This window comes from Pholcus phalangioides, unplaced genomic scaffold (assembly GCF_987345545.1).
Source record: "Pholcus phalangioides strain wild (caught in Gottingen) unplaced genomic scaffold, Ppha-v1.0 ptg000022l_1, whole genome shotgun sequence".
Taxonomy (NCBI): domain Eukaryota; kingdom Metazoa; phylum Arthropoda; class Arachnida; order Araneae; family Pholcidae; genus Pholcus; species Pholcus phalangioides.
Window position 1 is genome coordinate 30,814,835 of NW_028301615.1, and position 72,089 is coordinate 30,886,923.

At 35.4% G+C, this 72,089-nt stretch overlaps 1 protein-coding gene across 1 annotated transcript; it reads right to left on the reverse strand.

The window, feature by feature from the left end:
• Positions 1-7,412: 7,412 nt before the first annotated feature.
• Positions 7,413-60,107, reverse strand: LOC149070177 (uncharacterized). The gene is made up of 5 exons (XM_089249425.1): positions 59,615-60,107; positions 41,667-41,822; positions 15,430-15,521; positions 13,699-13,928; positions 7,413-9,217 (listed from the first exon to the last, which is right to left on the reverse strand). Exons 1-5 carry the CDS (start codon positions 59,813-59,815, stop codon positions 9,078-9,080), a joined length of 819 nt encoding a protein of 272 aa, XP_089105551.1. The 5' UTR covers positions 59,816-60,107; the 3' UTR covers positions 7,413-9,077.
• Between the last annotated feature and the right edge of the window lie 11,982 nt (positions 60,108-72,089).

Genomic DNA, 72,089 nt, shown 5'->3' on the forward strand with positions numbered 1-72,089 from the left:
TGGGGGGGAGAGGGTTTATTCCTTTGTTTTAAGACATCCTCATCAAAAAAAATAATTTATTACCACCGTAAGAAAAATGACCACCACATCGTACCTAAAACCATCTTAGCGCGCCTTTTGTAGTCTTTATCGATTTCTTGGTGTTTCTTCTGCGATGTAATGGAAGGAAAACCTATTTTCGGACGGCCATGTTCACGCAAAGACAAATATGTATGTGCACGTACGTATACATATATATATAAGCTAATATGCAATATTTATCTTCCTCTGTCATTGGTTTTTGGTCCCGTCGGAACAATCCCATTTATTCCCTAGGTAGGTAACTTTCCCGATTCTGGGTACCGCAGAATTTTCTTGTTTTACCTCGGTGTAGCTTCTAGTTTTAAATATGCTCCCTCTTTTGCTCCATTTTGTACAAAAAGTTACACACCATTCGAGGCATTCCTGGTTTCTAAAGCAATAAGACTACTGCAACAAGAACTTTACGTGATCCGACAGATTAGATATAGCAATGTGCCTACACTTGCGTAATTCAATCTCTCTTAAATGTAAAAGATCGTGGCGTCTACAATAAATGAAAACTTTGCAGCAGAGGGGGGGTCTTCAACGCAAAACCAGCGGGCTGCACATGCGGCCCTTAAACGATTTTGGAGCAGCCCGCAGACGAAATGCTCTCTCCACAGAGAACAACAGGCCCACAACGGTGAAATCGTCAATCATTACACTTCACTCGTAGTTAGAAAAATTGATGGCAGATGGTAGCTACACATAAAAAAGCATTACGCAGAAACGAACTTCACGTTAGGTTCACAACACGCACATTCCGGTACGTACCAATTCGTTCTCAATTCCGTAGAGGGAATGGGTACATATTCGGTTAAGTAGTGGTAGTAGCCCGTAGACGAAAAGGCTTATATAGTTACAGAATTTGCAGAAGAGCTGAAAAAAACCTCAATGAAATACATTCCAGAATTAGGGAAAGTAGTAATATCAAAATTATTTGAAGGAAACGGGTAGCATGTATTAATACTTTAGATATTTAATTTCGCATTGTGAGTTATATTTTTGAATCTCGGATGAATGTATATTGTCACAACCATTGCGTGTACAACAAATTATACGATGTGTGTAACGATTAAAACGAATAATAACACTACGAAAGGGGCCACCAATCTCTTTCCTTGCCTTTCAGACTTTTCTCCGGGACTAAACTCCTACACCACACATGCACGCCCCCCCCCCCGCGGAACCCCAACGAATCGGTACATGCGGGAATGTGCGTGTAGTGAAACCTGACGTTTCTCTGTAATGCTTGTTATGTGTAGTGCTGCCATCTGCCACCAGTTTTTCTAACTATGAGTGAAGTGTTATGATTGAATGATTTATCGTTGTAGGACTGTTGCTCTCTGTGGCGAGACTTTTTAACGGGGAGATCGGCTCGCATTTGCGCCTTGAAGTTGGGAATGACAGAAAACCAACTTCAGCCGACCACCACTGTGGGGTTCGAACCCGGATCCTCGCATCGCGAGTCCGTCACTATAACCACTCGACCACCACAGCGGCGTTATCTCGTGGTATTATCTAGCTCAGACATCACGATGGTTGCGGGAGAACAGGGAGGGGGGCGAAACACACACCCACAACTTTTTTTCATAGGGTTACAATACACCTTTGCGATGAGGAAAAATGTGTCTGAAGAAATAAATAGTCCGCTAGACTAAATTTACTCCATTGGCATTTGGATGCAATATTACGTCCCTGATCGTAAAGGGGCTGAACTTCATTTTCATCTCGAAGTTTCTTCGAGAGCAAGCCTTTTCGTCTTTTCAAAGTCCAATAAATATGTTGTGTTTTTGATCTTCACACTTTCAGAAGAAAAAAAAAATGTTACACTGTGCATTTGAAATGAAACAGTCTCAGTTGTTATGCCAATATGAGAAAAATGCAAATTTCTTTCTCCGACGTCGAAAATTACGCGTGCGTGTCGTTATACTTTTTTCCAGATTTTGACCTTTACTATAATTTCAACAATTTCTTTTCTGAAAAAAGTGCAGCGCTTATCAAAATTATTTTCCGAGAAAAATGTTTAGTTCTACTTGCGGTTGTCACTCTAAAGATTTCCTGCATCTACAAGCAGAAGATATAGCGATTTTTCGATTGTCCTTAAACTGTTTTCCAGCACCGTAGACGGAAAGCGATTCGATAGCGAGATGTATCCTCTTCTTTCCATGAGACTTTCCATATGGAACATATTTTTTCATGTTAATACTATATTATAGTTTCAAGATCATATACTCGAGGATGAATTCGAGCCGGATTTCAGTCCGGAAGAGAATGGCTTCTTTTCGAAAAAAACTACTCTTTCCGTTATTAAAGACAAGAGGAATGTAGAGATCTTGAATAATGTAGAAAGAATAGCGATGGTAGAAATGTAGATAAGAGAGGCTCTTGAATAAGTGATTGGCTTCTTCCGCCCAGCTGCTGCTTCAAGTTTTTTCAAATTTGAAAGCAGAATAAATGGCGAGTTCTTATTGTTCTTTTGATACAAAACATTTCCTTTTTCAAATCCTTCAAAATCGAATCGATTCAAATTGTTTATCGATTCGAAACTTCATTTTATCGGGAAAATGGAGGTTTACTTTCATCATATACATGCAAGAATTTACATTATCTAATTTGTGATGAAAAATACAGACAGTAGAGTCTCGCTTATGCGATATAAACCGCGCCGGCAGAACGTCAGATGACCGAAAATGTCGGATAATAGGGAGGTGTTAAGAAAAAGCCCATTAAAAGTCAGTCAAACTATGTCATAATTTTGCACATTACCAAACCTAATGATCATGTTTTACACTAAAACAATAGAAAAAAAAATGGAAAAAAACTGAAAAATGAACTTGGAGAGTCGCAGAATACTCTGAAGTTAAATACAGTGCTTAAATGTTCAGTCCTGTGATGATTTAAAGGAATTTTTTTTATCATAGTCTGCTTTTTCACCACAACCATTCTGTTTGAACATATAGCAAAACTGATAAGTTCAAACAGAATGTTCCAAAAACCGGCCGCGGGTAGAAAGAATATAAGAAATTCGGAATGGGTTTTCGTTGGAATCGAACCCACACAGCCTTCATCGTTCCAATTCCGCTGCTCTAACCATTGCACCGACTGCACATGCGGATTGTACGTAAAATTAGGTATATCTATCATTAAACGTTGCCAGGAAATATATTGGCGTCAACCAACTGGCACCGGAAAAATGCGCCAATCATGTCGTGGCCCGAAGTTCCGAAGTCACGATCGGGTGTGACGATTTAGTGACGTACCCCGGGGGGGGGGGCATGTGTGACGATCCAAAATTCATTTCTTTAATGGAAAAAAATATTTTTTTTTAACTGAAATTTCGGAAGAAAATACCTTTATATGTTTTTATAATGAATTTCTGTTAATTTCAATGTTATTTGAAGGGGCTATGAACTCAAAATTTATCTTCAATAAATTCATTGCGACCCACACCCTGTAAGCCATAAAATGATGAATCACATAAAGACCCTTGGCCCACGGACCAAATATGGCCCTGGGGGTTATCTGATGCGGCCTGCCCTCCTCAAACTTAATTTTGTAAGAAAATGAACTAAGCGGCACATTTACAGATCACTTCAGTGTCCCGTGGTACAATTCCAGAGCATTCAAGCAACCCATGGCACATTTTTAGATCACTTAAATGACCCGGCACACAGTTCCAGAACACTTAAGGTATCTGACTATGTAGAAAACGTCATTTTGGAAGAAAATATAGATTTCATTTTTTTATTATTATTATTATTATTAAAAGCCCTATTTGTGTGATTCCAAAACAGGCCTTGTTTTGTTTATATGATGCTTACAATCAAAGTTACGTTCACTTTGGTGTTGCGTTTTTATATACAAGTAATACGCGAATAAAGACTTTAAACGTGTTTTACGATGAATAATATTTTTGACATTTTACTTGACTTTGTGACATGATTTGTAAAAATCTATTCATTGCATCATTACGAAATTTTAATGTGATATTTTGCTATACATTGTTGAGGTTATGAACCAAAATCTAAGGTCTATCACATATATTTTTTGAATTGCAGTGTTTTATAGACGAAATGTACGATGAAATTTCAAAAAATTCACACGTACATAAATGTATTTGGATGTAACTTATGCGCATATCATGCAATCCTTTGAATTTTAGTTCATAACCTGCAACATTAACAGCTAAATGTACTGTGAAAATCACAAAGCATTTCATTAAAAAAAATTTTTGCTATCGCGTTTCGAATATCACGTGAATTTTGCCTAAAATTTGACATAAAAACTACTTTCTCATAGAAAATGTCATAGGTAGACCAAAATTTGTCACTGTTTTCATCATTTCGAGACACTTTCTATTAAAAAATGTAATTAAAGTTCCCTCCCGTACCATTTTAAAGAAAAGTGACAAGAAAGGTAGTCGGATACCTTAAGCGATTCGTGACACATTTAGAGATCCATCGAGTGACATGGGACGTAGTTTTAAAGCACCTAAGTGGCCACCTTGTGCGGTTCTACATCACTCAAGTTACCAGCGGCATATTCTCAGATTATTTAAGTGTGTGTGATCCGAGGCACATAATTACGGATCACTTGAGTGATGCGTAGCACAGTGTCAGAGTGCGTAAGCGGCACGCACACATTTCCAGATCACTAAAGTGGCTCTGGGGGGGGGGGCCCACAAGGGGTGGGCTGACAAGGCTCCAGCCCAGGGGCCCGGGACAATTTTCACAATTTTTTTGCTTTTCACGCTATAAATTCACTATAAAGGGGCCCCCGTGAAAGTCTTGTCGGGGGGGCCCGCAAAAGATCCCAGCCCAGGGGCCCTGCTCCAGGATGTGGGGGCCATGGGGGGAATATTACTTCAAGTGCCCACAAACTATTGAAAGGTTTTTCTCGTTTTTGGACCACCGAGTAAGATGCCATTAAAAATATTTCATATTTTCATAAAAGGTGGTTGATGACGTAAGCGCATTAACCAAACCCCCCTCCCCCTTGTCATCTAAAGTCAGCAAATCGGAAACCCCACTGTTGATGCTGACATAATACTTGAATGACCCTTTTTCAGAGATGTTTGTTTTTGTGTAGTGTCCTCTATCGGCAAAAATTTTGACTACTTTCTGATTTGGCACCAAAAAAAATCCGTTTTCATGAGAATAACTTCTTCACAAAACAGCGTTCAAATATACCGAATCCTTAAAATTTTTAAGAATTTAAAAACAATTCACTAATTTACGGGACACCCTACATATGAAAAACGTTAAAAAATTTGTTTTTTAAGGAATGAGGTATTATATTAAAATATTTAGGTTGTATTCTGGACGGGCCAATGACTTTTGGTCCGCAGATTGACTATGTCAGGAAGGAACCCGCTTTCCAAATGACATTTCCTCAAGCTCGTCTCTCCTTAAAGAATAAAGTCATACTATATAAATCTATACTTCGACCAATTATGACATATGCAGCCCCGGTCTGGGCCTACACAAGTCATAGCAACATGCAAAACAAGATCCTAAGGTCTCTTGTGAGGGCACCTAAATTTATACGGGGAGGTGACATCAGGAAAGACATGGGTATACCCCTTATACTGGACTTCATCAAGGAACTGTGTCTACAACCCATGACAAACTACAGAACTCTGAATATGGCCATCTCAATGAGATAGTGGATTACGACCCATTACAGAGAACAATATACCATAAGCCAAAAAGGGTATTGCACTCTGACTGGACACTCTACTGATGAAGAAAATTATGTATTCTATTATTTTTTAAATGTTTTCGGGAAAAAAAATTTGAATTAGAAAGAAGGGGAATAAATAGATATTTATACGGTGCATTTTTCTATTTTTATTGTTCTGTATAAGTCATCCTATTATATCCCACTTTATCTACTTTGCACTGGTACGTTGTACTCATTCTTGTATCCATATGTATTATCTGTATGTCTTATATGGTTTTTGTCTACTAATGATTTTTTTTAAAATATTGAATATTTCAATTTTCCCCCCTTATTGTGATCTTTTAGAGCGCATACTACATTTGTACTTTGGACATGACGTTGGACTGGACTTTTGTTTACTCTTACACAAACACACTCATGCTTTACACATACATGTAAAAACTTGTCTTTCTCCATCACAACGCCTCGTTGGGCTGGGAAATGACGAAATAAAATTCTGTTCTTTTTGAGATACCATGCAAGGGTTGATCGAGAAAAATGGGCAGAAACGTGAAATGCATCAGAAGCATTAATGCTTACTGTCGCAGAAGGGATTGCTCGCGTGCGCCTGAAGAGTATATATATAATCATAGTATCTATGTGCCTATATTTGATTTTGTGCTCGCGAACTCAAAATCAACATCTCATTCAATCACCTTGTAAAAATTACATTCAAGGATAAAAATAATTTCATGCACTCGCATGTCGTGTTGGGTACAGGTAGTCCTCCTCGCGACTAGGAAAAGTTTGAAGACCTCTGTTCAGGGTTTTCAAAAAGTTGGTTGGCGGATCATCAGGATGTATTCAGAACAAAAAAAAATAGAAGTGAGCAACAATGACAGAGCAGGGAATGCCGGGTAGTGTAGTGGTAAGATGCTCATCTTCCACACTATGACAGTTACAGTTGAAACCACAGGTTCGAATACGGGAAATGAATGACTTCAGTGTCTCATCAAAGCTTCACGCAACGGCTTTCTGCTGATGTTGGTCTGGGATGGCCACCGATAGAGATGGTGCCTTCATTTTCCACCCAGCTCCACTGGTTGGAAATTGCCGTATGGCGATATATGACCGGAGTTGGTGAACTAGTGACAAAAAGCAGGGTATTTCCCCCCCCCCCCCACAATATTTGACCAAGTAATTGCTAATTTAGAGCAGAGATTTCCAAATTTTTTCTAGTCACAAGCTCTGTTTGTACCCATCATCAAAAGAGCATCCTTACGGTAAGTTTGGCATATGTGAATGCATGAAATGAAAATTATTTTAATCCTTGAATACAATTTGCACAAGATGTTTAATTGTAATGTTTGCACGTGCTCCCGAGCACTAAATCGGACACAAGCATAGAGCAGCCAGTGTGCTTCAAGGACTGTCGTTCTCTGGAGCAACAGGCTGAAGATGCCTGGTCTAGAGGCTTCTATAGCACGAGTACTGTCTTGTATCAAGCCACAAAAAGTTTATACAGAATATAAACATCTAAGTTTTGTTATATGTACTTGATTTTTTTTTTTATTGTCTTTGCTCAGAGATGACAGCACCAACATCAAGTTGTTCCCTACCCACATAGTTAATAAACAAGGTCTTCAAATGATATATATTAATAATATATTATAGTCAGAAAAAACACGTTCCATGTACAAAACATTTATTTAAATTTTTTCACATTCGTTTACATTACTTTGTGGACGTAATGTCATCAAAATATATCATGCACACACACTCTCGACAAGTAATTGAACTTCATTGAAATGCCCTAAAAGGTTGTATACCAAGTACAAAATCCCACACACAACAGTGATCTCAATACATTCCTCAAAAATGCACTTTAAGAAAGAAAGAAAATGTCAGTATATCAACTATTTACTAACATTACAAGTATATCAACATGAAACAATTTCCCCACCCCTTTAAATACAAAATTTCAGTCTTTTTTCAAGAGCAAAAAAAGCACCAGAAATACACACAATTGAATTCTAACCTAATTTGGTACTTCACGATTCATACAATCCTTTGTTAAGTGTAAATTATTGATACAATTTAAGTAAAAGTTTGAAATTTCAAATCTAAAACACTCCAAATCATGCTCAGATTAGCAAGGAACCATTCTACTAAAGATATGCATACTTCTAAAACGTTTTAAGTCTCAGAAATTTATGGGGAAATATTTAACCGCGAAGCAAAGCTTACAAGTAAAAAATACCATTATTGAAAAAATATTATAAATTCCCCTCGAAACTTTGTAAACTACAATATTATATCTAATATTTCATGTTAAACATTTCTAAAGGGACCGTCACATAAAATACACAAGTTACAAGCGTCAATTCTGGCAATATTCTCGAAGACAGTCCCAAAATCTTATTTTTAATAAATTACAAAAAAAAAAGTATGACCTTACTTTTTATTTTTCATTATCCCGACACTCTCACACAGCTTTACACAATGCTTTTTTCAATCGCATTTTATATAATAATTCATGCTTAAAACAACTATTTCTCCAAGAATCCCTCTAGTTCAGTGATATATAAGCACCAATTAACATATCATTGTTATTAATTTGATATAGACAAAAAAATATGTCTTATAACAGTACAGAACTGAAATAGCTTGTATTTCACCTCATTTCGTGAATTATTTCCTAATGAAGACAAAAAGCATGATTTGGCACCACCATGTATTTATTACGCATCACAAACATAAATCTTCCCAATATATTTAAATTTAGAGAATGGTCAAAATGTTCCATAAGTATAAAATAAAGATATAATCGTATCGCCTAACCCTGGTTTCTATACATCAACAATTGCCAAGTTTAGTACCACATACCAACACACAGGTCATACAAAAAATTTTCAATGTATCCACAGGGTGGAACAGTCAAAAATACCTAAGCTAACAACTAGTACGATAGAGAAAACTTTAATGTTCAACACCTAGCAAAAAATACATCTGAGAAAAGTCGCATCTCGTTTTCAATAAAACTCTCTTACACAAACTATTATACACTTCCCGAAATTTTCTATATACACAAAAGACCTCTCTTATTGCTTCTCACAGCAGGGAAAAAAAACCGACCAAAATAATATGGAACTAAGCAAAAAAAAATTACAATGGCAAGTTGGTTAGTACATTTTTTTTTCACACACAAAACTGTGCGGCACCTATATATATATAAATGAAAAACTCTATGCATGTTTCGCACAAATGCACAACTTAAAAAGGTAGCATTTCTGATTTCACGGAAATCAAAACAAAAGGGAAAAATTGAGAATAAATTACAACCCAATTATGTTTCAACATCCGTGAAACTCTGCGATTATAGAATCAAGAACATAATTTGTATACAATTGTTCCATACTGCACATAGTGTGATGCTCGACGAGACTTGATGTCACTGGTGGGAATTCATTCACGATCTTGTCAGAGTCAGCATCTACAATAGCATAGGACAAAATAAAGAGCTCAGAAACATCAGATGCAAGTCAAACATAAATGTTCATAAATTTTAAATCCATCATTGGACAGCATGAAGCATGAGCACAAATGAATTTTTTTACACACAAAAATGTTTGTATAGAGCAATGTTTTCTAAGTCTGCGATGTAATGGTCTTGGGGGAAGAGCAATAGCAGCGATGAATTTAGCATAGGATCCTATGGGTGAATTTGATTTGGTGGGGAGTGTGTGTGAGAAAAAGTTTTTTTTTGGGGGGGGGGGGGAAAGAAATTTTATATATGTGTGTATGAAACAAATTTTGGGAAACTGGCATAAAGCAGTGGTTCTCAACCTTTTTCTGACTTGTGGAGCCCTTCCCAGTGTACAATTTCTATGGCGAAGCCCCATTATATTCGAGAAGTTTTTTTTAATATATAATTTATGTGGTGAATAAATAAAAAAAAGAGGCCTAATTTATTTTATTTTCCTCCAATGGGCGTTAAGTCCCAGAGAAGTGTACATGGAGGACCACTGGTACTGAGTATCTTAGCACTAGAATGATGAAAATTTCAAACTACCTAGAATGCCTGATAGCGGCCATTTTGACTGCAATGTGAAAAAAATTACTGCAATGTGAAAACTCTTGTTCACATACCAATTTTTGGAATATTCATCATGAGGCCTTGTTATGACAAAGACTAATCCAATGTTTTGTTACTTAAAAAAAAAATAAAACTTTTTCTAAACTCTTGTAATTTGTAGCTTCATTTTCACTTGGCAGTCTACTAAGAAGATTTGAAGTATAATCACAAAAATGAGAAATTTTGCCTGGTTTTAATTTTCACAAAAATTGCCACGTTTTTAAGACAAATAAATTCAATTGGTCGAATGGTCGACACGTTTTTGCTCTTCAATGGAGAGCTGTCATCAGGACCTCGTGGTCCTGATTCGTTCATTCAGTGAATTCATTCATTCGTGTGAATTCTGACCACGAGGTCCTGATGACGGCTCTCCATTGAAGAGCCGAAACACGTCGACCATTCGACCAATTGAATTTATTTGTCTTAAAAACGTAGCAATTTTTGTATAAATTTGAAGTATAATAAGCTTAAGAAATTTGCAAATTTGCATGATCAGAATGAAAAACCATGAATAGCCACCAAATCCTGAGCAATGTGCAATACATTTGTAAGACAACTTTTCAATGCCAATCCACTGAATGAATTCATTTTGTCAAGTACATCAATGATGCTCATTAGTAGAGCAATAAAATTTCATAATTTCTGGTAGAAACATTTCCTTTGTCCATGATTTCAATTTTGTGTGTGCATGCTACTCATGACCTAGATTTCTTGTGCCTACCAACTGTGCAATTATTTTTTTTGCTCAGTTGAAATCATGATTTTTGGTAAAATAATGGCTCCCCATCCAGTAGGGGTGAGGATATTTGTAGGACTAAACTAAGAGAGAGAGAAACCTAGAACTTTATATTTTAGGAATGTAGAAGCCTTTACGAGATGAGAGAAGTCATTGAATTCCTCAACAACCTGAGATAAGTCATTTGGGTGTCAAATCAGCATGGTGAAGTAGCTTTGTTGTCGAAATTACTGCTTTCCGTCGTTCAAGTGTTAATATAAAAGACTGATTAAAAATTCTTTAAAAAGAAATAACTTTTGAGTTGTGTGTGAATAGGTTTTTATTTAATTAAAGCAGGATAATCTTACTTCCAGAATTGCAAATGCAAAGCTATCTAATTATTAGGTCATATGAATCGTAGCCCTACTAATCATACTTGGAGGTGACTGACCACGTCCAAGCCGAGACCATAGGGAATGAATCCTTTCTGAAGTGTGCAAAAATGGCTCACATATTTGAATCAATCTCAGAAAATTGGCTTAAATTGTCCTCCTGGCAATCCATGCTAAATATATTTGCCATAGAACTTTTTTCTGTCCCTTCCTGTTTCTAATATGTCATAACTCTATAAATTTTTTTTTTTTTCGAATTCAAATTTTTCAAATTTTACAATAACTTTTACAATACTCTATCTTAAAAAATATATATATTCTTATTTTCAATATGCATTTTTGTGATCATGTACAATGATACCTCGGCTAACGAACGTGAAAAACTTCATTTTTCTCAAGAGCATCGATTTCTTCCACTCCTGCGAGCCTCAGCTTATGAACTTTTCGACTAATAAAGTTATTTGTGATTTTTCTGATTCGGCTAACAAACATTTGTTGATATAAATGCAGGCGCTAACATGAAATAGCTGCATTTTTGTGCCAATCATCATCAGAATTACTGTTATTGAGCTTGATTAACTCATTTCCCCCTCAGATTCTTTTTACCGATATACAAACACACACTTCTCTTTCTGAAATCCTTTGAAACATTTCATGTAAAATGAAAGATTCAGCTAATGGAAAATGCATTGAAAAAATAAATGGAGCGCATGATTTCAGAGCACATGTTTTTTTCAGTGAAAGCTGAACCGTCTGGACATTCTAGATCTTTTTCCATCTAAATGCATCTGACACAGAATAAGCTAGTTAAATCACGAATGGATGGGGGGCGCCTATGAACTCGATTGGATTGTGTCAACACGAGCTTTAACAGAATAAAGCTGGTGTTGGCGTGTACATACTGAAAAATAAAACAAGCTTCAGCATCTCTCATCTTCCTGTAGATTCCCATTTATCCAATTTTGAAGCTGTTCATTCAGTTTTTGTCTTTTTTTATAGCAGGTCTATGTTTTAGAAAGCTTATCTTTAAAGCGTAAGCCGAAACGATTTTACATAGAAATCTATGGGAAATCACGTTTCAGTTAATGAAGATTTTGGCTAATGAACATGATTCCAGAACAAATCTTCATTAGCTGAGGTATCTCTGCACTTTCTATGAACATACAACTTATACCACTGTAACATGTCTAGAAATGAAATCTGGAAGTGCTAAACTGTTGAAAGAAAAAATTAACCAAATCACAACTTTAATAGTTTGTCATTTTTAATATTGAACTCTATTATAACAATTCTCTCTAGTTTAACCTTCTTAAACCTCTCTAAAATGAGGATTATTGACTCACATAGAGGCATAACTAGGCAGGTGCACCTGCACAGGGCCCACTTGGAAGGGGGCCATTCTGGGCCCAAGAATGGACCAGATGGAACCTGAATGCAAATTCTTGCACAGGGTACAGGAATGGCTAATTATGGCACTGGACTTACACCACTGCAACTTTAATCCATCCATATCTTTGTCATTTTAGAGATATATTTTTTATCAATAGTTTATGGCCAAATGAAACATTTTCCCAGATTCCCTCCCCCCCCCCCCATTCCTGAAATTTGGTAAACATTGGTTAAGTCCCCTACCAAATTGTGCATTGAAAAAGACAGGAATGTAGTCATCACTTGAAACCTTTCTTTTAAATCAATTAGAAATTACTTCACAAATTAGATTTATTCATTGAAAAAGAAAAAGGCGAGTGTTTTTATTAAATGTCCTTCTTCTGGCTATTTCTTTTGTGGAAAATATATAATTGAGAATTATTTTTCCTTTACCACATGTTTCAGTTCAGAGACCTCACTTATTTCTGAAAAGCTCATGTTTTCAACATGCTTAGTTAAGGCCAGTGCTGAAAGTCTTTTTCTTGGCATTTGGTAGCCAGAAGGAAGATTTGATCATAAGTTAGGTGAAATTAAAAACAAATCCAGATTTCTTGGTTGCAACATCAAGCTGCAAAAGTGTTTTGACATCTAAAGACTTTACTTTGAGAGTGCATCTCATGCTCTAGCAAAGCGAAGACAAATTAGAAATCTGCTGTTCCCCCATAAAATTAATGAAAATGGAGTGAGGAAACACAAATAAAAAATAAAAATGTAATTGACAAAAACAATTGTTCAGAATATCAGCACTTGTCCAAAAATGAAAATGGGCAACCAAAATAGATGGAACATGGTGCAAGTGTCAAGCGTAAATATCATATTATTGCTCAAATAGACAAATCCGACGTGGCATTTTAGATCTTTCAACATTGTTAAACTTAGATCAAATATTTTTCAACATGTATTTTAAAAAGACTTTGCTGCAGACAATATTTTATTCGTGAGCAGTCCCTAAAAATTGTTTTGGATTTTTTATTTGTTGTTAATTTTTCATGAGAATGACCAATATAGACTAACATGGTTAGGTACTGTTCTATCACTGATTTCCCACAAAAACATTAGTTTTATCGATCCGACCCCCCCCCCCTAGAAAGAAATCTGTGAACTCCAAAAAAGTAATCTAAAAGGATTGATTGCTTCTACCAATACAGCCGAGTCAAAACGAAAAAGTTAATTTAAATTAAACATTTTTGTCACTGGGCAACCACTGTTTACTTGTTTCTTTCTATTTTCTTTAACAAGGTTTGAATGTAATGAATATCCGAAGATTCCCTTTTATTTGACCATCTAAAATAGTAGGAACGTACCTCCAAAACACATCCTCTTAGTTATGATATCATTATTGCAATGATCAAATCCTCTTTTCCTCTTCATGTGTAGGAAAGCGGCTCCCTTTGGATGGAAACCATTACGCATGGGCTGGCCATTGCCACCAAGTTCTCGAGCGAGCTCTGCTTGATGAATATAAGCAGCTATGGAGAGGTGTCCATTCTTTTCTGCTACAACACTTGCCAACTCGCCAACATTGTTTATTATCCTAAAAATGAGATAAAAATGCATTTTTTGTTTGAAAAATCCAGATAGTTAAGAAATTATATCCTAATCTATGACAATCTAAATTTTAAACTAATTACACTGATGATTTTTCTAAGTAAACAATTTTATCAAACTTTTCCTCTTTCAGAATCATTCATAGATATTACGTCAAAAAAAAAAGATTCTGGAAAAATTATACAAAAGCCATATTCTGTTGTAGCAAAATGTTTGATTGTGTAAATCTGGAGTAATCTTTTCAAATGGTACAGGTCACACTGAAAATTGTAGTCTGCATGCCACTAACAACGAAAGGGTCCCAAGGTGACGTCTTCGAAAAGTTTTGAAAAATTTACCACTGATTCTACTTATTTGAATATGCACAAAAATATTTTTAAAAAAACTGGCGGAATTATAATGGGTCACTCATGAAAAAATTGTAATTAATATTTGAATGACAATAGAGGCCAAGATCATATTTAAAAGTCTCGCAACCCCCTACAGTCTTAGAGTGATGTCATTCAAAGAACTTATGGTGAATAGGTACAGCACAAAGAAAGCTTTTTTCCTCGCTTAGTATTCAACAGAAAAGAAAAACAGCTAGTATTCGTGTTAAAGTGTGAAAAGAAATTTTTCATAGATATTGCCAGGAAGCGTGAGAGGCGGTGAATACCCAACTGTTGTCATTTTTAATGATTTTTTTGTGGTTTTAATAATTGCTTTCCACTGCTAATTTTTTTGTTTTCATGTATTTGTGGGAGAGGGAAAGTACTTGAATTTTTTCACAATTTTTTGAGCTCAGGACCAGGGTATGCAGATTTAAATCATGTGATTTTTTTTTTAATTATTGATTTAAACCACAACGTTTAAATTTTGTTTTTTCTTTACATAACTTCAATGATATTGAAGTAAGAGCAACCTGGTATGTGCTATGATAAGCATGTTATTGATATGTCATAAAGTTCTTAATTAAAAGAAGTATCAAAGATCTTTGGGGGTAAATAACAGACTTGAACCTAATCCCTAGATACAGCACACCACACAAAGCAAACTACTATATTGCTAGATTTTGTGCATGGAAAAAATTTCAGAAAAATATAGGGAGTTGAACTTGGCAACTATCTAAACTGCACTAAGTATTTTCAATGTATTACAATGTGGCAATACCAGAGTAATAATTTTTTTACATAAAGCCTTGAATTCTTTTGCCTAACTGCTGATTCAAAGTAATAATAGATATTGTACCAACATAAATATCATTAGGCATTAGACTTTGAACCATACAAATTAATGCGAACAAAAATGACAAAGATGGTCTAAAGCTGTCGTGTCATGTCTAACTGGTGTGCATCCAGCCTTATGTTTCATAACGCAAACATGGACTGTAAATATTTTTTCATTATTTAAAAGAAAAAATAATCTCAATCTTCATAATTTTACAATTAGGAGAATATTATTGCCTCGTAACTCTTTAGTACATGACAATGCAAACATGATATACTTACCTAACATCAGCAAAAGATGCGATCAGCAACGTTACACACTCTGCACTTCCAGTTCTGGCACATTTATGCAAAGGCGTCTCCCCCATCATATCCTGCAAAAAATCATTGAAATGACTACCAAGAATTTTTTCAGAAGTTAGCATTGATTCATCAAGTAGTATAACGTTCCCATAAAATTATCAAAACAAATTCTCACATTACACAAGCAAAGTATGCCAAAAATGAACTCATTTTTCTATCAAAGCATTTGTTTTTTATTTACTTTTTAATTAAAAAAAACACGCTTGAATTCATGAAGCCAAAGACCAAATAGAAAACCAATTGAAATGTCAACAAAAAATCAATTCTACGATTGCAGATGAAATTGAGTACCATGGAACACGTCGAAAAAGGGGGGGGGATGAAGGATCACAGCATAAGGTACTAAATTACATCTACAAAATATTTTAAATGAAATATGTACATAATCCATGAATTAATAACATACAATAATTATAAATAATGAGAGAGAAGTACAAAAAATCTTTTGAAATTTAAATTATAGATACTAGTAATATATTTCTTATGAAATTATCAGAAAAACTAAGATGCATGGCACGCAATCGTACATTACAATACTAGTATAGTAACCATTTCTTTTGCGAAGATGTCTTCATGAAAATTCTTAATACTAATTAAGGATTAACTGGTCTAAAATTTTGGAAAAATTAAGCAGAAAATAAAACTAAAATGTTTATAATTTAACCCTAGAATACTAACTCTACGTGAGATAGAGGTACAGGCAGCTAACATGCAGTTTTCATCAACTTTTTTTTAGTTAGTATTCTAGGGTTAATCAGTTATTAAATTTCAGAACTTATGTCAATACATTTTTCCCTCTTTTCAGGAAATTGTTATTTTTTGAGAAAATAAGAAAAATCTGGGGAAATCACATTCACAATGAAATTTCTTTTTTTTTAATTTTTTCTTTATATATTATATATATATATATATTAAGAAAAAATTAATATAGTGGGACATACTCACGCACAGTAAAATCTTGAATATGTAACATAATTGGGACCAGAATTTTTCAGTAAATTGAACTGCCTTAGACGACTGACTTTTCAGTAAGTAATTACTGCCTTAAAAAGTTGGGTTGGAAATAAAGGCGCCATCTACCGCTGGTAGACTGAAGCTCATTAGGGGAAAATATATTATTCCTGGGTTTGAACCTGGGACCATGACAGCAACTTTCACGATGGTAGAGAAACATCTTACCACCATGCTACTCTGGCTAATTTGAAGGTTGAGTATCCTTCATGAAATCAAATAAAGGTAATTTGAATCAGACGAATATTTTACTACAGACATCCATTGGAGCACAACTTCCGTCCCAGCCCTGAGGACATGCAGTGGTTTCAACCGCATAGACAATTTGTTAAACCTTTTTTGGGAACCCGGTCAAAGCTGACCAGAGTTACGGTTGTCAACAAGGTGGAATTCGTTTTCGGACATACTTATGAATGGTTGCGATAGTTGTCAGAAAATATTTTTCTAGTATTTTAGTTTACCATATTATGTTTTGATAAATTACACATATTTTATACAAAATGTCACTCCCTCCTTTGTCAATCACATAATTGGTGACCCAGAATGTGATATTAGCACACACCTTTCTGATCTGAAAAACAAATATTTTTCATCCTATAGATCTCACAAAAACTTTTCATCTAATTCATATGCAACAAGAGGATATCGCTAAAACAGCCGTAACAATGCCATTTTGGCCATTCCAATTTTTCTTCATGCCCTTTGGGTTGTTAATACAGTAGCAAGATTCCCAAGATTTATACATATGGTGTTGCAGGGTTTCACCTTTTGTGCACCATATTTTGATGATATTCTCAGGGCATCTACAAATGCTAATGAGCCCAAGGAACATTTGCATCAAGTGTTATAATGCTTCTCAGAATTTGGAGTTTGGCGCAATGCTGCAAAATTTGTGCTGGGACAACCATCTGTTTAATTTTTGGGTCAAACGATTTCTGCATCAGGGGTTGCACCTCTTTCAGAGAAGTTTCTGTAATCAAAGACAGAGTTAAATCTGCGGTGATGACCTGACCTTCACTGCCCACAAGCCATCCAACGATCAACAGACTTCCAATGACAAGGACCAACCTTTCATGACCACCTGCGCTGGTATGGATCAGGTTCAGTTTGCCCTGCATGTAGTTCTCTCGTTGTGGAAACTTTGTCAAAGCCAACCACGGTCATGATGGCCAACAAGGTGGAGTTAGTTTTCGAACACGCTTGTGAATGGTTGTGATTGTTGTTGTCTGAATATTTTTATAATTGTTTATTTTACCGTATTATGTTTTGATAAATCAAATATATTTTGTACAAGATATTGTCACTCCTTCCTTTGTCATCCCATACTTTTCTTCGCAGAGAAAGGTTTTAGAGAAACATTATTTCTGGTGCAGCTCTAACAAAGGAATTCAGCGACATTTTTGTTGCTAATTTGCACTAGCAAAAAGTTTTTCTTCCTTAGTCAGCACCTTCTTTAATATAAGATAACTTTAAACTTCAGTGATAATTTCCTCAGCACGAAGGAGAAAAACTACCACTAAGCGAACCGATGACGTATAACAGGATTTATAGAAAATGTTAATATATATATGTATATATGAAAATGTTAGATATATCTATGATTTTCAAAAATATTTATTGGTGTTGTTTATGAAATAAGCCAAAATGACTCAATTATTTTAAATTATAGTCAATCTTCTTGTGGGAAGTGTATTAAATATAAGAGGTTGATGAGTATAACATTAAAGGAATGATGAATTTTAACATTTTACAAGGAGATTGCATGGCATAAATGCCAAAAGGCATATCAACATTTGCTGTTGCAAAAGAATTTCTTTCAAAAGGCAGCTGTAATTAAATGAAGAATGAGGTCTATCAAAATGAATAAGACTAAATTGTCTTTCTAATGTCTTTCTAATTGAGAACACTTTATAATTTATAAAATAGACCTCTGAAAGGACCACAAGTCTAAGAATAATATCAGTCATTTGCTTAGCAGCAACTCTAAACTATTTCACACTGATATCCAGCTTAAAATCGTTTTGTGCATTTAAAAATGTGAAACCTAATCCTCTCTCCCCTCACATTTGAGATTTCATTACAACTACTTCAAATAAGTTGTTTAACTCAATTTAGTTGAACAACTAATTTGAACTGTTAGTCAATTATTTTATAACCATGTTATTTTGCTACACAACTTCATTACAGGAGGGAAAAAAATTGATAGATAATGCCAAATTACCTAACCTATATATTTCAAGATCTATTGAATTGATTAAGTATGTACAATCTTTAGTCTTTTGATCTAAAACTATGGTAATTTATAAGTGCAGTAAAACCTCCTTTTAGAGATCACCCCCTTAGATGTGGTCGCCCCTCTTTTATGGTCAAATAATAATTTCCCCTTGTATAATAAAAATATGCATTTTGAACTTCTGTTTTATGAACAAATTTTTTTGTCCCCACTGCAAAAAAGAGGTTCTACTATATATTTTATATGACTAGACAACTATATTTTTCTCATTATTAATCATCATAATCACAAATCATTTGATCTAGTGTTTAAACCATTTAATTAGCAATGTTTACCAATTTATCAAAAATAGGTTTTAAGTATAAAAACATTCATGATTAATAATTACAAGCAGACATGTGCAGCTCTCACTGATAATCAAAATAAAAGTAAAAAAAAACCAATCCAATTATCTAATTAATAATGTTTAGTTATTTGCTAGGAATATTTTCAGTTAGATATTCATGATTAACAATTTGCAGGCCAGAGTTTTTTTGGCACCTTGTTGGTACAGTTTGTACTTTTTAGTGCCCCCTCACAAGAAATATGGAAGGTTCCCTGTATGTGCTTGTTCTCACATTTTTTTAATAGGTTACAAGTTCTGCTAAGAAGTTGAACGATTACTGGGGCCGTTGTAACAGTACAATATTGTTTGTTTTTGTATGTCAAGTCCATCTTCACATAGGACCACAAAACATTGATAGTTGCAAGGGAATGTGTGTGCAGCTCACTTTGACTAAAGCATACACATGCACCTTGTAGACAAACATTCCTCAGGTGCAGGGCTTAATAAGTACCATGTCGCCATGGTAACTAGAAAATCAGCGCATTACACCTAAAATTTCCCGTAAATGATTGTTAAAATATGGTAGACACACACGCATTTGTGCCTTGAAGTTAGAAAACTAGCTTTAGCCAACCATCACTGAGCTGCTTGCAAGAATAGATCCTGTGGCTCTCACAGCTAACTAAAAGTACAGATATGGTGTTAGTAATAAAAGCAAATAAAAAATTGAATGAGTTCAGTTGGAATAATAGGAATTACTTTATATCATCCTAATTCATTTTATGTTTTTATGCATAAATCTTGGAACTGCCATTTTGAATGAGTCAAAGTTTTGATTTTATTTCTTGCTTTTCTAACTCGCACGAGACAATAAATGGATATGCCAATAAATGCCAAATTGGTGTGACAGGTCTCACTAACAATTAAACGCCATGGCAGTAAATGATAATTCAAGTATACAGCTCTTTCTTCAAATCTGAGATTGTGATAGTCAATGAAACTTTTGAAATACCCATACTAGTCTCATTAAACTATCAAATTTTCTTGTAAGCACATTAAGAATCCTGGTGACACGCAATAAACAGGTTTAAATAAAAATGCTTCTTTCAAACCGTGTAAAATTAGGACATGCGCAACCGCTCCATCATGAATTTTTTTCACACATCAAATTTTTTTTTTTCTCTTATCCAGTGCCTCCACAAGAGCAAAAATTTTAAAATCAAACTTCAAAGATTCCACATTAGAACACTTTGTATAAGAGAAAGCTATGATAAATTCTGCCAAAATAATGTGTTAAAATTTGCAGAATGGATCAAACAGACAAATTATGAACTAGTGTGATGAAAATTTTTATGCTCATGTTGAAATTCATGCTTTACAGCAATGCTTCCCAAAGTGGGCAACATCACCCCTTGGGGGGGAATGGGGTGGTCCAGGGGGGTAAAAGCTCTGAGTATAAAATAGGATTCTATGGATTGACTCAAGTTTGGGGATAACAAAAAAAATTTTTGAAGGGAGCAGTAAACCCAAAAGTTTAGGAACCTTTGTTTCAGAAAAATGAAACACTTCTCTAACTCTTGGCAAAGTAATAATATTGTTGAACTTATAATTTTATATTTTGGGGGCAGAAAGTAAATATTTCAAACATAAAATCTGTTTGTCTGAAAGCCACACAGTTTTACAATGCTCATAGTTACTAACACATGATGTTTATTACATTATGTATATTTCAAATACCAAAAAATGAATAAATGTCTAAAATAATATACAGTAATACAATATAATGTTCAAATCAAAGAAGAATCTACAAAAAACCATGAATGAAACAAGACATGCAAGTGAAAAATAGGTAACTTCTATACTCAAATTATCTACATTACAGAGAATGAAAGAGAAGCGAAGCTAATCAAAATTGATTCGATAACTTGCAAGAAGTCAAATTGATAATAACAAAGATTAACAAAAAACATCAAAAAAGTTAAAAAGAGTAAAATATTAAAAAAGTTCCTTTTAACTTTGTGTGTGTGTGGAAAATAAATGTTAAAAGAAACAAATGTTTAAGAATTATATTAGTCTAAGTGCGACCTGCAACATATCGAATCAATTTTTTTGCTTTACTTTCAATTTCTTTTTTTTTTTTCCCCTCAAATGTTGGAATGAATGAATCAGGACATTGTAAAAAGAAAGGTAAATGAACTTCATTTTACAGCATTTGCATTCCCTAAAATCGCATTCTTTTCACATTATGTTTTGATACATTTTTGTTAATGCTACGCAACAGCATAAGAATGAAGCTCATTTATGCACCCGAATGAAATAAGAACTGGAATAACATCAATGAATATGGATAAAAAAGATATTCGAAAAGTTTTTTAGAAAGGTTTGAAGAATGACTTGCTATAATTTGATAATTTTAAATGTAAATGTAATTAAATAATTTTGAGGAATATATCTTTTTTTGGTATGCAATTTTTTCTCTATCATTGCAAAAATAAAATGATCAAATTTATTAAATTAATCTAAGATAATTTATCACTTTGACTTTGTATTTTAATTTATCAATGATTGATTTTGAGAAAGGTCCATGTTGCAAATGACCCATAAAAAAAATTGAGCTACAGTTATGAAACTCAGTTTGTAAATGCTTTTTGAAATGTTTATACAAATTATCAAAATTCCTAGAGATACAATGAATGAAAAAAATCTACAAATTTGGAGAGTACTAGCATGCTTTCTCACACAATTTTCAGTGGAATTCTCTGCTTTAAGACTTCAAACTCTGTGCATAAAGATAGCTTTTCCCTAGACACAATTTTTCAAGCAATTGTCTGATTGTGAGAGACAATCATCAAAATAAGAGAAGCCAGATAAAACCCAGCAGTCATGACAACCACCGTGCCAGAGTAATCTGGTATTTACTGGGTGTTTTCAGCAGTGAATAAATTATAGACTGCTGCAGAGATGAAAGAAATGTTCAGGATTTCCTAGACCAGTCATTTTCGACAGGGATGTGAGAAAACAATCTTGTGGGTGCAAACCAGAGAATAAGATATGACACAAATTATTAACTCCACAGTGTGACTATTAACAAAGGATGAGAGAATATACACAGATACAGGAAGGAAGGGACATGCCCATGCTTCCAAAAAATAAGCAAGGAGGGTAACACAATGAACTATTACCACTCTTCCCCCTCCCCCATTCACTGTATGCATTATTTCGCTCTACTGCAGACTGCTCATAAGCTTGGTAGTCTGGATAACAAATACCAAAACACTGCATCAAGCAAAATGCACAGTGATGCCAATTAGTGAAGCTTGATTGCCTTGAGTGTCTGACTAATAAGGGAAATCTTGATATCCGAGATCATTCCAGATTTTTCTCAGGGCAGATCAACACAATACATATGCTTGAAGGTGTTGCCAGTGTTTTCATCCCACATTAGTTATCAAGCAGTACACAGCTATCACAATCAATGAGAAGATCTAAATAGTTATTTCTCTCTCTTATGTGAATGTCATCCTACACTTGATTGTGTTGCTTATTCAGTCAATCCATTTTTACTCAACAATACACTGACAAGGTTTGTGTAACACAATGATTTCATTAATTGAATAACCTTTATTTTTATCCTTAGATCTTCATCCTTACTGCCAATAGAGCATGTTTGAGACATGAAAGGAAATTCAATTCTTATAATGCCAAACCATTAACTGACCAGCTGTGAAATTTATGTCAGAATCTTTGGGAGGGACATACAAACTTAAATGTTCTGCCTTGACTGGATATAAGCCTTTGTAGCTGGCAGATGTGAAGTTTGAAAAAGTCTCTTTGCAGTGAGCAAGCAAACCTTCAACACCATACATGTTTGACAATAAAATTCAGGAATTCATCACTTTCACTTCAAAATACGGATGATCGCACCAGTAATAGTAGTTAGCAGGGCTGGACAAATCAAAAACAAATTTATGTGCCAGACAAATTTCTTAGGAGCCAAGCAGTTTTTCTCCAAAGAAAACAATCTTAAATATTGTATTTCCTGCTTTTCCAAGACTTAATGACCCCTTTTTCATATTAGAGGACACACTGATTATGAAATCAGTGAATTTTGTCATTCTCAGACTGATTTGACAATCACATACAGGAAATTTTAGGCGACAACACAGATTTTTTAGTCACCATGGAGACCTGGGATTTGTCCAGCCTTAGTAGTCAGAAATATAATGTCATAACATAATAAAAAGCTATCTTCATGAAACTTTCCAAAATTTTGATTATTTCCAAGAATTTTAAGAATCACTTGTAGGCTGTATATCATTCAATGGCTGTAGCTCAACTTTTCATAATCACATTTACTTCTTTACAACAAAACTTACTAACAGGAAATTAATGTATTCTGAATACTGTACAAATATAATGTGTATTGTGAAAAACCCAAGTCCATTACTACCTCCAAAGCAGCAAGACGAGTCAGAATAATTTTAACATTTAGTTGCAGCCAACAGATATAATATCCATTCATTAAAACTGGCAACGACAAATTTAAATATAGAGACAAATGTGTTTTTTGGAGTATTTTAAATCTCCGTCACTGTGCTACATTACAGTGGATCCCACTTATAACATCCAAATTTAAGACATTTTCCCTCTTAGTACGACTGAATTTTCTGGTTCCAATTCTTACGAATACCCATCAAGATTTCCCATTCAAAGCATTTTCCTGCTTAGAATGTTTATACGTGGCTTTTTGAAAAACGTTATAACCGGGATCCACTATAATTAGTGATCTCCTTGTCTCTGACAGGAACATTTAACATGTGCCACCAGTCAATTTTCTGTTCGCAATATTTCCCATACTAATATTTTGTTACATTTATAAGAACTGTAAATACATTTGAAAACCACTCCCAAGTCAAAATTTAGTCGACAGCAAATGTGTGTGTGTGTGCGCTCAACTGATAATTGAGTTTATCTTCCCAAAACTGATTTTTTATTCCTTTCAAAATTACATTATACTTGATAAATTTGCAATATTAATTGATATTTCACTTAAAAATTATATTTCAAAATTATTAGAAATTTATAAAAAAAAATTAATTATTGCAAAAGTCTTTAAAGCTGTAGAAAATATAAATTCTCAAAATGAAATTTTTTTCATACATATTTATGAAGGCAATGTCTCCAATTTGTCATATAAATCAAACACATTTGAAAGAAACAAGAAACAGAATTTTTTTTTCAAGAACAGAACATTTGGAGTAATAAAGAGCTAATAATCATCGAAACAGAAGTTGAGTCAAAGCTATTTTTAAAGAATCAAAGAAAAGTAAGCTCAGTATAAAACGTGAAGCAAAAATCATAGAAATCATTGTAATAAATCCGCCTTTTCTCAGTCAAATAATATAATCATTACAATGAAAAAGCAAAATTAAAAGCTACATATTACAGCATTCACTTTTGGCATACAATACACACGGCAAAGTCAAAGACAGATGGGAAACAAGGGGCACCTCAACATTTTCTGATGTTCTTTGGTTTAGGATTCAAACCTCAAAAACAGATTTTTGTCCTAAATCAGTTTTCTGTAACTCTTTACAACTGCATATATGTAAGCTTTCGGATGAGGAAGTCACTGTGTTATGTGTGTGTGTTTGTGAAGAAGGGGGGAAAAGAAATTCAAAAGCTCAAACAAAAGTATCCCTCAACAAAAAGCTTATGGACAAAGCAAATAATTGGAATATTATAAAATCTCAGGAAAAAATCTTCAGAATATCTCTTGAACCTTACTTGAAATAACAATCGATACTTGGTTTAACTTGAAATGCTTCATTAGATTTATGTGTGCAGTGATGAAAAATGATACTCAGTACAAGAACTCAATTGACTGGGATAATAAATTGAATTTCAAGGATATTTAGCTTGATGCTAAAGGCAGTAGCATTCAAGAAATGGTTAGGTATTCTGGCATTACCTGAATCACCCCGGGGGGGGGGGTAAAAACAATGAAATTATCAATTAGAACTGACACTAAATAACATAATAATGTCAACTTCACGTGTTTGACAAACTTTTATTGATTGTTCCAAGTTAACCATTTACTATGAAACAGAATAGAAATGCTTCTAACAGAAAGAGCAAAAGAATTGCTACAATTCACTTGGATTAGAAATTCATATGAACAGGATCACCACTTGGTCAACATATGATATGTACATAACATCTGGGCAACTACAAATATGCCAATTAATTGCTGATTATGCAAAAACTTACATTAAATAGAAAGAAAAAATTAGAGTTTTCTGCCATATCAAGACATGAATGCCAATTGTTCTTGAAAAACATAGTGGAAAAAGGACCTATTCAAAAACATTGAAAGTGTTTGTATAAATTCAAAATCCTGTTTCGATGGATGTGAATCAAGATAAACTAAGGAATTGAAATTATTTTCATTCACTGACAAGACTAATGATCCGAATAATCTAACATGAAAACTTGGGATATTTTGCAAAGCTGCAACATGTTTCACTGTCAGATAACAAAAACACGAAGGCCTCACAGAGAGTAATATATTTAATCATAAGCACATATTGGAACCTACATAATTGAAACTGATTTTTCTCTCAAATAATTGCCCATAAAATTCACAATTCAAATTTATTTGAACATAGTCCATTTATCCTTCAAGATACATATCATATAAAAAAGAGATCAAGACCTCAATGCAGTTGGATACAAATACTAAAATTCTTTATTCAAAAGACTATTTCGAAATTCCAGCAAGGGTGTCATCTCGCACACTATGGTAAATTAAGAACACTAATTACACGCAACCACTTCTGACACTATTTGTTTTCTTGATAATTCAAGAAATATATTCTAAACAAAAAAACCAGGAAAGTATCAAAGGAAGTATCAAGTATGAGTTTTCAGGAGAAACTTAAAAATACCAAAAGGAAAAGTTCATCATTACTATGAACCGAGTAAAAATATCTTTGTTGCGAATCAAAAAGAAAATTTGTTAAGAGTATTTTCCACACTGACAAATGAGAATTAAGATTTTTCAGAAGGAAAAATGAAAAGTGAAAAAATGGTTTTGAAATGGTGTTTGTGTTTTATTTTATCTCGTCATTGTGTATTTTCCCTATCTCGATTTCTTTTTTCTTAGCATAAAATAATTCATAATTTCTTTTTTTAAGGGTCAAATCACAACAATTTGAAAACGGGAGAAATATATTTGAGAATACGGGTTTCTTCTCCATGGTCCCTTACCGGGAAGCCCCAGATAGATGATTCAAGAGAACGACAATGGTCAGCCACTAATGAGATGAAATATTCTTTTAGTACAAATAGTTTTTGAAGTCTTCCACTGCAGAAAATTTTCGAGGCTCCACACGTCTCAGCTTTATCGCTGCCAAAAACTTATTGGCTGAAAAATTTTTAGAGGAAATTAGCCATGCCAGTTAAAACAGATTAAATAATTTTCTGATTCTACTACTCAAGAGAAAATAACTATAACCCGGAAAAACAAAAATCAACTTTAAATTTGCAGGCGAGGAAACCAAAACAAAACTTTTGTTTCTTCTGCGAACTCATGCGCTGTATTGGTCGTTGTCTTTTTCAGGAAAGTATGAATTTCATAAAACTTACAAGTCAGTAAATGATTCATAAAGATGTCAAGGGACGATGAGTCTATTTTTGTAGCATCCAGTTATAAAAATGATTTCTCTGATGTTGCTCTGAATTTGGTCTTCAGTGTAACTATAATAAAGTATATTTTCCATAATTATCTTCTCATCATAACAAATTGAACAAATTCAGCCTTTTGGAAATCTCAAATGTTTTCTGAATTGAGAATAAATGAGTGAAACACCATTACCGATGGAAAATTATGCAATTCAGATTATCCTTTTCAGTGCAACATATCATTTTCAAACTAAATATATGATCAATTGCTTTTCTTCAGATATTTCTACATATAATGGCGGCCCAATAGAATATTCAAGTTGATGACATCAAGTCAAACAATAAATTTTCTAGCTGCGATGTATAAAATTTTTGATCAGGATTTTTATATTCATTCATCATATCAGCCAATGAGTGACTCTGACAGTAAGAGAATGAAATTCTTAGCTGTATGGAACAGCAAAACAGCAAAGGTGAGAGTCAGCTCATCATTGCACACAAAAGTTGAATCATGAACCAATGATTTTTGCTTTTTTCTATGGCATAAATATATGCAAGCACATTACAAGACTAAGAAAATACTTGAATTTGCCAAAGATGTAACTGAATAAAGGTTTCTCACACATTTTTGTCCCAGAATACATCCAAATTCTGAAGCTCTTTCATTTTCATGTTATTCAGAAGATAAAAGAACAATTTGTGAGAATCTTGTGCTTTCACTATAATAACGTAACTTCAACTTAGATGTTAGAATTCACAAATGTTTTAATAGTTCATATCAAAATCATCAATAATTCTTTGGCCAATAATTTGCAAGCAAACCAGGTATGGTTTAAAAACAACTGATGAATGTCACACTGTTGCACAATTATTAATTATTCTTTGCTGGAAATGCAAAGATTTCTCCTACCTAAGCATTTCAAACATCCTCACCATCTATTTCAATCAAACAATTGCAAACGTGTGTGAATTGTACATGCTGTAATACTATCATTCCTCGAACATAAAGTCTTCTTTTTTTGTCAACCTTGATAGCAATAATTTCTTCTTCCCATCACTTGATTTTCAAATCATTTTCAATGCTCCGGGTACTTCATTAGCTTTGAAATTGTTTTACTAGGTATCATGATAAGCAATTCTGTTCGATTTCAATTTTTTAGGTTTCAAATGAATATTTTATTAATGCCAACCATGTCCATCAATTATGATAAATACCGAGGATGGTTTAATATTTAGTTTTTATTGATTTAACTAGGCTATATGATACCATTCTATTCACCTTCCTGTGTTATTTGAAATGAAGTTGGAAAAGCATTTGAGTTGAATTTAAATGGACAGAAGTTTAACCTAGGGATTCAGTTATATTTTAAGGACCAAAAGTTGCCCCTCCTGCCTATCTTCAGCATAGTGATTCATCAGAACACACTTACCAAAGTGAAATTCGTACGAAATTTTAAATGCACACATTCAAAGAAAAGATGAATTGTCAATCAAGTTCCCCTTTTTCTTCATTGTCTGACAATTTAGTGATAATACTTTTTAATAAAGATTAGGTATATTTTGAAAATAAATCACATTAGTATTCGATAAAATGAGTTTCAGCCAAGTTTAGAATTTTAAATGAGTTAAGACGGGGGCCTGATTACAAGACAGTTTTACAATGAATATGGCCATGTGAAAATAAACATTTCTGCATCAACTGTATAAAATTATCAGTTTGTTTAACACTTCAGAAAAAAGAAGGATGAAAGAATAAAATACCAACAAAAGGAAAAATTTTGATGGGACTTTTGAGTGTGAATGATAAACCGCCAACATAGATATGCATTACGATTCTTCTAATGAAGTTTAAATAGGTTACCTACATTAAACAAGAACTTCCTAACAATGGTTTTGAGAGATAGTCATATATATATCTTTAGTAAGTTTGGATAAATGCTTGCACATTAAACTTGCCCTTACCAATGAGAGAAATTTATCGAAGCTCTCAATGTTTTCATTACCTCTTTTCTCATCATCACAAAGCTTTATTCTAACCTTATAACAAGTCCTCTCCCAGTTCACCTCAGAATTTTTTCTCTTTTATCATCTTTTTTGTGGAGCTATGTGGATATTTATTCTTCCCACATGAAAGATTTTTCCCTTGAAAATTATAAAAGACAAATCTACTGCACTCGTTTTTCTCTTTCTAACAAGTGAACAAAAAAGCAAGTTTGAGATTATTTGCTGATACTTCAAGTACAAATCGTCCAAATTTGTTCCCAACAGCTTGTGCGTGAAAGGGTTAAGAAAAGAACACAATATAGCTACCAGCTATAACCGTATTTAATAATTAAGTTTGATTCCACAAGAAAGAAGGGACAAGGCGCTAGTCCACAATTCAAATGGCTTGCTACACCTTATGTACAAAGAATGTAACAATCTTGTAATTAAAAACCACTCTTTGGTATTTACATGGCTTTGTCAGAGCCATGCCTTAATGAAGTAAATAGGTCACATTTTACTTTTGTTGCACAAAAGTAATTTTTTTATGTGAATTGTAGCAAAATCTACAATTCACACCTTATTCTGAATGGCTCTCACATGAATCACTCTTCTCGTACGACTCTTACTAAGATATGTTCCAAGTCTGTTTCCTTTCCTCAACACACACCTTCTGGTACATAAGACGTGTTATCAAACTGGGCTACCAAGCCCCACTAAATAGTGTTGGTTGGTAATTGGTTTTTTTCAACACTATTCACACACACACAACTGGATTACTACCTTTTTTCTCATTAATTCATTTCAGCAATAAAATACAGCCTAGCCTAATAGGCCATTCATCTGTATTTGATACATAAGTGCAACCATGTTTATTAAAATTCAGTCTTTGTTTTATCATAACCTTCCTTTAATGAAAAGTAAAAAGCGACGAACGTCTGCTTCAAGGGGTGCTCTCAACTCACACCTCAGTATTTCAATATACACAACAGATTCCTGCTATTTTCTGTTCAAAGTTTCAACAAAAAAGAAGAGTTCAATCTTTGTTAATGACAAAATACTGACAATTTAACGGACAAAAACTGACAAAACTGAAATTCACACGACTGCTAGGTTTCTAACAAATGCTGGGTCACTAGATAGCATAATAATAACGTAATAACGTAAATAAGAATGTTATGTTGTGCTTTTTGAAAAAATGATGCAATGTAGACAGACAATAACTGAAACAACATACGTGCAAAATAATGTCACTGACATTTATAGACATCATCTGAAGTGTAAGTCACTCACAATCTTGAAACATCTAGTCTTACAGTAGTATATTTATATGTGGCCATGCCCCTCCTCAAATATTTATCATTTCCACGATATGTATAAAAATACTGGGTTTGAGCCCTTCCTCCCCAAAAAATGTCCTTCAGAAAATCCTGCATAGGCTACTGCCTAATCTTATTGAGAAATATATTGGCGCTTTCCCCCAACCTTGTTATTTCATGAACATAATCATACATTCATAAGCAGGAAAAAAATTGATTTCACTTACATCCTAAAGATGTGTTAATCTTTATTTTAGATGTGTTAAAATCAACAGGCTTAAGAGGTGTTAAACAAACTGAAGATGCAATTGATACTTATCATGGTTCCAATGATCCCTCTATTTATATTTAATCATTTTTTTTCTCCCAGGATATACCCATTGTTACTCTCCACAGCATTATACAGTGAAAATCCTATGTATAATGATACCCTCTATAACAATAATATTGCCTATTTCCCTGGTCCTGATGCACTTTTCATAATATACATATATCCCATTTTATTAACTCTTTTATATATGTTTTTATAATCCCTTGAGTATCATTACATAGGTGTTTCACTGTATAATGAACTTGCACTGTATATATGCTTGGTTGAAATGATCCACAGTACACACAGAATCACTATATACACAGCTGAAGATATATTGATTCTCTGTGCTTGGCAGCATTTTTGGGAGTATGAAGAGAGCTTAGAGGGATCATTGGTCACGATGTATACAGTAAAGAACTGTTACTAATTATTCATGTTTTGGAGACATTTCAGTAAGTGTGTTCCAAAATCTTTATGGACAAGGAAGATGAAACTCTGATGCCCCTTGAATGAATGCAATCACCTCTCCATTCTCATATGATAAATAACCTGAGGGTGATTTTCACATCACATGAAGACCAAAAAAAAAAGTCATTAAACATACATATATTGACATTAAAAATAACTTTCAAAAACAGCAATTCAGCATTTTGGAAGAATATGTGATTTTACAGGCCAGCACATAATTTTTGCTGGTGAAATATATCTGACTTTTAGAACCATTGTTGGTGAAGGAATTTCAGGATGTTCGGTTGTGTGATTGGATAAAATATATTTAACATTTTACCTCCACAAGTGGCATCTTTAGGAGTCAGTGTGATCAACTTTTAAAGATGATTGTTGAAACCCCTCGATGGAGAATTTCCTGGAGAATTGGCTCTTAGTATATGACGCTTGTCAATAAGTATGAACTCAAACAGCCAAAAATCCTTTCACCATAACAATGACTATTTTTTCCACCCTTTTAAACCAATATCTTGGTACATTGGCTATTGTTAAATTTCTTTGCTTTATTTTTAGCAATGTATATATGAATGTACATTAATTGGACACATTAGTTCTGATTACAATCGAGGATTTTCTTTTTTTCATTTCTGGAAAATATCAGCAAAAAGAACAATTAACCTTTAAATTTTCCGATTGGCATACCCGAATTTTATCATTCTTTCTGATTATTCTGTTTTGTTACTATTAAATTGGCATTAAAAAAAGAAAACAAATGATTAGAAACACAGTTGTTCAGTTTGTCACAAGGAAGTGTGACAGTGTACATAAGTCTGAAAGTGTTATATAGTGTTGTGTCTAGGGTTACCAGATTAGAAAACTGAGAAAGGAAGAGGACACCTGTGCGCTAGCAACTTTTTTTAATATCATTTTTCCCAATTTTCGCAACAGATGCTGCCACTAGGATTCAACATCCGGTGTTTGCATCCTAATTTTTTTGTTTTTGAATGGGAGAAGTAACACCACCCTTCCTCCCTTCAGGATATGGCATTAGATATTGGTGAGAAAACAATAGTATTATTAAAATGGATGTTGCGGTTTTCCTTTTCCAGAATGGTTTTAAGGACTGTCGTATTATCATGAAGCAGGGCCACAACTAAGAGGGAGAGCAGATGAGTCTGGTGCCCTAGGCGCTGAACCAGAGGGGGCACAAATTTCACCCTTCAACATTACATGGGGGGGGGGGGGGAGGAAATAAAATGCATGCTTGCCCTGGCTGCTGGCTGACCAAGTATTTAGCTGTGGCCGTCTTGGAGCAAGCAGGGTCATGGTTGGATCAGTATCCACTGCCCCCGCTTGCAACTTTTTATAGGTTCTTGTATTCTGAAAATTTAGACAGAAATTGGTCAAAGGGTGTAAACATGTATGGAAAAAAAAGCACTCACACGAACACTCATATCAATGAAGAGAAATTGTGGAGTGAAAAAAAAAAATTTCCCCTAGAAAAAAAATTATCAGAAACCTGAAAAGGAGGAGAAAAGAGTGAATTTTTTAAAACATAAAAGGATGCTTGAGATGGCATCAAAAAGGAAGACATGCCACCCAAAGGAGGATTCCTGGTAACCCTAGTTGTTTTTTCAGTGCTGCCATCTATATTTCAGAAGTAGAGTTAAATGTAATGATTGAATATTTGTGCACCATTGTAGACATGTTGCTTTCTATGGCGAGACTTTTCAACAGAGTAGATTGGCTCAAAAACGTTAAACTCTAAGAGGTTTGGGGGATGTCTGAAAGAATGTGTCTACAATAATTCTCCAAATGGCAGTTCAAGTTGCAACAGCTTAGTCAAATCTACTCACCTGATACTACCTCAAACGTTTTGATACAAAATATTGATGAGAACATTTTGGTCCAGCACTCTATGATTGATTTTGAAAAAATTTCTCACCACTACTGTTTAGAAATAGGTAACTGAGCTAAGCAATATTATTCAAAATTACCGATGGGAATAAGCAGGAAACAATTTTTTTGCCTGCTTGTTTGATTCCTTTAATCAATTTGCATTGATTCTTTTTAATAGGGCTGTGGAATCAAATGGTAAAAAGCAAACTAGCCTAGACTTATGGTTTAAAGCCAATTACAAACAGATGCAGGTCTCCATGCTTCAACCGAGATTCAAGTGATATTTAACAAACTGAAGTAGAGTTTGCTATGCTTACCCCAAGCAGCATTGTCAATTTACAAAAGACAGGGAGCCAATAAAGCATCTATATAAATTTCTCCCATATTCCATTATTCCCACAACATAGGGCATTAATGTTTAACACTTTTGCCAGCTTATTTAACAAATTCCTTTCGATTTTATTATGTACGGCTGTGGTTGTCGGATTCTGCTACAAAGCAGAGCTAGAAAAGATCTCTAACAGGATAGTTCCGGAAGCAGAGTGTTGCCATTGATGTCATGTAAGGCTACTGTCAAACAGAAATCACTCAAATGTAATGAACATATTAAATCTGATTACATAGTGCCACCTCTGGGATTCATTCATCTGGGAAAAAAAAATCAGTTCTCAATCAAAACTCTCATAGGAATTGGTTTTTCACCACTTTCTTCTACTTTCAGAGGCATTCAACTTTAAAATCCTTTATTCAGTGGAATGTCATTGGCAAAGAAAACACAGCAGATAGGCATATTCAGAGCTTGCCTTCCTACCCGTAATAAAACGTGATTCGAGCACAGGTCTTCTAGAACAGTGATTCCAAACACTTTTAGCTGTGGAACCCTTCATCCCACAAGGAAATCTTGGTACCTGACAAGGACTGGACCCCTGACAAGTACCTGGACCCCTCACCCCCAACTTTTAGTCATGGACCCCCATTTATAGCAGTAGAAACTACAGCCATCTAGTAGTGAGAATTTTCTCGAACAATGGAGGACATTCTATCCAGTAACTAGTAAATGTGATGCAATAGTAATGCCACCTACTGGACTGCAAAAGAACTAAAACAGTGTTTCACACTCCTATCAAGAGATGTCACTACGAGTGCAATTTTTGTCAAATCATAATATTACTAGTGCCATCTACCAATGTTGCAAAGGTGCTTTTGCACAATAATTAGAACTTTTTTTTTAAAGTAATTTAATGTAATATTTATTTTCAGCTTAGCATTGACCTTTTTCTTTTATAATTCTACAATAGTGCTATGGAACTCGGTGAAAAATCCGTGGTTCCCTGGGGGTCCAGGCACCCCCAATTGGGAACCGATAGAGTCATTGTGTGATTTTGACGCCTGAACCAAAATTAAAATGATTTGCATTTCAAAAATTTGTTTGGAAACCGCGTGAATTATACAGTGAAGAGTAGTTTGTGCTTTCTTATTGAATATAAGAGGATAATATAATGTGAATGTAAAATTATTTTTGCAAGGAAGTCATTTCCGAATTCCAACCCAATTAACAACACCCTTCCCAGTACATTTAAAACTTCTTTTTTTAGATTTTACTAAAATTTTGAAGTTTTATTAAATTCCTCATTTTTTTTACTTTTGCTGTAAAAACATGGTTTTGCATCACATGTACTTCCAAACGCAGATATGTAACATGATAACTACAAAATGAATATGTTACTGTCAATGTCTGAAGCCTGGTCGATTCACAAAGTTGCCAGAAATTGACCACATAAAATGGCCGCACTTTGCTGAATGTCCAGACTTCAGATTCGGACTGGAACATATACATATAAATCATACATGTACAGGAAAAAACTTCAAATAAGCTGCAAAATAAAATTGTGTTAGTATGTATATCAAAACAAACTTTGATAGCAATCGGTGACCTTGATTCAGCTTCAATACCTTACTCATGCTTCAAAACTGTCAAATCTTCTCAAGATGTTGTTCGAACTGGTGACGTAAAATTTATGAAACAGCTATGAATGGTACTTGTCAAATGAACAAATCTGCACTATTTGATGTTCATCATATTAACTGACTTGCAAGATAGCAAGAGCATGAATATATTGCTTCAGATTTTTGAATAATTACTGCATTCATAAACCGAACATTCAGGAAATATGCCTATGTGCAGCCAGTGCCTATATTCCCATATACTTCCATATATAGATTCCAATTCTCTACTACTTCCATAGACTTGTGTGCATATATCTTCTTTTTCTTCAATGCTTCTCTTCAAAACCACAAATTCTATAAAAAGAACTGGAACTTGCTCAGTTATCAAACAGCCTTTTAGATGCATTCTTTTAATTTCAATTAGAGATCAAATAGTCATTGTTGCAGGTTCCAGTGACCAGAGGTCAAAATGTCTGATGGAATATAGGATAAATATTCTAAAGTGGAACTTTTGACATTGCTCTTGCACTTTAAATCAATCATCATATTACAGCGGTTTCGTATGAACAGTTGAAATGGAATATGAACAAAACGGGTCACGCACGTCTTCAGCTATGTTCACCTTTATAGAATGTTCTTGTTTAGATTGAGATCAATCTTCATCTTTTGACAAAATAATCATTAACTTTGTAAGAAGCTTAGATTTCCAATTGCTATGAACCTTAAGAAAAATAGTCAAATTCGAGAAAGTCTATTGGCTTGAAAAACTTTTCGTACTTCATTGTTTCTTATGTGTTTTTCTTACTTCTGAAATTGTCCCTAAATGAAATTTTTGATGTGATCTTTGTTGCTCAACAGCACTTGTACGGCTCTAATAATGCTTATAGATATTTTTATCCATTGCAGATAATGAATGTATCCTACATGTCATCATGATAAACGCGATAATGATGCATATTTCGAACTAAGTGATTACTTGCAACTTGTCTTGTGAAAGAAAGTTCATTAACCACAAATATATAGATAAATATAAGAGAGCATCTCATCTTATCACTCAACTAATGTATTGCACGCTGCCTTTTGAGCTTTTAATGATCGCAACTCAAACCAATTCCACATGACATATTATAAAAGATGAAAGCTAAGCAATATAAATGATGCTCTGCATAACAAGATTCAAACCTTGCACTCAAAAAATTTCACATAAAACTTTGTCTTACTTCAACCGAATAGCAGTAGACGCTTTATTCGATGATGAAAAATTTACCTCCAAAGACGATATTACACGATTAAAATTTTCTCAATGAATGTTTGCCTATCAATCATGAACAGCTCGGAGATGTAGATCGAGCATCCATTAGTTGGATGGCACCAAAACTTGTTCGAGCCTACTGCAGTAAAACATTAGTTTCAAGTATTCAAAACAATTCAAAACAAAATGCATACTATAAAAATAAAATATACACAACCAATTGAACCAATATTCAATCATCTGAATCAATGACTTTCTTTTTCCAATCAGTAAACTTAGCCAATTGTGTGAATGATCACATATCAATATTTTTAAATTCATTTTATTATATTAAGAAGATACCAATGAATAACGCAAATACACTAAAAAGTCCTAGGACTTTTTATTTTCGTGTATTTGCCTTATTCGTTGGTGTCTTCTTAATATTCTTGGGCAAAGTTGACCAACTCTTCTATAATTTTATTATCCCAAAATAACTAAATGTGATTATTAGTTACATAACATTTCATGAAAGATCAAACCAAGGAAAAGATGCATGTGGATTCAAGTGATAAAAATATCATGAACACAGCTATGTCATTGGTGCTTGCAATGCATTGATGTATAACAATATGACAATGCATTAACAGTATAGTGGAATAAAAAAAAAGTTTTGTTGTAATAGAACCCCCAACACATAAAACAATTTTGCATATCCAAATTGAGCAGCAACCAAAACAAATGTCGCATCTCGACAGAAGCAGAAGAATGTTAGAAAAGTGTAGCTAGGCAGCCGGAGGTCAATCTACAATCTAAATTTATAAGTTCACTTTTCAACAGGCAACACAGGCATGAAGACACGGATTTTCCCAGTGAAGTGTTTATTATGGCTTTTCAAAGGTGTCAACAAACATTGTCAAGGGTGTCATATTGAGCCAAGAATATATGGAAATGTGCCAACTCACTGTTAGAACAAACCAGAATACACCAGATTTATGCAACTGATACTTCACAAGGGCTCTGCAGGCATATTGCATGGACAAGAGAGCCATAGGAGTCCAAAGCTTAGATCGGGGCTTGACAAGCACTAGGTCACGATGGTGATTAGAAAATCAGTTTTTAGCACATAAAATTTTCCATATGTGATTGCTAAATTTGGGTCTAAGAAAGACATTAGATGTTTTCATTGCGTGTCTTCCAACATAGGAAGGAGTCATAAGTCTTGGAAAATGTACGAAAAAAAACAATATTCAAGACCTGTTTTTCTGGGGAAAAAATCATGCTTGTGTTCCTGTGAAATTTGGCTAGGACAAGCCAATTTTTTTAATTTTGATTAAAAATATCTGGATTTAATTTGGATTTTTTTTGATTCGTCAAGCCCTGCCGTAGATGACCAAGACACATACAAATTTGAACTTGCATCATGGGAAACTAAGGATAGAAAATGATGATGACCAGGCTATGAAATTGGATTCAAGTCATTGAACAATCATTAGTTCTTATCAAAACAAAATGTGAAACAAATTGAAACAGCAAAAAATACTATAAAAAATGTTCTCATTTTCAAATCATTTTTGATACCTATGGCTTTGAACTGATTAATTTTAAAAAACTGGCTTCAAATCATCTTCATAGTAACCTATATATTGGTGTCTATTCAACATGAGACTAACTAGCCAACCATTCTGCCACCATGAGAATGAAGCTGAAGTAAAAATCTGGAAGATTCTTGCCTCCCCCCTCAAACTTTCTCAAGTTCAAGCACAGGAAGCTGATTTGACACCTAGCATAAGCTTAAAAGTCAAATCAAAACACTTACTAAGATTCACTCTTTGGCTTATAAACTTGAAAACATCAAATGTACAAACCATTTAGCTTGGTTTGGTGGCAGGGAAATTAAACAAGATGTGGTTATAAGTGCTATAAATACAGACTGCCAACTAAGCATTATCAGACAGTTGTTCAAGTGCCCACTTTGGTTAGATCATTTTGATTTGCCAGTCACACAAGTGGATTAGACTGCCAACACCTACAACTTGAAGCTCACTCTGGATGAAGCCAAATCTTTTAAAGGCACAGATTGGTGCACTAACAACTTGTGGCTACCAGAATAATATTTCTATCCTAAATAGCATGCAGTTAAGTAAAACAACCTTTCCAACTTTAGAACTGTTTGATGCATTTTCTCTCTGATAACTATACCATGCAGCTGAATGCACAGTGCACAAGATGACTTATACGAATATAAATGTAAGAAAACCAAACACACAGGCATGAAGCCAAACTTTATTAAAATATTGATTTCAATGGCAATGATTTCTTCACTGTATCAATAATATAATACCTAAAGCACAAAAATTGTGATGAACTTCCCATCAATGAAAGACATGTAGAAAAAATTTGACAGACCTTTTTCTAGAAACTGTATTAGAGCTTAAACAAAGTTCAAAATTACCATATCCCACAATTGCAGAAACATATTTATAGATTTGTTAACTACATAAACCTGACCTCTCTCCTCAAATTCTAATATAGTTTTATTGGCCACTCATTCCCCCAAATTTAAAATTTAATGCAGATTAGAACCAACTGCCCTCTGCTATAGCCTGCTTCAGCCCCATCCCCCCCCCCCGCTCGTTAATATGCATCTTCCCTGACATTTTGATAAGTGTCAAATTCCATCCAGAAAAAAGGTGATGGGATGAAGTTATATTAAAACACTACATAAAATTGGAGCAGCAACTGATTGGTTAAGAAAGTCATTAAAAACACTGAAATATAAATCATGGTTATGACAAGGTAAAGAAAAAAAAGAATTGTTGCGCAAGTTACTCAGAGTTTTGTTTTATAAGAAAAAACACACTTTTACTATTACATATTTTTCCTTCCATAAATTACTTTTTGCATGAATATTAGTTTAATACTGAATTTAACTTTTTAATAAGAAAATTAGCCTTTAATCGATATGATTCTAATTATATTAACCAATATTTATAATGATAATTAGATAAAAAAAATTCAACGTCTGTAATGTTAAAGAAAAAAATATTTTTTTACTCTTAAGTGTTTTAAGTTATAAGAGCTATCATACATGAATATTAGTTTGACTGTTCAAATTTAGCATTTACCTAACTTTAACTAATACTAGTAATAAATAAGGCAAGACAAAAGTCTCACTATCTTTCAGCATAAGCACTTCAAAGATCTTAAGTATAACTAAGGAAATGTGAAGACATTTTGTCTTTTTCTAACAACACTGTTCTTTTCCTAATATATCTAAGCTATGGATATGAAAAGTTCTTTCCCCATCAAACCTCAGGCAACCACCAATAGATGGAACCCTCTCAATATGCCCTCGCCTTAAGTCCCCTCCATGTTCAAAACGAGGGCGGAAGTATGACATGACATTCGCTAGAGAGAAAGATTTCCAGTCCAACTCGATCAGTAATAAATTGCTGTACTAGAGTTGGTGTGCTGGGGAAAGTGTCTAACATCTAAATACAAGCAAGAAATCGGATGACAAAAACTCTTTTCAAAAACTACAACTCATTCAATATCATTTACTTTCTAATATTCTGTAGTTCAACCATTAAACAATTTATTCACCTGAATTCTGATCACTTAAGGTAGTTTGCCTCAGCCAAAAAATAACTATTGATTCCCCATGACACCATGATCCATACATCAACTAAACTTGTTGAAAAGATCTAGTTATTTGTTTCCACCGCATAAAGAGAAGTCTGTCTCTCATATATAGGATAGTTTTTCTCTTCGTACTTGAGCCATAGAGAGATATGACAAAGATATGATGTTGACCGAAGCAAAATGCCTGCATATATGGCTTAATTTTCTAACGGTCATGGGGTCAATATGACGCTCTAATAACAAGAAAGATCATAATGAGGAGTAAATTCCACCTTCAATATTCTGACCCAAATAAGACACCAATTAGTGTTCAATCAGCCGAAATAAATTCAAAATCATTTGATCATTTTCTATCTCACCACAGTCATTTGATGCATACAAGAACTAATTAGACTGAAACCTATAGTTTATAGCCAGTTTTGAACAGTTTTTCTTCCATGTCTTTCACTGAAAGGTTGTTGCTGACTTCTTGTGATATATGCCTTGTGATATCACCTTACATAAACAAACATCTCTCTCTTCCTCAATTAGATATATCACTTCTAATCAGGGAAGAAAAATGTATCAAAGCCTGAACCAGCTACAAACTCACAAAATGTCACTTTGGCATTCAACATGAATGTCTTTGAACCAGTTTTTAATACAAGCAAATCAACTAAAGATTTTGCAATTAATGAAAATCCTCCTCATTCTCCACTTCTTATTGATGTGTATCAGTTAGGGAACAAAAGCATTAGATACTTAAAGGTCTTGAACCTTTAGTTTCAATCCACAAAAAACTATTGACACAAATATGGGTACCCAGCAACATGGGTCACATACTGCTGAGCCTTTAAGAAAAGTCAAAAATCTCAGCAGTAAGCCAAATAGGCTCCAGATATTATTGCAGGCCTATAGCCATAATTGATTGATTGCTCTAATAAGAGTTATTATAATAAATCTGAGAAGGGATTTCAAGAGAAATAAACATGGGAGGTCATTCCAACTACACAAGCTTATTATCATTCACATCAGAATTCATGCTGCCAATCACTGTTGCATTAAACTGCGACAGAATATTTCATTTGGCAAATAAATAAAAGATCAAATTCACCAAATCGTGAGTGTCTATTTGGCCTCTTGATGGTCAAATCAGCCATTTCAAGCAGTTGTTTTGGAATTCACAGTTTATGACGCATCAATCTGGCTAAGGTTTGCTCTCATTTGGCCACAACTTTCTCCATCTGATTAGCAAAATTGCTACAATTGATAAAAAGTCAGGATGGAACCCTGATTCACATACACAGAGTTCAGCAGAATATACTCTTATCTACCATGGTTCTGCTCAAGGAAAGATGTTTGAACCACAGTATCACTAAAAAAAGGTAGTGACAAAAGCAAAATTTTGCACAGTCGTCAATGTACAATTTTAATGCACAAGGTCCAAATCTTTCTTCAATTTCACATGCCCTCCTACAACACTTCAATACCACAAACAGGTGACAGCATCATGTGCTAAATCTTTGGGAACAAGCAAATCTCTTGGTGTCCAAATTTATATTTTTGCAAAGCCATACTGATTAAACTGAAAGATAAATTAAACTAATGATGAATTAACTGGAAATAAAGATTCTGAATTTTAGAGATAAATTACAAATTTACATTAAAGAGATAGTTGAATCAACATATTTAGCCTTTTATCAACTGATGGTACATTGAAGTACCGGGTCATAATTTCTTAAGTACCAAACTAATTGTATGTAAACACAGTATGTTTTTTAATCTTTAATTAGAGCTAAAACGATTTACCAAATAATGTACATAATAGTTATTTATTTTTATAATTGTATTGTAATTTTCTTCTTATTCTACTTTTTATAATCTGATAAAGAATTTAATTGATCAAAATCTTCTCAAACAGAAAATGGAAGTTAGAAATTTTTTCTATGCAATTAGCATATTATAAAAATACTTTCAATCTTTGTTTTGTGACTTCAAATAATTTATATAAATCTAATGTAGTTATTTTATACAAAAAATTTTAAAGTATGTTAAAACTTTGTGTGAAAAAGAAAAATGTATTGCAAAAACTCATTGTGTGATTAAGATTTTGTAGAGGAAGACATTGAAGCAAATAATACCTTCATATTGACATTAGCACCAGCATGTATGAGCCACAAAAGACAGCGTGGCCGACCTGCTTCTGCAGCGCAGTGTGCAGGTGTCTGGTTTGTCTTGGAACTCTGCATGTTAATACCATTTGGTAAAACTAATATAACATTTCTCAAGCAGTCAAGCTGGAAAGGGAAAAAAACAATTATTAAAATACATCTCTTATTTGAAAAGGGAAAAAGCACATTCTCTGGTTATGAAAACACTTCACAGTACCAACTTACAGTTGTAATAGTGTGTGTTATGAAACAAGGACTTAATTATGTTTGATTGTTTTACTAGTAAAAGTGCTAGGGATTTATTTTTTCAGATAATGCTGTAGATCAGAGGTCTTCAACGTATGGCCCCATTTAGCCCTCAGAACTTTTTATCGTGTCCCGCCAATCATTTTTAGAAAATGGTTGAAAACATTGAAAAATGATTAATTCTACAATTAATGAAAGAAATAATATCAGAATTGATGAAACAAATAATTTCAGAATTGGTAGGGAAAAAAAAAAAGACTTATTTCATTTCAGACAATAGAGGGCGCTGCACAAAACAAAAATATTATGTTAAAATTATTCATAACAGGGGTCTTAAACATGTGCATTTGGTCCTCGAAGATTTGTGTCGTAGCCCGCCGACCATTTTCAGAAAATGGTCCCAAAACATTTTAAAATGATAAACTCTAGAATTAATGAAAGAAATAATTCTGAAGTAAATGAATGAAATAATTCCAGAACAAATTGATGAAAACTGAGAATTAATCAAAGAAATAATTTCAGAATTTTTGGAACAAATAATTTCAGAATTAGTGAAATAACTTGTAAATCAATGCAATAAATAATTTCTCATTTACTGACAGAAATTATTTCACAATCAATAAAAGAGTAATTGCATAATTATTGAAAGAAGTTATTTCAAGATATATTGAGAAAAAAACTAGTTTCAGAATTACCGAAACAAATAATTAAAAAATCATTTGAAGTGATTTCAGAGCATAATTAATCTTAGAATTAATTCAATCAGTAATTGATAAAGAACTCTCTCAAAATTAGTGTTAAAAATATTTTCAGGAATAAATTAGTCAGTCTTCAATAAGTCAGTCTTCAATTATTATTGTCCCTATTTAACTCGTGGCCCAATCAGCCCTTTCTATTAAGATGTCACTAAACTACTTAGTGGACCCAAAGCTTTGTAAGAAGTTTCAATATGGTCCGGCCAAGTCTATAAGGTTGGAGACCCTTGTAGTAGTTTCGACCATGCGATATAGAAGTGGACCTATTAATTTTCAATTCAAAATTTAAAAGCCTTCCAAGCCCTTAATATCTCTTAGATAAAATGATTAAAAACATTAAAACTTTTTTAATGCTTATTTTTGATATTTCGTGAACATAAAACTACCAAAATGTAAAAAATACCATAAAATTTCTAAAAATTACCGAATTGAAAGAAAAAAGCACCAATTTATTACAGTGAAATTCGCCTGTAAAGTGGGCTTTCTAGCTGAAACTACGCCGAAAATCACGTTTCTAATCAACAGAAATTAATTTTAAAAAACTTATAAAAAAGGTTTTTCCCAAGAATTTTATTTTTTTTACAAAAATATTTTTGTTTCTATCGTCTTTGAACCCCCCCCCCCCCGGGGGCCGTGTATATCTCTGCATGCGTGCCAAGCTGAGCTCGGGATTAATCGGACATCGAAAAATCACTCAGAAAACTAGGTGTCAATTTCAAATTTTTTAGTCGCCATGGCTACCGGGATTTGCCAAAGCACTGCACCAGATACTATGATATTATGAAATGTACTCTTAGCCCTCGAATATTTGCACTACATTGTTTGCATTCGGTGGTAAGAAATTGATATTTATTCTCTCTGCTTCAGATTCTTTCTCTTTTTTTTTGGGAATTTCTCTTTCTGAGACAAAACATTTGGTGACTCTCTCTCTGCTCATATCAAAAAATTAATAAAGAAGTTTTATCAAGAAAAAAAGGCAGTAACTCAAAACATAATGGGGACAAATCATGCATTGACAAATCGAGAAAAAAAAATTTAGGCGTCAGTCGAATTTCTCAGGAGAAAAGCATGGGTTTTTACTCAAAAAAAAAAAACTCCTGAATAATGACTTTCGGCTTTCTGAAACTTAGCATTCCCCCAGCCTATGTCAAAAAACGGACAGTCATAAAATCTAAAATTTTCGTGTCATACCCCTTAAAAGACTCCAATTTAGTAATCAATTATGGAAATTTTTGTATATAGGCGCCAATAAGGATTTCCTGGTCGCCGTGGTGACTAGAAAAATCGGTATTGGCGCCCAATATTTTCTCCATGATTGCTAAATTTGGGTATGATGAGGACAAAATTTTGTTTCCATAATAATGGGTCTTCCACCAAGGAAAAGGATCATTAAGATGGAAAAGTTGAAAAACAATATTTAGGACTCTTTTCCTCTTGGGAGTTAAAAAAACCTAAGAAATTTGGTTGGACCCGAAATTTTTATTCGATTTGTCACGCTCTGCTATTACGAAATAGCTTAATTAGGATGACACGGGAATTTTTTTTTTTTTAATTCATGACAGGGTGGCCTTTTATCACGGGGAAGAGTCAAAAAGTCTCGGAAAAATCGAAAAAAACATTAAAACCTTTTTCTTCAGCAAAAAAATCTTTTCTTGACCACTTGACTAAGGCATAGCTGCCAACTTTTGAAAATGAAAATTCGGGAGATTTTCGCGCAAACCCGTATTTTATGCTAAAACCACTCCCTAATAAATACAATAGGGATTTTTCCAAATAAAATAGGGATTTTCCAAACATAAAAGTTAAAGCGTAGGGAATAAAATCCCTACTCAAAAACTGAAGTCAAATTAAAATAGGGATTTTACACACATGGAAGTTAAACCCTTGGGAACAAAATTCCTACGCAAAAAACAAGTGAAATCGGAGGCCAAAACTTCAATGATGTAAAAATAAATATTGTGTTCAATCAGAAACGCTGTGAACAAACATTCTGCGCCGCGAATGACCCCAAAATCATCGGAAGATGAAGGAAAACACCGTCAATTTTTGAAGAACACTGACTTTTTGTGACACTTCTTGATGTTTTTTTGTTTTCATTTCACGAGTGATGATGGTAGTCTTTCCATGCCCGATGTTTATGTCCGTAACACAACTTGTAGAAAAAGGAAAAGTCGGCCCTCTTCTGGAACGTTTGATGAAAGGAAATTCATCGGAATAAGTATCTTTAAAATTGATTAAATATGTTTTTGCTTATCAGTATTCATGCTTTGTTATATCGCACGTACGTAACTTCAACAAAAGAAATTTTGACCATATACGCGTCACTATAATCTTCAATTATTATCCAGGACTATTGGCTGCTAAGCCCTGCAAGCAACTTCCTTATAAATACTTCATAAGACAAGCAACTTCCTTGTTACCATCAGAGGGTTTGTAAAACTTCTTTAAAAAGGGAATTTCCCCATTTACGACGTGTGACGTCATTTCGAAAGGGAAAAAAAAGAGGCTTGATGCCCCACAAGAAATTCCTTAGGGATTGTTTTCATAAGCGGGGATTTTTTTAATGAAGTAGGGAATTTTTAGGGACAATTAGGGATTTTTGTGATTTTTGTAAAAATTCGGGAGATTTAAGAACTTTTCGGGAGGTCGAGCGATGAAGTTAAAATTCGGGAGATTCCCGAAAAATTCGGGAGACTTGGCAGCTATGCTAAGGAGAAATTTGTCTAGCACCTGATTTTTTTCCAATGTGTCAAGCCCTCTCTTAGATGGAATTTTAGATTGTGCCACCGATATCTAATGAATGCCGCAACAAGCAAGACTCCGAAAAATTCAATGCGGAAACGAGAAATTTATGTACAGACAGTGTAACAGGGATGGACAAATCACAAAAAATCTAGGTGCCAGAAAAAAAAATTTTAGGTAACAAAAAAAATTTCCCCCGAAGTAAAAGGTTCAGAATAATGCTTCTTTCGACTTCTTGGGGGCATGGTGACCCTCTTTCATGTTGACAGAAAAGCTGCTATATATTCCAAATGTATAACTACGTAGACAAAATTTTAGGCATTAATACCAATATTTTAGTCTCCCCTCCCTCTATTGTGACCTGGCGCCCGGGATTAGTCCTGGTGTGTGCGTGTGGATTCTCTAGCAAGGCTCATACTGAAATCCTCAATATATATGCTACTGCCAAAGCCCGAACTGGATGGTCACTGAGCCGGTAAATGTCCGAAATTCGGGCTTTCACCGGCCTCTATATATCGATACCTATGATTCGGGGACATCGCCACGTTAGCGTATTTTTTTAAATATAACTATGGCAATTTATAATCCGTCACAGCTAACCTTAATTATTATGGTTAGGCAACTCTAACGATCAAGAGGAATCTGAAAATCGGTATCTTAGTAATCCATATACAGGGATGGATTCTCGATGGATCGATTCTATTCGATGGATTTGGGGGCAGCAAAAGCCCGAAATTCGGACATTGGCTGGATCAACTGGGCCGTCCGGTTCGCGACGTGGCCAACTTCGGGTTTTAGCAGTAACATACACAATATGCCACATAGTATACGCAATAGAAAATGTTTCCGAGTTCTGAAGTTTCTAGAAAGGCCTTGTCTTTTTTGGCCAAATGACAAAAAATATATTTCTAGAAACATGATTTCTAGTCGTAAATGTTTCAAGAAATGAGCAAATAAATAATGAAAAAAAAGATTCTGAAGGTCGTTTCCTCACGAAAAAACGCTAAAAATAATTCCCTTGAAATATAGAGGAGGATTTCGAGGAAGAGGGAAAAGAAGTAAAAACACGGAAGATTTCAAGGAAGATCAGAATCACGGAAAGATTAGCTCATCACTTTCCGGTCGGATTCGTGGCCAAATAGTGCATATAAAATTGTCAATAATGTTGCTTCCACACACGATATTCCACAGCACATAAAGTGACAAAAAAAGTGCATTGCATGCTCAAGGGCTTCGAAGTTGGCGTTCGTCACACATCGCAACCGGATCCATAAAGAAAAAAAAAAAACAATAATTTAAACCAAAGGTGCTCAAACTTTATGAGTGCAGGCATTACCTCCTAGAGAGGCTGTAGAGGTGTATCTAGAAGGTAATGGTGCGGGCCACTTCACTGATTTGAAAACGTGTCACGGGCTGCTTAAATAACCTGTAAATGGTGGACCTCTTACGTGCTCTAAAACTGCGCCGGGGGCCACAAGTGATCTGGGAATGTTCCGCGGGCCACTTGTGTGATCTAGAACTGTGCCAGGAGTAACTTGAGTGATGTGGAACTGCACCGCGGGCCACTTAAGTGCTATGAAACTGTACCACACATCACTTGAGTGGTTTTTAAATGCGTCGCGGGTCACGTGAGTGATGTGGAAATTTGTCGCGGACCGTTAAAGTGCTTTGGAATTGTGCCGTGGATCACTCAAGTCATACGTAAATATCATGTCAGTAATGACAGTAAATAACTGTCACGGGTTAGTTAGGTATTCTGCAAATGTACCACGGCCCGTTTAAGTGCTCTGTTACTATGCGGTGGGTCACTTAAGTGATCTGTAAATGTGCCGTTCAGTAAATTTTCACAAATTCATGTTTAAGGTCATCACACAGGTTGAACATATGATACCCATAAAAATTTGGGAAAACAACCGGCTTTTTCAGCACGATTTTTTTTTTTTTTTGCTCACAATTTCCGTATTTATCAGTACAAGTGCCATGGCACCAACATTTATCGAAGAATAATTTTAAGAGCAGGCGGCGCTGATGCTAATGCAGGGCATCCCTTAGTTTTGGTTTTGAAAAACCGGAATTTCAAAGAAATTGATGAAAAGCTTCAAGAGACGTTGATGAACATTATCGCTTAAATTCCAAATACAGTCAAATCTCGTTAGTGAGTCAACAAGGTAACGTGCCAATTCGCTTACCTGGTCACTTTTTGGATATCCCAATCATCCTCTATTGGGTTCTAATGTTATTAAACTCCTGATAATGCGTCACCCCACGCTGTGTTTTGTCAGTTTTGTTTTTCAGTTTGTTCAAGAAGCTACTTTTTTGTGAAAGCACTCATGGGAAAATTACCATTCAAATCGAAAACTCTTCGTAACAATATATACGATGAGTCCAACGTTCACTCTTATCACGTCAAAGATCTACCTAGCATTTCAAGCAGAAGTCACTGAAGTTTCCATCCTCCTCCCGTCACAGAAGGTTTGTTGACAAATTCAACATTGGGCTATTTCTTACTAGGGAAAATGGTTCAGTTGGAATTTTTATTCTTGGTGAGTTGCAGTTCTTGGTCAACTTTTGCTAAAAAAAAGTGTCCATGACAGAAATTCGATTTTTTTAGAGGAAAAAAACGTTTAGTGCTCAATATTTTCATCGGCTTTTTGATGTTTTAACCTTTAACCGGCCGAATTAAGATTTGAATTGATTTTAATTTTTTGTATTATTTTCCCTTCAGATCCTTTAGTTTATAGCAGAGGTCTTCAACCTTTCTCCAGTCATGAGCACTGCCTGTACCCACCATCAAAAGAGGAGCACCCTTACGGCAAGTTCAACAAACGAATGCATGAAATGATGATTTCAATCTTTGAATGCAATTCCTCTAAGGTATTTAATTTGAACGTTAAGGAAATGCTCGCGAGCACGAAATTGGACATGAGAATCGAGCACTCTTGAGTACTTCAAGGAGCAACATGGTGCTCGCGAGCAACGGGTTGAAGATGCCTGGTTTAGTAGATATATCAACCATAACATTCATTAAAGAAAAAATTCCTGTACGTTTTCTGGACTTGCCCATACTTATAGAAACATTAAAATTAAAAACAAAAAACTTTATTTTTCCTTGAAAATAGGCAATTTAAAAAAAAAATCAAATTTATGGCGTAAGCGCTGAAATGAATGAAAGTTTTTTTTTTTTGTAAATTAGGTTTGGAATATCTCACGTTCAGGGGGAAAAAAATCAAGTGTTTTCATGTAAGAAAAACATTTTTGCTAATTAATAAAACTGATGTTCCCAATCGGGGGAACGTCAACCGTAAAAAGATTAAACAAATCTTAGCTGGACGATTGCAATGTAGCTGGACATCTGTAACCCTGTGTTCACCCTAGTGTCAGAATGTTTAAATTAAAAAAAAAGTTCGTTCACCTTTAAAGACAAAGCAGCATTATAAAAGAGGAATATGAAAGATAGACCTAATAAGAAAATTATTGGGACGAAAGCACAACAGACAGAGCCTTTTCCAATTTCTATCTTTGGAGAAAAGCATCGCTTCAACTATCAATTCCACACAAAAAAATCGCCAGTGTTTTTTCAGTGAAAAATAAAAACACATTTTTTTGAACTCAAAGAATATTTTATTTTCATTTATGTGTGAAGAATTAAACTTCCATACAAGACACTACTTTGGTTTCCATAAACATGCGGAAAAACCTGCGAATTTTTAGAAATCGAAAAAAGTAATATGTTGTGTTTTATTCAAATGCGTAATAATGTAGCAAATAAACATTAATTGACTAAAGAAAAACTCTTAAGTAATAATTTTTCATGACTGAACATCGTTTGAATAACTAAAATTCGTTTTCTTCTGCATGAATGCATCAATAGGGCGCAAGAATGATCCGGCAGCCATGGCTTACTACGTTTAACGAGTCACTTCACTTACGAGGTCATTTATTTCGTCCTCCAAGAGTGACTTATTAACGAGGTTTGACTGTATAGCTCGAATGTATTGTGTTTAAATTATCTGGAATAATTCCTGATATATCTGAAGATCCCGAACAGTCGAATCTCCATGTACGTCACTGTTTCATCAAAAAAATAAAATACTAGAGCATGTTTCCAACTTGGGTTCCGCAGTATCAAAAGCTGTAAAAAATTTTCATTGATGTTGCAACAATGTTGTATTGGCCAACGTTTCCTCTAAATTTTATATTTTAATCTGCTCTCACCTGTGTTTTCTGTGTACGGTAAGGCAACATGCTATATACAGGCAGGGCTTGAAAAATCTCTGGCACCCAGGTCACCATGGCAACTAAAAAACTGGCATCAGTGCCTAAATTTTTCTTCGCGTAGTTATTAAATTGGAGTTTGAGACCAGCTCAAACTGTTTGGAATTTATACCAGCATATCTGAAAAGCCAACATGAAATAGGGTCACTATACTCAGGAAAAGTCAAAAGAAACATTATTTTGGACTTGTTTTTCTCGGGTAAAAAATTTTTTGGCTCCTGAAAAATTGTTCTGGCACCCAGATTTTATGCACTTGTTTTTTGCGATTTGTCAATCCCTGTATACAGGATGTCTCAAATTCGTAAATTTAAAAACTCATAAAAGTTTGGTAATAAGTTTTTCATAAAAGAATTGGTATATCTGAATGTGGTTTACGAATGAACTATTCTCTCGGGGGGATTTTGTGCAGAAAAACGTCTATGAATTTTCAAAGTCTTTACGAATTTATGGGACTGCGCAATAGTACTGTATTTTAGCAATTTTGCCTGTGGATTGGAACATTGGAAACCTCTTGTAGACCACTAGAAACTCTGTAGTTTTTTATAGTAAATATCCGAGGGAAAAAACTGATAGGCCTACTACTTCGGAGTTGATCTTGACTCTGGTGCAAATGTCTGTTGCGTCGGTAACTTTAGTTCTCTCAAAAGTCACAACCATTGTTAATATCAAAAATACAACGATGGTGGTGGTAAAAAAAAAAAATAATAATATATATATTTATTTATTCTTTTTTTTTTTTGTTCTGCTGTTTTTGTTTCCACTGTGGTGCACAATCTCACGCATCACTTAATCCGTAAAACACGGTATTTCAAGAAATAATGCACGGATATATGTAGGTTCAGGGGTAAAGTCCATTGCGGAAAAATTGGAGCACGGTTCTTGTTTTCAGAATGCCGTTAACACGCCTACACTTTCAATAACTGAAAACTCATACTGTTTACTTGATAAGAGAAAAATGGCATGGAATTATTATCATAAATGAAATTATCTTCTCGAGCTCTTTTAAAAAACGAATTTTCAGCTATAAAGAACGTAATTTATCTCATTTCATAGGATTTAATAATCCTTAATTAGATCGGATGTACAGCTAACAAAATTTTTTATCTCTCCAAGTTCGTTGTAGCGAGGTTTCACTATACATGCATACAACATGAAGGGAAAACAAGCGTAAAGTAACACTCGAGTTGCTTAAAATAAAAGAAACGCCTCCACTTGGAACTCGTTCTCATCCAAATAGCTGGAAAACAAAATAAAATAAAGTGGACTACATAACGTTGTGTGAAAAAAAGAGCGAAGGTTCACTGAACTCCTTTTTTTTCTAATTTGGCGCGTATTTAAAATAAAGTTACTGTATTGTGCTTTCGATTGCGCAAAACACACCCAGTTAAACAGCACTTCATTTGAACGAAAATGTAATAAATGACAGCACGTGCAAGCTTCGTGAGCGTTTCGTTATACTAAATAAAAATAGGGATTCTTAATTTAACTCGATTCTAGAACAACAAATAAAGCTTCAATTCTTACGCAAGGGAGAAATAATTTTCCAGTGAATCAACTGTCGTTTCGGTTCGGGTAATAACGATATATACAGTTGGCCCCGCTAAATCGGGCAACGAATAATCAGAGAGAGAAATCTCCTAAAACAGAAATAACCACTATGTAAATAATATTTTTATCAGAGAGAGATGGAACATTTAAAATTTATAACATATGTTTCTAGCGAAAAAAACTACTTGGGACTTTGGAATGTCTAAGCTGTCTTCAGTACAATAAATTATTTTGTTTTTATACGCCATAAAAATTGCGCTAACATGCTCAATGAACGTAAAAATGACCAATGACATGAACGCCATGGCCTTTATGTAATCAACGTCTTGAAATTGAAAAAAAAAATGATCACGAAAAGAGAAAGGATGAGTTTTTGCAACACAATTAAAAGTTCGAATGCAATAAAAAAATATTCAAACTGAAATTGTGCCAAAGAGTATGGAGTTTGCTGAGCTCAGGTGTCAAGCATTATGTAAAACTTCTGATGAAATTGAAGCAGATTGGCGAAAGAACGGAAGCTTGATCAAGAGAGAACACGAAAGAAAAAAAAATCTAATACCGTCGGCGTCGACTCATTCCTATTGCAATGGTTTCATGCAGAAAAAGCCAAAAATGCGTTAATCAATGGGGCCATGATTGGACAAAAAGCCGAGAAAATCTGTTCTCTATACAAATGAAGGTCCCTTAATTGGATATTATGTGCTGGAATGATCCGTTTAAGCGAGGTAGACCGACCGTAGTTTCGGATTATCGGTTCGGACCCAGAAGTCTTCAACCCTTTCCGCGTCGCGAGCAGTTTATGAAAAAAAAGGGACCATGGGGTTGAAGGAACCCCCCCCCCCTTTTTGATTTTTTATCCAAAAATGTAATAATCTCTATATACAAACATAAGCACACAATTTATTACGACATGCACCATTTCGTTAGAAATTCCCCGTATGAATGTTTACGAGATGCATGTACGATATAGTATGTCTAATTCGCCAACCAGAGTCCAATGGTGATGGACCAGAGTTGTAGATGGTAAATAACTCTTATTGGCCTTAGCAACGAAAATTTTAATTATATGATACCACACCACCAGTCAGTGAAAGCGGCGCAGATCGAAGTATGCTCAAATTAAGCCCAGTTTAGACTAGAATAATCCTTGAATGCAACTTGTTTCAGAACTAAGTAGAAATTAAGAGTGAAAATGTAGTATAGCCCAGGAACAAACAAAACAATATGAAACAAACTTCACGGAAGGTTCACACACACATTCAAACATGTACCAACTCGTTAGAAGTTCCGCAGAGAAATATGGACGAGGTGCATATCTGGTTTAGTAGTAGTAGTAGCAGCAGCAGCATAGACCGGGGTTTGACAAATCGAAAAAATTAAGTATGGTATAAAATTGTTCATAGAGTGCGCACTGAACCTAAATTAAGACAATTCTTGTTAATATAAGATTGATAGAAAAATAAGACATTGTTTTCAAGAAAACAGTTGAATCCCGTTTTAACGAATACCGTTATCACAAAAATCTCGCTTTAACGAACACTTTTCTAATCTCAGATAAGTTTACATAGGAACAATGCAAAACCCCTGGAATTTTTTTATAATGAAATTTCGTTATAATGAAGTGATTTTTCCGGTTTCTTGGAGTCCATTATAACGGTATTCAACTGCATATTTTGCATACTGAAAAAGATTGCGAACTTTCAAACTGAAATATTCTTCATTTTCCCATATTAACATATTTCTATATGTTAATACGGGAAAATATTAACCCATAGAATTATAACCATTATTAACCCATTTTATTATAAATATGAACTAAAATTTCACAAAGGGAAGGAACAAAATGGAAGTTTAAAAACAAAACGGATGCAAGTTAGAGTAGAGAGAAATGATGTATTTTCGTATCGACGAATAACAGAGGAAAATAAAAATGACCGGAAGTACTGGACGGACGGATATTCTGTAAAGGCGGACCGGTTCCTTTGAATATGCAAATCACTCTGGGGATGGGAAAAAAAACAGGCATTACGAAATAAACAGGCTTTCATAATACTGACGCCGACTGAACAATAATAATGGGAGAAAGCCTCCTCAATATTGAAGTCACGTAGGGCGCACCATTTGATGTAGTATTTTGTGAGAAACTGTCCTAGATTCGGTCAAGTGACCGGCGAAAAAGTGTTGCAGCCCAAATGTGTTATTTTTATTATTATATTATCGTTTTCTTCAAGCGTGAACTTCCTCGGAAGACCGATTCCATTCGAATAGAATCTTCTGCAATGGCGTACATAAAATAAAATACATTTCTACCATTTAGACAAGCAAAATGTGTCTAAGGCCGGTATTACACTAGTTCTATAAAAGGACTTTTAGAAAATTTTAAAAATACAACCAATCGGCTTATTGCTGTTTTTCAAGTTTTATAAAAGATCTTTCATCAAACTGTTATAGTGTAATCCTGGCTTAATAGAAAACAATATGGGACTTTTTTTTCTGCTTCAACCAACACGCGAAAAATTGGATTCTGAACATTCTTCATGATCATATCAAAGCCGACGATGTAACGGAGTCTCGCGGCCTATAAGTTCTCAAATATATTGAATGCAAATACGAAGGCTACGGCAGGCAAAATGCCCAACGAGTTGGCTGAAAAAAGATGCCCATAAAAAAAATATGGATGTCAAATATAACCAAAATAAAAGCAACACAATCAAAGATGATTATGGTTGTATTATTTATTCTAAGTATGGATAGCTTCTCGATTCATCCCACCATGTTTGTCGTCCTTCTTTTTAAGTGTCATTGTGTTAGCAGCGACCCGCGGAGGTAAGCTACTCCATTTATTCCCAAGCTATTAGAGGAAAAACTCCCTGCGACACCGCAACCTGGACCATGTTTCCCCCATATCTTTATATTGATATATCATTTCATGTACAACATGTGGGGAAGTGTGTGGGGTGAAGTTGTGGGAGGGGTCCTGCTGCTGGTTGGCTTGTGGATGGTTTGCTGGTCTTGGATGTCGTTGGACTTTCTACCGTGACCCACGTCTCCTGAGACGGACCAGCTTATATCCCCTAGGGTGACAGAGCGGGGGTCACGGTTGTTCTGTTGGTAGTGGAGTTCTTAAGATGCTTTTACTTATAATGTGGCAGTTACTCATATGATGCGAATCAGGAAAGTTTTATAACTGCTTAAAGGGTTCAAACACTTCGATCTTATTCCCCCCCCCCCCACGACACCTGCGTTCCTCCAATGAAAACATTCAAGAAGTCTTTCATCATAGCTAAAGCTTCGTGCACCAACAAGAGCATGCATAGCTCTTCTCTGCACCCCCTTAACCCAGCGCCATCTTAACGCATGGGCAAGAGGAAGGGGGGCCTCAGAAAAACGAGAAGTAGTTGAATTTTTAAGGAAATCTGCCAGGTAGGGCCTCAGAAAAATCATTTGGTCCGGGGGCCCACGAAGCTCTTAAGACGGCCTTGCCTTAACCAAGTCTATGCCCCTCTGTAGGTATAGTCCAGTGTTTCTCTAAGTGGGTAATATCGCCCCCGGTGGGCGATAGAAGGTTCGGGTTTTAAATTTGTTTATACTGTATTTTTCTTCGTGTTGAAAACCGAAACCTGTCACAGTTGTCATCAGTCTCCAAAATAGAATATGTCGGAATCTGATCAGAACAATCTGGGGAAGAATTTTAAGAAAAAAAATTCCTTTACATGGAAAACACTATCAATGAATTTCTACCGCAGAACATTTTCCGTCAGCTGAGTGTTCGTTGCAGAGAACAAAAGGCAAAACGTTCTGCTTTGGGGCCGTCAGTACTGGAAGAGTTCACAGTTCCCGGTAAAATCTGCTCGATCATTCATTTCCCTGGCTGAGAAACTGAAAAAAAATTCCCTGAGCAAAGCTCCTGAAAGATATATTAATCAAAAAAAAAAAAAAAAACTTGTCAAATGTTTTTCGAGTTTTAGTTTACCCTTCATAATGCTTCTGACTTTTACAGGGTTTCCAGCGACAAACGGTCAGGGAAACGTAAAATGTCTGGCACGGTCAGGGGAAAATATAAAATATTAGGGGTAAAGTCAACTAAATATGCAAGTACCCGATAAAACTCGGGATGAAATTCTGTGAAAGGAGAGGCCAATATTTCGAATTATGTGTATTTCTTTCTTCAGGAGTTTTGCCCAGGAAAAAGTCAAGGAAACGATTAAGTAGATTACGCCGGAAACCCTGTTTTATCAAACATTTTGCCAATTTCAGTGATGTCTGCTAAATACTCCAAAATAAATCTTTTCCTGAATTTTTCCCTGGTCTAACCTTTCAGGTAGCTAGGGACCCTGAAGTTAAGGCTAATGTTCGAAGTACAGTCAAACCTCATTAGTGCGTCACCCGGGTAACGCATCACTCCGCTTACCGGGTCACTTTTTTGGATATCCCAATCATCCTCTATGTAGTTCTAATGTTAGTAAACCGCTGATAATGCGTCACCCCACTCCGCTCAAGAAGTCACTTTTTATGAAAGTACTCATGGGAAAATTACCATACAAATAGGAAACACTTCGTACGATATACAGGATGAGCCCAACGTTCACTCTTCATCACGTCAAAGACAACAAAAGCAAAGACCAACAACTTCAAGCAGAAGCCACTGAAGCCTCTACCCCTCCCCCCTCTGTCACTGCATAATTTACGAATTTCTAAAGATTGAAAAAAGTAATATTTTGTGTTATTCAGATGCGTAAAAATGTAGCAAATGAACATCAATTGATTAGGGGCCGTTCAAGTATCACGTAAGCAAATTTTAGCCATTTTTGACCCCCCCCCACCTTGTCAGCAAAATTTCGTCATCAGCTCTGCCCCTCTGAATCCTAACTCATATTTTCATAAAGGGTGGTTGATGACGTAAGCATTATCCAAACCTCCCTCCCCCTCTCATCAAAAGTCAGCAAAAACTCTAATAATATCAATTTTCATGACGGAACTCGTTTGAATAACTAAAATTTGTTTTTCTTTCTGCATGAATGCACCAATAGGGAAATAGGAGTCAGTGCAGCCATGGCTTACTCCGTCTAACGAGTCACTCCACTTACGAGGTCATATTACGAGGTCTCCCAAGAGAGACTTATTAACGAGGTTTGACTGTATAGCACGGCTTGACCGATCCCAGGAATCAGGTCACCATGGCGACTGAAAAATTGATATTGGCGCCTAAAATTATTTATGTAATTATTGGCCTACGAAAAAAAAATACACTCGGCTCCTAAAATGGCACCTAGAATTTCTTCAAATTTGTCAAGCCCTGAAGTATAGACGATTCACGAAATGGGCGATCATTTCCCCTGTTTACTCCCAAAGTTTTTTTTCTTTTGGTCATTCATTATAACCTGGGGCGGACCTAGGAATGAAGAATACGGCCACATCGGGCCCTATAAAAAGAGATTTAAATGCATCAACGCACTATAACATACCGTGAAAAATCGCTACAACGATAATCGATATAACGATACAATAAATCCATCAACAATGGTATTTTTTGCAGGTCCTGTTTGGAAATGTTTATACTCCTTATAGACTCATTATATGTTAAATTTCTGCTTCTCAATATAACGATAATCATGCCCCCCCCCCCCTACAAGAGCGGGACTGTCAGGGCCCCACGATTCTCGTCATTTTTGTTTTCCACGCTATAAATTCACTTGAGTCACCCGCCAAAGGTCTCAGCCTAAGGGGGGCCCCCCTGCTGCATGTTGTGGTTGGGAAGGCATGACGATAATCCTCCTGCAACAATATTTTTTCTTTGTTCGAAGAGTACCGTTATATCGAGGTTCCACTGTAGTATCTAATTCCAATTAACAGCTAATATTAAAATCTTGCGGCAAAATTTAACAGAATCAAAAATTTGATTGCCTCAGTTATACATAATTATACTATATTACAAATACAATCTCGATTTTGCACCGGCTGTGCAAAAATGTAGAATCTCAGCCCTGATTGTAGTCGATACGGTTTTTTTTTTATTGGATTTACCCGCCAGTAACTGCCTTTGGACCAATTTCTAATCTGATAATTCTTCCAGTACATTCTGCAGAAAAGAGAGGGGGAAAAAAAACAAACACATAACGGGCATTTTCAAGTGTTTCTTCGAACATCAGCGGTTACAGTTGGCATCCGTGGATATCGTTGGGAGCCAATCGGATCACTGATTCCCAGCCAAGAGCAATTGATTACAACGGATTATTGATCTGTTCAAAAACACCTGCCTAGGCAACAAAAATAGATTTAATAACACTACTAAACTCATCGCGTAAGGGCGCGATCAATAATCTCCGTAAATATTAGCTTCATAAAAATCAATAAATTACAACAAAAAACAAGCTCGATTCTAAGAAAACATTTCAGTGTGAAGATCGATAAGACCGTTATAGCCACTCCTCTACGTCATTCTAGCGACGTCTTAGGACTTGTGAATAAGAACTTAATACAAACTATAACTGGGAGACAAACAAAGGCTGTATAGTCTGGGTAATAGGTTCCCAATGGGTGCTCCGGAAAAGCCTAGGGTTCCGCAACAGCTCTTCAAGAATTCTTTTCTCATGAGACAGATTTTCTGTTTTCTTTTCATGTTTGTTTGGATTCCGTGGAACAGCCTCGTAACATCAAGGATCAAAGTCGTTTTAAAGCATGGGGCTAACCCAGACCTGGCCAGAGGCACACGCAGGGGGGGCACCACCACCGCTCTACCCCCAAAACGATCGAAAATTGGGAAATATTTTCGCAAAATAATTAAAATATTGAAGGAAAATACCTTTTATATGCAAATTTAATCGATTTCTGTTGATCTCAAATGCTTGTTGAAAAAATATTAGTAACTGAAAAATCTGAAATTCTTTTTGCCCCGCTTCCCTCCAAAGTCGATCCTGGGAACGTCTCTGCAAGGGGAGCTCGTAATAATTAGCTGTGGTACTTTGATTTTTGATTGTTGGTTGGCAGGTTGCTCAAGCTAGGGAGGGATACTAGAAAAATTAATACACCCGGGGGCCCAGAGTGCTGTTAAGACAGCCTTGCTGCACAGTGGTGGTCGGCTGAAGTTGGTTTTCTATGGGTTCCTAACTTCGAGACGTGGATGCGAGCAGCTCTCTTCCCGTTAAAAATTCTCGCCATAGACAGCAACACAAAATGTATATGAAAAATATATGGCAGCACTAAAATACACACACAACGCTGAAAACGCATTCAGACTGTTAGGTACACACGCACACTTCCGGCAAAACTCATTCGGTAATAAATCGCCCCTGACGGTAGACCGGAATTGCGCTCGGTTTGAAACAAGCCTTGTCGAGGTCCCACACACACACAAACAAACGAAAATATCTGAAACTTCTAGTCTTGAAGGTGGCTCTAGGTAGATCAGCCTTATATTTTTAAATCCGTAAATTTACTAGTCAATCAGGAAAAAGGGCACGCTAAAGATTAGCCGTTATGTGATGCATACATACTGCGATCCTTTTTAGACCTGTTTTCCCGGCATGCCAGTAACGGACCAGACCTCAACATTCAAAAATCTGTTATCTCTCGAGTTTGGCGGCATACAGTCTAATGCGGGGGAATATCAGGGCATGGTCCCTACGCTGGGATCTTTCGTGGGCCCTTCTATAGTTCATGTATAGCGTGAAAAAGCAAAAAATTATGAGAATTGTCCTGGGCCCCAGGGCTAGAACCCTGTCAGCCCCGCCCTTGTGGGGGCCCGCAACTAGGCTGGGGCAACCGCGGCACTGCCCAAGGGCCCCCGAGCCGAATAGAGGTCTCCAAAAAATTAACACATTTTTCATACTTTGAAGTGGGCCCGGAAAAGCCCATTACGGCCCTGGGGAATACAGTACAATTAAAATTGTGCATCGATCCGTGTTTTGATCAGCAATAATCCGATCTATGTCCCCCACATTCTGTAGCGGGGCAACTAGGCTGGGATCTTTCGCGGGCCCTCGATCAGACTTTTAACGGGCCCCTTCTGTAACTAATTTATAGCGTGAAAAAGCAAAAAAAAATTATGATAATCGTCCCGGGCCCTGTCAGCCTCCCCTATGTGGGGGCCATGATCCGATCCATTAGAAATTACTTTTTTTAACCATAAAAAATGATTTAAAGTATTTGTAACCTTCAAAGTCACATCCTGGGGATACATATTACAATGAACATTGTAGTCTTGATTTGATTACAGAAGAAATTACACAAACACATTTTTACTTTTATATTGTTGGGGGGGGGGGGATGGAACAACAATTGTTTACTACGTAACCAATTAAATAATACTGTTATAACAGCAATTAATGAAATTAATAACGAATTTTTGCTTACGTTTCCGAAGTAGGCGGCCCAATGTACAGGTGTCCAGCCAAGAAATCTGTCTTCGGCGAATACCATGTTAGCAGCGTTGTTAGTAGACTGAAGCAGTGAAGTGACTGTTTGAGAATCGCCGCTCTTGCACGCGTAATGCAAAGGAAAACTGTTGGAAAATTCGAACTCGTCGATTTGAGTATGAGCTGTGCCGAGAGACATTTTTATATATAATATATTGGGGGGGCTTCCTTTAATTAAATAACTATTAAATTAGAATTAACAAAATTCTAGTCTATATCATGTAAAAGATCCTAAATTTCTTAATAATAACGGAGGAGATTTCAAAAAAATGGCTCTCTCTCTCACTCTCACACACTCCGAAAACAGAATGGAGAAGGAAAATATAAAAACCCAAAGGCCGGCAAACAAAACACAGAACACAAAAAGCTGTTTTTTTCTCTCTTCTTCTTCTTCAACCGGTTGCGCGCGCGCTCTTCGATTTTTGTCGTCTGTCTCTGAACATCCGGGATCTTTTCCTGTTGTTCGGGGTTGGGTTGCCACGTTTTTTCTGATTCGAATTGTTGGCTCGTTTTGATAGGGGCTGAAATCAGCCAAGGTTTGCAGTAATTGGCGTGTGACCATATTGTCTCCAAGAAAAATCCCTCCCTTTACGGGATTTTTCAAAGTAGATTTTTTAGAAACCCAAAGTTTAGAAGCTTCTTAACGATTATTAGGAAATAACTTTCACTCGAAATTTATTTCTATTTATTTTTTTTAAACGAACATGCATTAAATAGTGAAGTGTGTAAAACACAATTAAATAGTGAAAGCAGGTAAAAGCCTATCTAGTGCAGTACGATATCGATTATCCGAATACCAATCAACCGAAACATCGGTCAATTCCAGTCGGAAAATTTAAATTTGCATGTAGAAGTTACGTTTGAGGAGGCCGCTAGTGCTTTCCCCCAAATGGTATAAATAAGGTATTTCCCAAAGTGTTTCAACAAAATATATAGTTTTGTGTTTAAGGCCGGGATTACACTATAAAAGTTTCATAAAAGTTCGTTTATAAAACTTAAAAAATGCAACAAATAGGCGGATCAGTTAAGTTCGCTCGAATGCAACAGATGTGCTTATTGGTTACAATCTAGAAAATGCAAACGATGATCTTATTGGTAGCATTTCTCAAATTTTATAAAACGACTTTTATCAAAGTTTTATAGTGTAATTCCGGCTTTAGGCCGGGATTACACTATAAAAGTTTTGTGAAAGTGTTTATATAAAACTTGAAAAATACAACCAATAAACTGGTCGGTTGCATTTGCTCGAATGTAATCAATCAGCTTATTAGTTGTGTTTTCAAGTTTTATCAATGCTCTTTTACGGTGTAATCCCGGCCAAATATTACTGTTTCTTTGGTTCATATTGCTCCTATGATACTGGTACAATTGCTTTCTGTGAATGATCGGTTATCCGAACACCCCCAAATTCTCAATTTTTTCGGATAATCGATGTTCTACTGCAGCGGTTCTCAACTTTTTTGGACTCGCGGAGCCTTTTTCAGTATATAATTTCTATGACGGAGCCCTGTTTCACTCGAGGAGCCCTTTTTGCATATAAATTTTATGGTGGAACCCTTTAGGCCTCTTATTTTTTATTTATCTACAAAGTTACTGATTTATTTTATTTTCCTCGAGTCGCCGTGGATCCCTTGGGGTTCCGTGTACACTTCCCAGGGGCTCCTCGGAGCACCGGTTGAGAACCGCTGTTCTACTGTAATAGTCTCTTACCACCCCTCCTGGGCAAAATGGTATTCTAGGATCCCTATATCTGCTTACCGATTACCATACTTGCTCTCGGAAATCATGATGCTAACTTTCATCCTAAACCTCCTATGCGCTTAAGGCCCTCGGGCCCATGCATTGAGACAGTCCTTCAGCCTTTTTTTCAACTTGCGGATCGGTGAAATTAAGTGGGAAAATTCGTATAAATGAGAGAAATAATTTGCGAACCGATGATATAAGCAGGGACAAATCTAGAGCTCACTGCTGGGAGAGGTTATTTTACAAATAGCTAAAAAATTAGCCTCAGCCTGGGATGATCATATGCCCCGCATTTGCATTTTCCGTGACACAGTCCCGTTTTTGAGGTTCTTTCCTTCATCCAATATTTTTGAAAAATGTCACGGTTTTACCGGTTTTTTAGAAAGATTTATTGAATTTGTTATTACAATGTTATCATATAAAACAGTGTTTCTCAACTGCCGGGCCGCAGCTCCGTACTTGGCCCTGACATCATTGATACCGAGCCGCGAGTGTGATTAGCCTTTTAATTTCCCCTCATTCATTTCTCGTTGGTCGTGTGTTTGACCGAGAGTTCGACTCACAAAAATGAAGGAAACCGGGCCACGGGCTTGAAAAGATTGAGAAGCACTAATGCAGAAGTTCAAAAAATTTCATGAATTATCAAATTCTCCTCTTTTTTTTCTGTTACAGAAAAACAAAAAAGAGGAGAATTTTCTAACCTCCTGCTGTATTTGATTATATTTGAAAATCAACTACAGTATTAGTATATACATGCGAGAAACATCATGGAACTGGAATCCCTGCTGCCACCTATCGAACAAAAACTGAACTTTTTGTTATAATTTTTCGAATGAAATTGACTGTTGATTGTTGAACGGGTTTGCAATATAAAAATTAACAATATGTGGAGCAATAGTATATGTTGTTTATTTTGCTCCACATTATTATGCTTCACACCAGATAAGTCTTATGCGCCATGATATCGGTTTCTATGTTTTTATGTTTGGCGCAAAATCCCTTTTTTGTGAGCACTTGCTGTGGAAAACATAAAAACAAATTAACCGGTATTTTCGACCATAAGATTTCGCCACTATATGTAGCATAAAAATAAACGATCATGATATCATACCGAATTTTATTCATTTGCATGCTGCACACCGGTAATAAACAAGAATCTATTTTAGCTGGAAAATGGATAACAAATGGCTCTTGTTCTATTTGGTAGGTGGCAGAAGTGGGTGACAACACAAAGCTTCTCAATTTCAATGAGTATTTATGCGCATTTTACTTCTGTACAAAAATATCGGAACAGGGAACGAATAGAATTCAAATTCCTTCATCAATGTTTTAGGCATGACCCCCATATTCTGGAATCTTTAGCGGGCTCCAAAACCAGACTTTTCACGGGCCTTTCTATAGTAAATTCATATCATAGAAAAATAAAAAAATAATAATGATATTTGTCCCGAGCCCCAGAGCTGGAGCCCTGTCAGACCTACCCTTGGGGGGGGGGGGGGCATGGTTTTAGGTAACACATTTTATCATTCTGACATTATCATTTTATTCGATACAGCATCAATATCTGCATTTTCATCATTTCGTGTTTTAATATATGGTTCCCGAGGAGGTGGATCTGGTAACAACCGGAGTTGGGTTCACAGGAATTCGCCATCATTCGATGGTATGAGGTGACACTTAGATTATTGTCATATCCCTATCTTTTTATACCAACCATGTCTTCAATGTACTACTACTACAATAAATTAGCGGAGCGATGATGGATAGGGGTATGAGCTGTAATGGCTCGTCTACGGTACTTTCAGGGCTATAACTAGGATTTCTGTCGCCCGGGCAAACATCATTTTTCCGCCCCCCTCAATAATTTTGTAATGGTGTTCTATGTTCGCACCTAAAACTGCCGCCCCCTAAATTTTGAACCTTCAGTTGAACCCTCCCCCCCCCCCCCCCCCCGCTCCCCCTCAGGTTAAAGCCCTGGGTACCTCGACATACGAATCAAGATTCACAGCTCCATTCTTTTAGTAGTTGGACATACGTTGTTTCTCTGTTGAAAAATTACAACCAACCCCAGGATTACGAAAGTCTCGGTTTGCGTACAAATAGGAACAAAAATTAATTCGGTTTACGAACAAAAATTGATTTGGCTGCGAACTTTGTGTTCGTTTACGAACTTGATAAAAAAAAATTAGATGAAATCCGAAGGAACAATAAAGAAATTGCGAAGTCGACGGGCACATAACGGTTTTTTTCCAGTTCTTTTCTCCAAATGTGACTCCTTCCCACCCCATGGGTCCTCCCAGCATGTATAATTTCAAACTTTGAAAACGTTTAGATCACAAACATTTTCAGAGATGTTTTGCAAAACTTTTTGAGACAGAATCGACACTCATTGACTTCTGGAAACCTCATGTTCCGCATTACCCATACTGCTCATCTATAAAGATTGGCTGCAAGTGTCTTACAGCAGTGGTTCTCAATCTTTGGAAGCTCGCGGCCCGGTACTATATATCTCTTTCGCGTAAGTGTAAGACCCGGTCATACACACAACTAACGAAAAATTCATGGGAAAATGAAACAGTGAATCACACTCACGACCCGGTGTGACTAGCGTTAGGGCCCGGTATTGGGCCGCATCCCGGCGGTTGAGGAACATTACTTTACCGAACCATAAATTCGGTTTAGAAGGCATTGTGGCCAGATTGCTATGCAGGCAGAATTTTTGACGGGTTTGACACTGAGATTAATAGATGAAATTAATGAGACAAGACATGTGTCTGGCTCTGCCCTGGTATACTGGTATAGAGTATTAAGCCCGATATCTCGTAATGTTGGGATTGTTTTTCTCTAGGGGAAAACTTTTTCAGTGTCGGTATGATGATTTCAATTGAGTTTCACGTTATGCATTTGAGCGTAAAGAAGTATTGTGGAAATTGACACTAGAAATCTTTTTTGGCCCCAGGAACGAATTAATACATTTTACATCGACTATTCATATGGGAAAAATCACTTCTCTTTACGAATGGACTTCAAGAACGTATCAAGTTCGTAAACCGGGCGTTGGCTATATATGCATTGTTGTTTATATATATTCTGTTTTTCAGATATAAAGCGCTGCAAAAACTTCCATTTGATTCCTCTGTTAGGTTTTTATTACTGACACGGCTGAACAATCATTTTTATCTCATGAATACAAATTTCAAAGCATATTCCAGGATTTGGCAATCATGTTCAGCATATTAAATTGCTTCAAGCAGGCAGCTTGATCTCTAATATTTTCCCATATTTGTTTACAGCTGGCGAATAGGTGCTTGAAATGAACAAAAGACAGTGAAATCCCTCGTCACAGACACCCTTCCCTTCAAATGCGGTCACTCCTATTTTACGGCCAAATAATAATTTCCTCCTTCTATAATAAAAGTATGCATTTCGAACTTCTGATTAAGGATCACCCCTCTTTTACAGACGCATTCTTTTGCCCCGCCGGTGTCCGTGAAAGAGAGATTTTACTGTATATTTTTTGTAGCATCAGTTAACATTACTTGGTTACAAAAAATACTCTATTAATTTCGATTAACCAATTAAAAAAATTTTATCAACCAATTATAAATTTTATTCCAATCCCATGCCTAGATTTTCCATAATTCGTTCATTTCCCTCGTATTGGCAATGCTATAGGAATTTCGAAAATGAATTGGTAATTTTTACGGATAATATCAACCAATTAGTGTGTTTTCTCCCACTTATAATGGTAATTCTCTATTTTCTGGCATAAATGATTTCAACGTCCCGTTTTTTTTCACGATGAAATATGGTCACCAAGGATATTAGTCTTCACAAAGAAGCGAAGATTCGCCAAAGGAAATGCTCCTTGCTCAGTGCCTGTGATAGGTTGGTTCCAGTCACGTGTTCGTAACCGGGTGGGCGACTGCCTTGTAATATACGGAGGGGGGGGGGAACACCATAAGATAATACACGCAGTTTTCTTCTCTCTTTAAAGCTTATCCAAGATGGTGATTGATGAGATTTTCTCAAAAGTGTACGTGTAGGAGAGTCTACATCTTTTTTACTTATCTTTTCCCTACCTTAATTTTCTTTTTCTTCTCGGTTTATCTATACGTTGATATGCTCCTATTTTTGAGCTTTGACCAAACTGGCAGAAAGTGAAATTCCTTTCGAGGGGGGGAAAAGAAAAGCTTAATTTACAAACAAATACAGAGGAATGAATGTTTTTCTCTACAGCTACATCGGGAAATCGATAACAGAGAGATGCAAAAGAAAAATCGATCGAAAATTCTCTTCTCCGTGGAAAAGTTTTTAATAAAGTGACTTCTTTAATGAACTCCTATAGAAGGTCGCGATTCCTTGAAGCAGGAGTCTTCAACGCATGGCCCGTGGGCCACATTTGGCACTTGGAGTTTTTTGACGTGGCCCGCCGATCAATTTCAGAAAATGGTTGAAAACATTGAAAAACGATTAATTCTAAAATAAATGAAAGAAATAATTCCGGAATAAATGATAGACAAATCTAAAATAAATGAAAGACAATTGCCAAATGCCAAATTAAAATGTCAGAATAATGAAAGACCAAATGCCAGAATTATGAAAGACATAATGCCAGAATAATGAAAGACCAAATGCCAGAATTATGAAAGACATAATGCCAGAATAATGAAAGACCAAATGCCAGAATTATGAAAGACATAATGCCAGAATAATGAAAGACCAAATGCCAGAATTATGAAAGACATAATGCCAGAATAATGAAAGACATAATTGAAGAATTAATGAAAGACATAACTGAAGAATTAATGAAAGACATAACTGAAGAATAAATGGTAGACAAATCTAAAATAAATGAAAGAAATAATTCCAGAAAAATGAAAGACATAAATTGTAAAATTGTTCAACAATTGTAGAATAAATGAAAGACACAATTTTAGACTAAATGCGACATAATTTTAGAATAAATGAAAGACATAATTTTAGAATAAATGAAAGACATAATTTTAGAATAAATGAAAGACATAATTTTAGAATAAATGAAAGACATAATTTTAGAATAAATGAAAGACATAATTTTAGAATAAATGAAAGACATAATTTTAGAATAAATGAAAGACATAATTTTAGAATAAATGAAAGACATAATTTTAGAATAAATGAAAGGCAATTGTAGAATAAATTAAAGAAATAATTTTGGAATAAATTTAAAAAAAATAATTTTCCGGAACAAATTGATGAAAACTCAAAATTTATGAAAGGAGTAATTTTTGAATTTTTGAAACAAAATAAATTCAGAATTAGTGAAAAAAATATCTTATAAATCAATGAGAGAAATAATTTCGTAATTTCTGTTAGAAATTATTTCACAATCAATAAAATAATAATTGCATAATTATCGAAAGAAATGATTTAGGTCATTGAGAAGGAAAATAATTTTTTTCAAAGTGATTTCAGATTAAAATTAATGTCTGAATTAATTGCTTTAATGAGCAATCAGTTAATTTAATCAGTAATTAATCATAAACTATGAAGAATTAGTGAAAAAAAAACTATTTTAGAACTAATTGATGTGGATAATTAATAAAAGAAATGATTTCAGAATAAATAAAAGTCTTCAGTTATTTTTGTCCCTGTCTAACTGCCCCCCCCCCTCTCCATTGGCCCCTTCAATTAGGATGTCACTAAGTTTACATGAGTTGGTGGGCGCATTTTACAGGGGGACTTAGCGGTCCAAGGCGGGAAGTTCGGAAGGGCGGCAAATTCGAGAAATGAGGGTAAAAAAATTATTGGAATGGGAGAAGAGCGTGATAAAAAAGTTTTATAGCCCGCAAGCAGTGAAACCATAAGTCTGCTTCTGTCTAGGAAGCGAGGGACTGTGTCAGTGAGTGACCAAACGAGTGACCTACAGGGTGTTCAAGCACGTGAGTGAATAAAAGAGTATGCAAGCACGTATGGAATCAAAAGTATGACCTAGGGAGCAAAGAACCTGTGAGTGAGCGATAAAAAGAGTGGCCTAGAGAGTGTATGAGCGTGAGAGTGATCTGGGGATCAGGGGACCAGGTCAGTCAGTGACCAAAAAAATGTGTAAGCATGTGAATGACTAACTAGAGAGCGAGGGACCAGGTCAGTAAGTTATCAAAAAAGTGACCTAGAGAGATCTGAGCGGAAGAGTGACGTAGAGATCAAGGGTTAGGGGACCAAAAGAGTAGCCTAGAGCAGGGTTTTCCAAGTGGTGTTGGAACCAAAAGAGTAGCCTGGAGCAGGTTTTTCCAACTGGCGTTTTTCGGAACCCTAGGGTTCCGTGAGAGCTTTATTGGGGTTCCGCGAAATCAAAAGTGACGGAACGCCCAAAAATCCCGGAACCCTGATTTTGTCTGAAATTTTTTGTTATTGTTTCACTCAAAGCAATTTTTTTATAAGAAGATATTCCTGAAACTCAAGATTACATGAGGATTTTATGAGGGTCTTCCTCCAAAGATGCGGAACTTTTAAATTGTTTCTTTGCATTCTGTGCCCCCCCCCCCCGCCACCTTTCCTTTTTTCGGATGGCCAGTTGAGCTTCACGATGTCGGATTCTTACTATCGCTTTTCTGAGTAGCAAATCCTAAATAGCAATCTTAAGACAGAGAAAAGGAAAAGCTTCACTTTCTAACTTGCCTGAGGTAATTTTTCCCCACTCTACAGATTCCTTACCACAAATGGAACCTCGTTTATACGATGTCCAAGAGGCCACGTCAAAACGTTGTAGTATATGGGTGAAAATCGTACAACTGGAACTTCGCTGTAAAATTATACCTCACCAGCCCAATAGCCCTCAAAGAAAATATCACAAAAATTCAATGGTTTCAATTGCATTTTTTTTTATTATACATAACAATCATTCTCTTGAGAATAATTGCCCCCAACATTAAATTTTTCAAAATGATATTATAAATTACTTAAATAACTGTGATTCGCATTGCATCACTGTTGCTTAAATCTTGAGTATTCTTATATGGATCTCCTGAAGGAGAAATATAAGAAAAAATTATACTTAAATCGAGAAAACAAAAGATTTTTTTTTGTTTTGTTCAATGTATAGAAATGATAATTTTCCAAGCATTGGGATTTCGGAGTTGAAATGAAAACGTCGAGTAATTGAAGTTTTTCCCACTAATACACAAATGTCCTGTCGTCTCCTTTTTTGCTCCTGTCCTCGTTTGTGAGGGACTCCAGGACATTTGAACAACATGAGAAGAGCTCGAGAAAGGCATTGACATTGAACTGCATTTTCTTTTTCTTCCAGTTATTCGTATGTTTAATATTGAATGAAAAGCGTAAGAGAAATTTCCCGTGAGTGGCCGTCATTGTATGTGTGTGAGTTCACCTAAAATTTCGAGATTCCGCATCCCAAGTAACGCATAATGGCTCTCAATGTCCAATCAGTGCTGGGCATGTAATATCACGTGACAAGTAAACGTTTTCCAGAAAAAAAAATGCTACATGGGGTCAATTGCTAAAAACTGACCGTCCTTTCACTTCATGTTCTATGTTTTTGCTCAAGTTGCAATTTTTCACTTGTCGGAGACCATGATTTCAGTTTGTGTTCTGAAATCTGAATAACTTAATTTTCATATTTACTGTAACTGGTGTTGGTTTGGTGCACTGAACCGTTGGGGTGGGGGGGGGGGGGGAATTCCCTCTTTCTCTTCCTCTGAGAGACCTATATATTTAAATATAAAAATAATTACCCGAAATATATATTCTATATTTCGGGTAATTGTTTACCCGAATTATAATGGGAATACTTAGAGAAATCAGTGAAACTTTGTATTAGTTGTCATGATGGGAAAAACCGTGGGTATTTGTGAAATACTATATACTTACGTAGCAGTGGAATGTTGTAACCCAGGTTGATAAGATAATTTCGAACTGTGCCACAAGATGCTCAGAGATGTTGTGTGTGTTCGAAACCCTCTTTTGTCGCGTTGCCAGTGTCTTTTCCGCTTCGAGAACTATTACAAAAATAGCGCCATGATGATCAAACATCAGATTGCTATTGAGGAAAGTCTGCACACCAAACGCTTGGAGTGCGAACCTCTCGGTCATAAAACAGCCGTTCGGAATCGGCTGTGAACTGTATAAGTAACGGTCTAATTAGTCCTATTGTGTAGAAAATGAAGGTGGTGGAGAAAAATGATTAAATGAGCATGTTTTTCGTTATTCTGAAGCTGTGTGTACAACTGGGATGACAAAAGTAAAAAAAAACAAAAATGGGCATTTCATTCATGCAAGGCCTGCAGCTCATGTTAAAATAAAGAATTCACTTCTCGATTTAAAAATTTCAAATTGAGTTTTTTAGTAGGCTTGACAAAATTAACATATTTACTAAAACAAAATAGCCAAACATTATTATGAAAAATAATTTTGTTCCTTAAAATATGGGTCATATGGTCACATTATGTGTAACACAAATATATATATTTAGACACTTTTTATCTACTACAAGTTCCGATTCTTATTCCGCAAAGCGAATGAGGGCTTTTGGGACTCCCTGTATATTGAAGAAATATTCAAAATTTGTTAAGGTTTCTGCGGAATAGCCTCGTAATCATCAAGGGTTTCGTGTGACCTTCCACGCTGAAAAACCCTGGCCTAGAGAGCGAGGTACCATGTCAGTGATGGTATGTCTGTTGATGGCCCACGGGATTCATGGGAAGTTTCAATTTGGCCCGCTGTGTCTGTAAGGTTGTAGATTCCACCCCCCCCCCTCCGCCGCCTTAAAATATGCGAAGGAGAAATGTTTTATACCTTATTTTTCTGCGTATAATCCGCGGATTTAGCGCAGAGAAAAACACACACACACATCGACATTATTTTTGGATTGGATCACGTGGATGTAGGTCGATTGCCCTCACGCTGAATCGTTTATCAGAAAAAAATGAGTTGATTTTTTTTGCCCTCACCTCACAATTTCAGAAATATAGGTCGTTTGCCCTCGTCGCCTGATTTCTTAAACGTGTCAAATGAGCCCCTCATCTAAATCTGTGTTTCTCAACCTTTCGGCAGCTAAGGACCACTAAAATCACTGAAACGATTCGATGGACCACTAGTTCGTGAACATGTGTGTGGGCCTTAATTTATTATAAAACCTACTTGAATATCATAAAAATAACTCTAATATAACTGAATTGTTTCGTTTGGTCAAAAATAAAATTTCAGGTCTGCTTGCGGGTCCTGAAAATCGCTACCAAAGGCTTGTAATCTGTTATGAGAGTAGATCTTCGGCCTTTCAAGTAAAGCATAAATTTCTTTACTGCCCAGATAATCGAAAAAGCTTCTTTATCAATCTGGGTGTATCTGTTCCATTTTCGCCAATGTTCGAGAAGTGAAGACAATTGGTCTCTTTCCGTTCCATCAGGTAAGACATGTGATAGAACTACTCCTGTTCCTTCCCACTGGAGAAGTATCGGAAGCAAGGGTAAGAGGCAGTGTCATTCAACTTTGAGCATGCGTGACAGCCAACGAATTAGGAAACTTTGCATCGTTAAGCGTACTGTGATCTTAGAAGTTCTACAAGGAATTTCTACCGAAAAATTTTTGATTCCGGTGTCCACAAGTGGTTTCGGGACTCAACTAATTACCAATTACACTACATTACAAGACAATAAAGCGTCTTGCCATCGGAGCAAAACCCACTAGTCCTCTGATATTTTTCCAAAGCTAACTCACTGTACCTGAGCACTGTCGTGTACTCTCCGAGACCGTCCATCCCTTTGGAAAGAGCGCAAACCATCCCAATATGGTCTTTCTGGGCGGTCAGCGGTCATGTCTGTCTGTACATGAGCACAGTTAAACAACCCTGCAGCTTCCCTTTGAGCCACTCCATCTTTCAACATGGAAATGATCAGCTTTTGAGATCATCAGAAAGATATGTTCTGGGAGCTATCTCTCAGCGCTTCAGAAAAACTTATGATGCATTCATTTTTTTTTTTTATACATTGTCTAGATGCCCCGAAAACATTATTTCATTCAGATTTCGAGCCCATATATTTTTTGATTGTTTTCACCAAAAATTTTCATTCACAGAAAAAGTATTATTTTTCATTACGTTTTTTTGCGTTTTAAATGTGCTATTGCTACTAGAGTTTTTGTGGATAATCGAACACTTTCTGCCAAGTGTAATACGGTATTAGACAAAATATCCTTATATATATATATATATATATACCCGGACAGTAAAACGAAACATCATTCATCCCTATTTTTCCTATTACTCGTATAATATGCGACAGTTGCTAAAGGCACACAGCGGTCCGAACAAGATCTATCCGCGATATGTTTTTAATCATTTATCCTACATTCAAAACATAATGAATAAGCACTACGAAATACTCTATTGCTACGCGGGAATAGAGTTTTTTAAAACGGTTATTTCTCCACGATTTAGGTTCATGTGAAGGTAAAAGAGACATCGTATATTAACCGATATTTCACTGTATCCGATTTTTTTCATACGTGAACGCAACTTATTAAAATAATCAAATATTTTGTAAATTATTGAGAAATTGATTTCTCGGATGAAAAAAAAAAAAAGACCAAATATATGACCAAAATTTATACCCGTAAAATTAGAAAATAACATTTCAAAGTCGAACATAGATGGAGTGAAAAATCAAAACTTACAC

What these genes read in the sequence shown, in the direction of transcription:
- LOC149070177 (XM_089249425.1), bottom strand. Translation starts at nt 59,815, where the DNA reads ATGTCTCTCGGCACAGCTCATACTCAAATCGACGAGTTCGAATTTTCC. An exon ending in GCATCTTTTGCTGATGTTAG is followed by an intron (nt 13,929 to 15,429) that starts GTAAGTATATCA and finishes TCTCATTTTTAG; the next exon opens with GATAATAAACAATGTTGGCG. An exon ending in TAAGAGGATGTGTTTTGGAG is followed by an intron (nt 9,218 to 13,698) that starts GTACGTTCCTAC and finishes ATGCTATTGTAG; the next exon opens with ATGCTGACTCTGACAAGATC.